The 62,421-nt window shown below is 35.6% G+C and overlaps 2 protein-coding genes across 2 annotated transcripts; one reads left to right on the forward strand and one right to left on the reverse strand.

The window, feature by feature from the left end:
* Window positions 1-13,997: 13,997 nt before the first annotated feature.
* On the forward strand, window positions 13,998-14,462 carry LOC148787250 (uncharacterized). The gene is made up of 2 exons (XM_088883550.1): window positions 13,998-14,183; window positions 14,232-14,462. Exons 1-2 carry the CDS (start codon window positions 13,998-14,000, stop codon window positions 14,460-14,462), a joined length of 417 nt encoding a protein of 138 aa, XP_088739676.1.
* A 28,489-nt stretch (window positions 14,463-42,951) lies between these two features.
* On the reverse strand, window positions 42,952-47,946 carry LOC105167827 (Calcineurin-like metallo-phosphoesterase superfamily protein). Its single transcript, XM_011087646.3, has 13 exons — window positions 47,716-47,946; window positions 46,921-46,980; window positions 46,626-46,804; window positions 45,880-46,015; window positions 45,599-45,695; window positions 45,086-45,145; window positions 44,901-45,001; window positions 44,753-44,784; window positions 44,604-44,661; window positions 44,448-44,522; window positions 44,204-44,361; window positions 43,826-44,086; window positions 42,952-43,740 (listed from the first exon to the last, which is right to left on the reverse strand). Exons 1-13 carry the CDS (start codon window positions 47,842-47,844, stop codon window positions 43,515-43,517), a joined length of 1,572 nt encoding a protein of 523 aa, XP_011085948.1. The 5' UTR covers window positions 47,845-47,946; the 3' UTR covers window positions 42,952-43,514.
* Window positions 47,947-62,421: the final 14,475 nt, after the last annotated feature.

The following is a 62,421-nucleotide window of genomic DNA, read 5'->3' on the forward strand; positions in this document are numbered from 1 at the left end:
GATCATGAGCAATCTGCTATACTGGCTAGGTCTTATGGGTCTATTGTAATTTATGTCGATGTTCTATGGTCCAGCCACATGTCACATCTTCCTAGCATTGCTCCAAGCAGATGATGGTGTCTAAGAAATTTTCTTTGATAATGATGAGATTTCGGACCTTTTTAGCTTGTGCAATAGCCTAGTTGTCATTTTCTAAGGTGACTACTGGGACGGCCATGCTAGGTAGCACACCCAACAATTGGGTATAGTTTTTCAATCCTAACCACTTTCCAACACAACTTCTAAAGTTTCAACACATTCAACTTCCATGATGAAATTCCTTGTGATATTCCACTTGGAACCTTCCCAAGTTACCACATTATCATAAAGCCTGAATGTACATTCGTTTTGAGACTAAATTTTATTCATATAACGCTGAAGTTATTATTGCTACAGCATTCCAAAATCAACTCTCCATTAATGTGCATCAAGAGCTCTTCTTCAATCCTTATTCAGGTATCAAAGATAGCTATTTAACAACTATTTATGGCCTCATTGGTTCACACCCTGTTATGCTTAAAGAATAAGCAATATTGGCTTGAAGAACTCGTTGCAGCATATCTAATATGCAGTTTGATACCGCAAAAATATCTTCTATGCGGAGCATTATTGACTTGACAGCATCATGCCTTTCGTACTATTTTTGGATCTCGTTAGTTATCAATGCCAGTAGAATGTTGCGGACCTTTTGATTTTCTCTTGCCACTTATAGAGTGGAACATTCTTCGGGCGTTGACCACTTCAGCAAAGTCCGAGAAAGAAACCTATCTAGGACATAGGTCTGGTTCTCGAAATCGATGACTATCCAACAAATTTACTAGTTTCAAGTATTGCAGTTAGTGGATTCTTAGACATCTACAACTGATAGAAAACATCCAGTATATTTCTATAATATTGCATTCAAGTTAAGACTTGATTTTTAGTCATTAACCTCTCCCACTTTTTCTACAAAAGCTCGAAAGTGTCAAATGAGGTTTCGGAAAAACCTTTTCCTAGTGGGCTTGGGGTCAACAAAATCAATTCTCCATCCTCCGCTTTTCGATTCACATGAAAAAAGGTCTTGTCAGAGGTAATCCAAACTATTCTCATCCCATGAGATCCCCAAGTTCTTTTGCATCACCTCTTCATATGTTCCTGATGGCTCCAAGAGAATCAAGCACAAGATTAATAGTCGTTGTAACACCTTGTCATATTCTAGGACTCTCCATTGTGGGCTCTGTCTTTAGGACCTCTTCTCCATGGATCTTCCATGAGCTAACTTATGGCCTCCTCCACGGGACTCCATCACCTCAGGCTTACTCCTTACTGTTTATTTACAAAATGAATGTAAACCACTCGACCTATTTACATTCATTATAATTAAAATAAAAGTCATCAAACCAATATTGCAGGGAGCACATAAAAAAGGAGAAAAGCAAATCTTAAACAACAAGTGTAAAAATGTAGAATAAAGAAAATAAAAAGACATGTAGGCCCCAGCCTAACAAAAAAAAAAAAAAATCAAGCACAAGATTAATGGGCTTTGTGATCATCCTATATTAATCTATTTAAATAATATGACACACACATGTAATCCCACATAGTCATGCCATTCAAATAATACAAACTATGTATTAAATATATGATAACCAATATCATACAAAAACATAATCATATGCTGAAATTACATGTAAAATAATGCACTTAAAAATTGGATATTAGTGCAATTCATGCATAAATCATTTTAGTTTGGAATCTATTCCAAATTAATTCTGGTAATTTAGTTCTAGAAAGTATCCAATCTCAACTAAAACTAACCGTTTAAGAAAATATGCAGAAAAAGCCAGAAAAAAATAATTTTTTGAAAAAAGTCTGAAAAACGACCAAATTGTCCAAGCGCGGCAGGCAGGACAACTGCGCGCGTGCACCTCCTACGCACTGTCAGTTGCTGTTGTACGCTTTTTTTTTCTGAAAAAACCAATTTTTTTGCTCTGCATATTTCAACCAAAATAGCGCAAGAATCACAATATCTAAAAAAACACCAAACTTCCCAAAATACCTAATATCTAATAATTAAAGCAAACTTAAATATGCTTTTTCAAAAGTACAATTTTGAATATAAAGCCAAAAATCATGACATAAAAGCCAATTACAAACATGTAAAACATTCATCAACACATAAAATATGTTATTCCATAGCCATATACACCGATCCGCGCTTTAATACCATTGAAAGAAAGTGGATTAGCCTGTGAATGCGGCGGAAGTATCGAAAATGCAAAAATTAAAAGAAATAGCTGTGTTCGAGGGGTGTACTCTTGAACATTCCCTGACGACATGGGGAAAAAAAAGGAAAAAAATCGATAGCATAAAATAAAAAGGAATACCTTTTTCGATTTTCAACTCCGATCAGCTACATACGTTGATCTCCTCGGGATATTTGTCCACTCAAGACTCAAATGTAGGAGCCTTCTAATGTTGTCCACAAAACACATGGAATATGGGATTTTTTCTTGACTACCACGAAATAAATTCGTTAAGAGGGACGAAAACTGCACTTTTTCTTAGTGTGTTGTCTCACATACCTAGTTCTTGACTTTGTTCTAAACCAAGAAGAACATGAGAGATGAAAGGAAAATAGAAGAAAATTTAAAGCTTGGGAGAGAGCAAACATTCCATAATATAGACCAATCCCTCAAGAATTCCATATGACGATTCCTAAAGTTACTTCAGTCAATCCACTACCTTGTCAACTAATCCGCTAAAAACTACACAGACAACCTATGTGACCCCCCGATGAAACACAGTATTGCAATACTTAGTGCAGGCCTCTCTAGGACTCTCAATGCCCTATTTCTAGGTCCTCGAATTAGAAGGTTTTAGACCAACCCTTACAAGTTGGCTTCATAACTGCCAACCTATGCGCAACGCAACTCCATGGATTTAACCTTTTGGTCCGTGGACATTTGTTGTGACATTGAAATGTCGTTCAATGTAAGTAGTAAGCATAACAAACACTAAAGCCTTTGATAAACACTTACTATACGCATCCGTACACTATTATTTTTTTATAAGGATTGTGAATAGTTTCCAAACAACCAATCTAATTAGTTTTCTAATCATCTATTCTAACATGAAGAACTTGATCGTTGTAGCCATGGGGTGAGTGACCAGATCGTTGGCTGTAATACTGTGTTTTCATTGTATTTAACACTTTGTAGCTTACGCAAATCTTTCAGACCCTGTTGGCTTTGTTTTGCGTTGACTTCTGCCAAAAATGTAATGTAGACCAGATCAGCATAACTGTCACATATCTCGGTCATCACCTACATCGGCCTTTTATTTTAATTTTTATAGCTTTCTCGAAGGTGTGGTGTATCCAGGTGGCTGCCTCTAAGTCAAACACCTTTGTTATTTCCGATTCTGGGCAGTTCTAGTGGTAGAGGCATTGCATGAGGAAAAAAATACTTCTTTGCAAAATTGAGAATATCAAAAGAATATATAGGTAACATAAAGTTTATTTGAACTTCCTGAAATTCGAAATCTTGCTACTCAAGCTAGATACTAGTATAGTTAGGTCATGCTTGGTTGAAATGGCCCGACACGACATTCCCAAGTTTGTGCTGAAATGATGGTTAAACTTTTGACCCAAAGGAAACATAAGTACCCATTTAGTAATGAAATTTTAATCACAAAAAAAAACACATAATTTTTATACTACCTCGCATCTACAAGTATGATGAATGTGCGGGGTCCTAGAGCTAGCGGTGGTGCTACGAAGGAAAGGTTAGGTGATAGGGCTATCCTGTGACACACCAGTCGTGGATGGTCTGACAGTCGATGGATCGTCCGTACAAAAGTCGGATGGTGAGGGTGTTCACATGATATGATGACTACGCAATAGGAGCAAGCAAAAGTGACAGGGTTTCACGAGGCACCTATCGCAAAGCGCACTGTGTGGCTAGTAGTCCGCTAACTACGTCCGCCAATACCTCCGCTCGGCGCTAATGCAGCGCGCCGAATATATCAGAGTCAGGAGAAATGAATCACAAAACCGTAAATTGCACACGCGAATTCAGAAAACCAGATTGCATTGAAGTGAAAGTGCGAATACAATGATCAACGATGCTAGAGCAACGGAATCGCCTTGAGGGGAACTCTAACACGTCACTAAACCAAGCTTCTTAAACTCATTCCCCCATATAATAGGCTTAAAATAATCCTGTCGTCTACACTAGACACTAGAAAAGCTGAAATTTGCAACTCAAGAGGCGTAACATCCCCTTGAGCAATCTAAACAACAGAAAGCAAATAACAAAGCAGTAACAAAGCAATAAAAGGCCTACACCTAGGACTCTAAGACTAGTTGGTTGTCCAGCGTCTGTCGATGAAGGCTAAGTGGTCGGCCATATAGAACGGTTGAGTGGCCGAAGTGCGCGTCACGGGGGCCTAGTGAACGGGCAACCCGTGACATTCTCTCCCACCTGAGATAACGACGTCCCCGGCGCTACGGAAGCATGGTACGCTTCGACAAGAGGTAGAAACGCCCTTTAGGTTCGTCACTCGCTCCCAAGTGTTCTCCTCGCTGCTGCATCCCCTCCATTTCACCAAGTACTCTGTGTGGTTTTTCTTCGCGGTACTCGTCACTCGGTGATCTAGGATTACTTCAGCCACCTTCTCCTTCGTCTTCTTCAATTCGTGTTGTGGGTGGCTGGGTTGATTGCAGGTATCGTCTTCCTTGTCTGCTGAATACTTCTTCAATTGGCTGACATAGAAGACGTTGTGGATCTTCCACCACGGCGGCAACTCCACCTTGTACGCCACCGTCCGAATACGCCTAAGGACGGGCAAAGGTCCAACATATTTCTGCATCAACCGAGGATCTCTCCACCTTAATGACTTTGATAATTTCGGATCCGGGACCTTCACCAGTACCAGGTCTCCCGCATTGAACTCAATGAAGCGGCGATCCTGATCTGCATACTTCTTCATCCGCTTCTGAGCTATCTCCAGGCAACTTCTAGCGATATCAACATTCTGCTTCCATTCCTGGGAGAAACTTCGAGTAAGAAGGGATCCCACACTTTGTGGGATGTCAAGAGTGTGAGGAAGGAGCGGCTGCTGCCCAGTGACGATTTCAAAAGCGCTCTTGTTAGTCAAAGAGCTCTTTTGAGCATTGAAACACAGCTGAGCGACATCCAGGAGCTTCACCCAATCCTTCTGCGTACCTCGCACAAAGTGCCGAAGGTAGTCCTCCAACATAGAATTAAAGCGTTCTGTCTGACCATCGGACTGTGGATGATAGCTCGAGCTCATGGAACGTGTGGACCCGAGAAGTTTGAACAGCTCGGTCCGGAAGACGCCAGTGAAACGGGAGTCACGATCACTGACAATATCTTTTGGCAGTCCCCAATGCTTGGCGATGTGCTTGAAGAAGAGATGAGACATCCCCTCTGTTGTAACGTGTTTGGGTGCTGCGATAAATGTAGCATATTTTGACAAACGATCTACCACGACGATGATAGAGCCTAAGTTCCCGACCTTAGGCAATCCAGAGATGTAATCCATGGAGACGCTCTCCCATGGACGCTTTGGGATGGGAAGTGGTTGCAGCAGACCGGTCTTCTTCTGATGGTCTGCCTTGTCCTGCTGACAAATCAAACAAGTGCGGACATGCATCTCGACATCGTCCCGCATCTGTGGCCAATGATAGGCCCTCCGCACCAAAGCAAATGTGCGCTCCTGTCCTTGGTGTCTCGCCCAAAGTGTGTCGTGGCATTCGGAAAGAAGTAATTTCCGTAGGCTCCCCCTCTCGGAACATATACGCGGTTTTTTTGGTCATCAACAATCCATCCTCGATCCAAAAGTGTCGGGCCTTGCCCTGCTCGACAAGCCGAATCAGGCGTCGCGCCGCGGGATCTCTCGGTAGTAACTCCTGCACCTGATCCTTCGTAGAGATAGCAGCCGCGCTAGAAGAGAGCGCTGCTATCGACTCCAAGTTCGCCAAGTCCGCCTTGCGGCTCAAGGCGTCTGCTGACTGCTTCCTAAGCTCCACAAGCTTAGGCTGCGGCATCTTGTACGGTGCCCTGGCGGGCGGTCTCGTGCCAGGCCCCAACTCAATCTCGTGGTCCACTGCCCTCTTCGGTGGTAGCTTCCGAGGCAGCTCGTCTGGCATCATGTCTTCAGACTCCCCCAACAGTTTCTTACTACCGGCCGGGGTGGGCCCTGACACCTCTTCCATCTCCTCAAAACAAAGGGTACCCAAGTAGGAGATCTCATCCTGCTTGCGCCGCTTCTCAAACTGCATGGCCGACAAGTTCTTCTCTCCTGTGCGTCCGGCCAAGGTAGGGATGACACACGGCTTCGCTCCCAACATCATCAGTGAATCGGCATGAGATAAGACAGCAGTGCGTGTATCCCGTAGAAATTCAAGCCCAAGGATAAGCTTGAAGTCGTCCATTGCCACAACAGAAAGATTGGTCTTGCCCTCATAAGCACCAACCTTAATCAGCACAGACTTGGCTACACCGGCAATGGGTTATGCAGCCGAGTTGATCGTTTTCACTCGCCCAACTCCCTTCTCCAGCATGAGCCCGAGTCTCGCCACTTTGGCGCTCACAAGGTAGTTGTGAGAGGCTCCAGTGTCGATCATGGCTCGAATCGGCTTGCCATGAATCTTCACATCAACAAACATCAACCCTTTCTTCCTAGGAATCTGGGGCTGAACTTCTTCTTCTTTCTTTTCCGGCTGCTCCACAGTAAGAGCCGGGATGGTCTTTTTCGCAAGGGGTGGTACAACTCTCTTCGCCGCCACCATAGAAAATGTGTTGCACCATTGGGATACGGCCCCCAAGTTGTCCTCATCCTCCTCCGTGTCATTCTCGCCACCTGCCTCTGCTTGTGGCTCCACACGCTTCGAGGATGACACCTTGTTGGTAAAGGTCGTCGCCAATGCGTTCAACACCTGTCTCTTCGGGCAATCCGGATACATATGCGGACCATCGCAGATTAAACACCCTCTCCTCCTCTTGGGTGCTCCCTGCCTGTTCTCCTGGGGCTTGTTCCTATCTGAACCGCCTTGTGAGCCATTCTTAGCGTGGGGCCTTTGGTCTCCCCCACCTCTGTTGAAATTATTTCTGAACGATTTCATCCCATTCCACTTACTCTGCTCAAGACTAGGTGTCGCCTGCCTATCCTTCTGTGTCTCTAGGTTGAAATCTGTCAGGCGCTCGGCCGCTATAATAGCCGAACTCAAATCAGTCACTCGTTGCCTCTGCAACTCGTTTCTCGCCCACTGTTTCAAGCCTTCCATGAAAGTGAACAGCTTGTCTGCTCCGACATGTCTCGGATGTTCAGCATCAGCGCTGAGAAAGCTTTCACATATTCCCGCACAGAACCTGTATGTTCGAGCTTTCGCAATGCCCTCCTGGCATTGTACTCCATATTCTCGGGGAAGAACTGCTCTCTGATCGCCTACCGTAGAAGAGCCCACGTATCGAGCTGTACTTGATGGGCCTGGATCTCCGCAAACTTGGTACGCCACCACAGCTTTGCGTCACCAGTCAGGTACATGGTCACAGTCGCAACCTTCCTTGTCTCGTCCCGCACGTCTGCCGCAAGGAAGTACTGTTCCATGTCGAAGAGGAAGTCTCAACCTCCTTCGCAGCACGCTCACCGCTATAGGCCTTCGGTTCTGGTATTCGAAGCCTAGCACCGGGGTCGTGAGCAACCATAGGCATGCTACCCACTGCACGCTGGAGCAACCCAATCTGAATGGACATTTGCTCCATGTCACGCCGCATATCGGCAATGTTGTCGTTTCCGAATACGCCAATCATCTCCTGAATCACGTGCCGATATTCGTCCAACTCCGAATTTAACACCGTGATCTCAGATTCTAGGGAAGAGACCTTCTCCTCCAATTCCGCCAACCGGGAGTGTCCGTCCTCAGGGTTCTCAGCTCTCTCGCTGGTTGAAGCTGCTTGTCGCGGGCTTTCCGGATCTTGCCCCGACGCCTTCGCAGCAGTAGCAGTCGTACGCCTCGGCCCCATCTCGGCAGGAGGCTCTAATACCACCTCTCACGAGGCGCCTATCTCAAAGCGCACCGTGTGGCTAGTAGTCCGCTAACTACGTCCGCCAATACCTCCGCTCGGCGCCGAATATATCAGAGTCGGGAGGAACGAATCACAAAACCGTAAATTGCACACGCGAATTCAGAAAACCAGATTGCATTGAACTGAAAGTGCGAATACAATGATCAACGATGTTAGAACAAGGGAATCGCCTTGAGGGGGACTCTAACACGTCACTAAACCAAGCTTCTTGAACTCATCCCCCCCCCCCCCTATAATAGGCTTAAAAAAATAAATCCTATCATCTACACTAGACACTAGAAAAGCTGAAATTTACAACTCAAGAGGCGTAACGTCCCCTTGAGCAATCTAAACAACAGAAAGCAAATAACAAAGCAGTAACAAAGCAATAAAAGGCCTACACCTAGGACTCTAAGACTAGTTGGTTGTCCAGCGTCTGTCAATGAAGGCTGAGTGGTCGGCCATGTAGAACGATTGAGTGGTCGAAGTGCGCGTCACGGGAGCCTAGTGAACAGGCAGCCCGTGACATTGGGGGAGGGGAGAAAATGCTTTTGGAGCCCCGAAAGCATCAGGTTAGGATCATAGAACACCCTACCCCCTTCAAATCCGACCATGGCTTAGGGAGGGGGAGAGGGAGGGGGAGGGTGTGTTATAGACCTACAAACCATCCTAGTATATACTTAACACAAATAAAAATGATTGATGAGGTATTTGTTAGTATGAAAGGTTCATTCTTTTGATTCACCTGATCGAATTAACATCAATGAAATGATACTGAAGGTATATTCTGAAATGATACTAAGGGGTTTACTGGTAATATGGCAAGATTTCATCACAATTGAAAAGCACATATGTCTTAATCATAGCCGCAACACCGATTAAGTATCTCGTCTTCGAAGCACCACTTGGTTGACTGGAATTGCTGAAAACACACCATTATATTATATCTTGGTTGCTCGCGAGTAGGCTTGTTCAATTCGGTTAATCAAATCAAATCAAATCAGTTTTTTAGTTAATAAAATTTTGCCGTACCAAAAATCGAGCTAAATTTTTCGATTGAATTCAGTTATAACCGAACTATTTTTCGATTCAGTTAGATTCAAAACTGAAAAAAACCGAATTATATATATTAAAAAAACTGCCATATAAAAAAATTGTCAGTTATATATTTTAGGTTTAAATTAAAAGTAAAGAGAAATTAAATTCTAATATTATACATATAAATAAAAATTATAAAATATAATTTATAAACATATTAATATATTACTATATTTTATAAACATATTAATATATTACTATATTTTATAGAACTATATTATATATATAAATTTTTATTTTATTATTTAGTAATTCAGTCGGTACGATAAACCAAATTGGAATATTGTACTGAATGGATGTACCAATTTTTTTTTTTTAAAAAATCCATATCAAACTTTCAATTCAGTTTTCGGTACGAACTGAATTTTGGTTCAATTGATTTTCCACCGGTTTATCGAAGTGTGCACATCCCTACTCGCGAGGTCATCATTTTCTATATAATTTACACTTCACTAATTTAAGATTCAAAGTAAGGAGAAGGAAATAACTCAATTTTCTATATAATTTACACTTCACTAATTTAAGATTCAAAGTAAGGAGAAGGAAATAACTCAATTTTCTACATAATTTACACTTCACTAATAGAAGTCTCTACATATCAAATGGAGTTGATCGGCCAGGTAACGTGGCGGAAACGTGGAATAGCGATAATTTTAAATGATAAATGGAATAAAAATCATGTACCCTTTGATCATTCTCAACGTTCTGTGCAAATAAAACACAAAAAATATAAAATAAACATGCGTTTTTGAGTGGCAAAGGATGAGGAAAAGCAAATAGAAAATTAATCACGAAAAATACTTTCCTTCATTTTCTGTTTGGCTAATTGCGTTGACTTCTCTCCTCTTTTCAGATCCACTCACTTAGAGGGTTCAAGTGAAGACAATTTCTGTGTAATTGTAATATTATTTATGAATAAAGTGAGTGTTCATTATTTGGCAATTGTATTTGTTGGGCTCACTGAATATGCTTATATCCTTTTACATCACAAAGCCCACAAACCAAATTGTACAACCTATACAGTTGGGTTGCGCATTAGATGGTGGTTGTGAAATAAACTTCTGATGGTTAGGTTTGAAACGTTCCAAGTCGAGGTCCTCGAGACTAGGTATTGAGAGTCCTATTGAGACTTGCACTAAAATTGCAGTCATTGGATGAGTGTCGTGTTTCATCGGCGACAGACATTAGACGTCCATGCAATTTTAGTGGGTGGTTGACAAGGTTGTCAAGCCGACTGAACTGAATCGTGGGAAGTCATCATATGAAAGCCATGGAGGCTTGGTCGGTATGACTAGATCTTCCTTACTTCGATAGTACGAGATTAGTCCTCGAACTAAAGGAACCATAGAAATTACATGCATATGATGGTTATATCTTGGATCTGGTGAAAGATGACCTTATCTTAGATGTGGTCATTACAAGTCTTGTTCAATCCAATCATAATATATAGTGAGGATGGTGGGTTCCAAGATAGAATCGGTCACCTGTCAGTATATGAAGTCGCGTCTCCTATGTCCTCTAAGATAGTTCGAGCTCTAAGAGTCTGTGGTCACAGCAATTGATTGAGTAGGGAATGGTTTCCTATGTCAACCAATAGAGCAAACGCATCTCGCGTTATCGAGCACAGTGTCTAGTCCAGAATGGGAATCGACCCCCAATTCCATGCCCTAGACTTAGATTGCGACACGGGTGATGGAAGGACTGTACCTGTATGGTACTCGGGAGCTTAAATGTTCACGCCAACATTCACCTAGTCTCTAGTGTCATGGACCGTTGCTAGACGGCCACCTATGGTGACGGAAATTTTTGATTAACGGTTAATTAAAAATAAATTAATTAAATTAGATTTAATTAATTATTATGTTACACAAGCCCAAGTTTAGCTGGGGGTGAACCTAAAGAGTCACACACAAATCACTGTGGAATTGTTGGAATTAATTTAAAATTTATTCGAGAAGAAGCGAATTACTTTCATTGGATTAAATTAATTCAAGAAGAATATATAAATGATTGGACATTTATTTATTACTCCATTTAATGGATGAATCAAGAATTAATTAATTGGATTAATTAAATTTTTGGGTTTAATACCTTTAAATTAATTGAATTAATTTATTAGTGCTTGGACTTAGATTTATTTAATTGAATTGAATGAATCTTTGGACTTATTTGGGTTAAAAATAATTATTTAATTATTATCCAATGGACTTCAGTTGGGCTTCATTTAATTTGATTAAGTCAAGCCCGGTGCATATTTGAAGTTCAAGCCCATCTGATGGAGGTTGAAGCAAGTTAAAAGGAGTTGAAGCTCTTCACCATGATGAACATGATGGAGTAGTTATTTCATCATGGTTGAAGGTTATATGCATGTTGTTGTATAGGTTGCCTTGGAGGCAAACTTGGTAGTTATTGAATTTTGAATTTAACTGTATATGATCTACAAAACTACACACATATCCAACATAACCTTATAGATGAGCCATAAATTTTTCTCTCATTTTCTCTCTCAAGATATTATCCTTTAGTTTTATATTGAATTTGATTCAAATTAGACTATAAAATGATCCAAAAGTACTAAACAATTGTGTTTGTTTGGAGTTGTTTCTCTTCTAGTTCTTTGTTCTATCTAGCAATAGAAAAAGAACCATATCTATTCCATTTTGTAGTGTGGACAATTTAGAGAAATTCTAGTTTGAATTCTTAAGTTGACGGGACATGAGAACGTAAGGGAACAATGCACGTTGCTGCTAATCTAAAAAAACATAAAGTAAAGTTTCGTGTTATATTTTTATGCCATTTGTTTCATCCTTTAGCCGCATGTCTGGCATGCTTATATGTGTATTATTATGCTTTTGACAAACACCGAATGTCCGAAAATTTCAAAGAGAACACCCCTTTAAACCGGTTTAAAAACTTTTTTTTCAATGGTATGAGAGCTCGGTTCGGTGTTGTGGCTTTAGGATGAACATGTTATTATGTGTTGAGCATGAACAATGTGTTTAATTTTCATTTGAAAAGCATGTTTTATGAATTTGAAATATGATTATATGTTTAGAGAATATGTATTAATTTGGTTTTAAATTATGGATATCTATACATTTTTTGAAAATTGAATTTTCTTTAAATGCATGGTTTTATTTCAGGTTTTAATTGTAGAAATTCAAAACAATAATTGAAAAACAAAGCAGTAAAGTTGTTGTTGCCCTATCGGTAGGTCAATGGCCAGTAGGGCCCACGCGCGGCTGGCAGCAGACGGCGGTCTGCGATTATAATGGCTGGGCCGTTTTGTGCCATTTTTCTTGAAAATTTTTATTTTTCTGATTTCTGCTAATTTTTTGAAATTATTAATTTTGGCAAATTTTAATTTGGTTAAATTGAATTTTTTAAAATTAAATTGTGCTTGAAATTAATTTGAAAATGGTTTCCAAACAAACAAACAAAAAAATAAATTTGTACATTGGATGTATGGATGATATCTATTTTTTAATCGCAATATATGTTATTTCTGCATTTAATTATATTTTTGGTATTTGATATTAGATATCTATTGTTAAATTCATGGATTGTATTTATTTATATAGCATGTTTATATTTGATATAAATGTGTTAATCATTGTTTATTGAATAAACAATGGGGATGATCATAAAGCCCATTGGCCGAATGCATGGTTACTTATATGTTGGGTGAGGCCTGCCTGCCTCTTTGTTTTAACTCATTCTTTCATTTTTAGCCTTGAAACGATAAGTCTTGCTTTCTCCCTTATTTTGTACTCGCCCTAACATTTGATTGGGATTTTCGATTTCAGTTGTAATGACTGTAATTTGGATTGTGGGTTTCATTCATTTTGAATAAATATAAACTTTCAAAGAGATGAAGGCCTAGGCCTGTATGGAGCTCACGACGGAAGAAGAACAAAGAGGAAAACCCATTAGAATGATAATGTTTTACTATTTTGTAATAGTTAGCCTACACCCTAGATTAATTATAGACTCACTCGGGACTCAGTGGGTCAAATAAGATTGAGCTTTTGATCATCCAATAGAGGCGTGCTAGGATTTTTTTGTTTTAGCATGTGATGAATATTTTAATTTTTGATGTATGATGCGTTTGGAATGTATTTATACTCAATTATTATGTCATGTAAAAATATTATAATGATGAGGTATCGGTCACAACAAACTTGAACTCTCACTTGGATGGTCCACATAAATATTAGGCCTAAAATGAAATTAAATCAAATAGTTTGATAATTCCAAGCCTTCCATCCATGATAATGTAATGTGGATGCTACTTCTACCCTTTTGTAGTTTCACGAGTTGTTGCACATTTGGGATAGAAAAAGCTACACTATTATTGCGAACAAATGGAATTTGCTCATGTATCCCTGTCTTACAAGTCGGGGGGGCAATAGTTGAGATATTCATTTGGTTGATGGGCCGGGCCTAACGTTGAGTAATGCGATTCGTTTGGAGTCATTGAGATTACGTGAAGATGCGAGGCAAAATTTCTTGGGGATCTCATAAATGAGAATGGTAATGGTTACCTCCCAGAAAAAAAAGTTTTCTTGTGAATCGTAAAAGCGGGATATGGAGAAAATTGTGTTTGTGGATCCTAAGCCCACTAGAAAATGGTTTCTTGAATCCCCATTTGAGAGTGGTGGGTTTTTGAAGAAATAGTGGGAGCGATTAATTACTAAAGATCAAGTCTTAACCTGTATTTAATGTTACAATCAATTTTCTAATTTCTGCTTTACATTTTGAATCTAGATGTCTAAGAATCCATTAACCATGATGTTGGAGATAAAAAAATTTAATGCAACGAACTACAATGATTGGCTTAGAAATCTGATGATTGTCCTCGATTTCGAGAACCAGACTTACATTCTGGATAAGTCTCTTCCTAGGACATTGTCAAAGGGGTCCACATGTGAAGAACGTGTGACGTTTGAAAGGTGGCACGAGGACAACCAGAAGGTCTGCATCATAGTACTGGTGTCGATGACTAACAATATCCAAAAATAGTATGATAGGCACGATGATGACGCGTCGATAATACTCCGCATGAAAGATGTTTATGCGGTTTCGGATAGGCATATAAGATATATCGCCAAAAAAGTATTTTTCGGCACCAAGATGACTGAGGGATCCTCTATGCATGATCATGGGATCAAGATGCCCTTCCTCGTGGAAAACCTCGAGGATCTTCAAGCTGAGCTTGATAATGTCATGTACATTGATGTGATCCTCCAGTGACTTCCTCCCTTTATGACCCGTCTGTCGTAAACTACAACTTGAATGGCCGGAAGACCATACACTGGTTGATTAACATGTTCGTCCAATACAAGTCAACGACCAAAAAGTCTGCATCGTCAGTGTTGGCCGGGGAAGCTTCGTCCTCTAAAGCGTAAGATAAGGGGACCAGATGCTAGAAGAGGAAGAAGGGTAAGGTAGAAGCCGCTGCAAATGCTTTGAGCACTCCTATTGCACCGGTGGGGATGGGCAAAGGTAAAGGGAAGGTGGGTTCCAAGTTAATAAAGGCAAATAATGTATGTATGCATTGCCAGGAAAAGGACCATTGGAAGAGGAAGTGCACCAAGCTCCTCCTTAGTACAGGTACATTTAATATTAAAGTTAACATGATAACTAACTCTGCTTCTTAGGTATTAGATACCAGCTGTGGATCTCATATTTGCTATGATTTGCAGGTGTTGGAAAGAAACAGAAAGCTGAGTAGAGATGAGGTGGTCCTGAAGCTTGGCGATGGCAAGGCTGTTACTGCTGAAGCTGTAGGGATAGTCCGCTTAGCTGTTAGTGATCTAGTTAGGATAGAATTGAAAGATTGCTCTTATGTAGCTAGCATGATCAACAATATCACTTCCATTTTGTTGTTGGACAATATTGGGTTTGAGTTTATGATCAATAAAAGTTGTTTATATTTGATGAAGAATGGTTCTTCACATTTGCTATGCAAACTTCATAATGGTCTTTATATTCTCCAACAGCATGATTTCATCATCACTGCTCAAAACAAATGTGAAATGGAAAATCAAGAAAACGCACAAATCTAGCATGCAACGCTAGGTCACATCTCTCGAGGTAGGATTAAAAGGTTGGTAGACTCAAAAAGTCTAGAGATAGATGATTTGGATCACATACTAGTCTGCGAGTTTTGTCTGAAAGGGAATATGACAAAAAAGCCTTTTGTAGGACAAAGTACGCTTGCCAGTGGTCTATTGGATTTGATCCATTCAAACATCTATAGGTCACTGAATACCCAAGCCAGAGGTGGATTTTCCTACTTCATAACTTGTACTAATAATCACTCATGGTATGGTTATGTTTACCTAATGAGGTACAAGTCTGAGGCCTTTGGAATGTTTAAAGAGTTCAGACTTGAAGGCTAAACCCAAACTGATTGTAGAATTAAAATCTTTCGGTCAGACTGTGGTGGTGAGTATTTAAGTGGGGAATGCTTCGATTACCTAAAGGAGAATGGAATTCTCTCTTAGTTGACTCCTCTTGGAACGCCACAAGTTAACGGTGTCTCTGAAAGAATGACCCGAACGTTATTGAGCATAGTTCAATCCATGATGAGTTTTACCGAATTACCCTTATCCTTCTAGGGATATGCTCTTGAGATGGAAACCAAGTTGTTCAACATGGAGCCTTCTAAGATCATGGCCTAGATGAAATATGAGATATGGCACGGCAAGCTTGTGTCTTACAAGTAGTTGGGAGTGTGGGGTAGCCCTGTATATGTCAAGAGATTAGTGGCAGACAAACTAGACTCGAGGTCTAGTTTGTGTAGGTTCGTAGGTTATCCTAATGAAACTGCAACCAAAGTTTTTTGTCTCGAAAAATGCAGTGTTCTTGGAAAAAGGTTTTCCAGCGGATACACGACATGAGAAATTGCTCCTTGAGGAATCCAGTGAGGCAACACCTCAAACGGATGTAGTGACATCATCTGCCCCTATAGTTTCCACTAACGATATTCCTGTCCTCTAAAGTTTAACTAGAGTGTCCCAACAGTCTGAGAGGTATGAATTTCTGGGTTGACTGGTCAATTAGATAATGATCCAAAGACCTATGAGAAGCAATGTCGAACATCGATTTGGGAAAATGGGTTGAGGGCATGAAATCTACGATGGACTCTATGAGTATAAATAAGGTTTGCACCTTGGTAGGCCCACCCAAGGGTGTTGTACCTATTGGGTGTAAATGGGTCTACAAATGTAAGCTTGGAGCTGATGGCGAGGTTACTACCTTTAAGCCAGGCTTGTGGTGAAAGGGTATACCCAACGACCTGGGGTCGATTTTGAGGAAACCTATTCCCCTGTAGCCATGGCCAAGTCCATTAGGATTATGCTTGTCATAGTTGCATGGCATGACTGTGATATATGGCAGATGGACGTGAAAATGACTTTCCTTAATGGGTTCGTTTGGAAGATATCTATATGGATAAGCGGAAGGGTTCACACCTGTTGGCGAAGAGCAGAAGGTCTGCCATCTCCAAAGATCCATCTATGACCTCAAACAAGTTTCCTGAAGCTAGAATATCCATTTTGATGAGGTCATACGGGATTATGATTTCATCAAGAATGACTTTGACCCTTGCGTGTACAAGAACGTTAGTCGGAGTTTAGTTGCGTTCGTTGTGCTTCACGTGGGCGACATCTTGCTCATTGGGAATGATGTTATGATGTTAGGTGATACGAAAACATGGTTGTCCACATAATTCTCCATGAAGAATTTGGGTGAGACTTCCTACATCCTAGGCATTAAGATTATCCAAGATAGATCTAAAAAGATGTTAGGAATGATCCAACCTCGTATGTTGAAAAGGTTTTGAAGAGATTCAAGATGGAAAATTAATTTAATTAATCATTGTCCAATAAACTTTGGTTGGGCATGATTTAATTTGATTAAATAAAGCCTGGTGCATATTTGAAGTCTATGCCAATTTGAGGAAGGTTGGGCAAGTTAGGAAGGAGTTAAAACTCCTCACCATGATGAACATGATGGAGTGATTATTTCATCATGGTTGAAGGTTATATACATGTGGGTGTATAGGTTGCCTTGCAAGCAAACTTGGTTGTTATTGAATTTTGAATTCAATTGTATATAATATACAAAGCTTCACAAATATCCAACATAACCTTATACATGAGCCATGAAATGCTCTATTTTCTCTCTCAAAATATTCTCTATTTGTTTTATATTGAATTTGATTCAAGTTAGAACATAAAACAATCCAAAATCACTAAACAATAGTGTTTGCTTGGAGTTGTTTTTCTTCTAGTTTTTTGTTCTGTCTAGTAATAGAAAAGGAACCATATCTATTCCATTTTATGGTGTGGACAACTTACAGGATTCTAGTCTGAATTCTCAAGTGAACGGAACGGGAGAATGTAAAGGGAACACACGTTGCTGCTAATCTAAAGAAATAAACGGAAAAGTTTCATGTTATATTTCTATGCCTTTTGTTTCATCCTCTAGCCACATGTCTGGCATGCTATATGTTTGTTATTATACTTTTGACAAACACCAAATGCCCAGGAATCTCAAAGGGAACACCCATTTGAATTGGTTTTAATTTTTTTTTATTTCACGCTTTGATCGTATTCTCGGGCCATATCAATTCTTTCAACTTGTGCATAATCAACCGATTTAGCCAAGTGGAACTCTTCTAAAGACCCCACTCGACCACACCTCTATCCAGAAAGGGTGCACCAAACTTGATCTCATCCAAATCTTGCTACAAATCGAATATTTGGACCGAGCTTGTTTTACTTTGTCCAAAAAATTAAATAATGCCCAATAATAATTTATTAGGTTTAGTATTTAAATCAATTAATAAAATGCCCAATAAAAAATTGATGTGATTATTTAATTCAATTAAATATATACAGGCACAAATACGCTCAATTCATAAATCCAATTATTAATCAAGCCCAAATAATTAATTAGTCCAACTAATTAATTTAAGACCATCTTCACTATAATGAATCCAATCTATTAATTAGACAAGTTCATCTAGTAACAAATTAATGAGTCCAATCCACAAATTAATCAGTTCAAACCTATTTTAATATAATCCAATTAAATTAAAAAGCTAATCTCAAATTTAATTAATCCAATTAATTAAATTCTTGGGCCATTCATCCAATAGATTATTCCAAATAAATGATTGAATTATTTATTTTCCTCCATGAATTAATTTAATCCAATTAAACTAATTTGCTTCTTCGAGAATTAATTCCATCACTTCCACAATGATTTGTGTGTGATCCTTTAGGACCCGCAACTACACTTGGGTTTGTGACCAAAAAAATTAATTAAATTAAATTAAATTAATTATTTTCAATTACTTCATAACAAAAAATTCACATTATCATGGGTGGTTGTCTAGCAACGGTCCATGGCACTAGAGACTAAGTGAATGTTGACTTGAACATTTAGGCTCTGAGTTTCCTACGGGTATGGACCACACTGTCAACCATCTTTTCGCCTTGGTTTAGGGTATGAAATTTGGCACCAGTTCCCATCCTTGACTAGGTAAATATGTTTGATACTCAAAATGTATTTACTCTATTGATCTGATCTAGAAAATTCATCCCTAATCAATCAATTGGTTTGGTCAAAGACTTTGATAATCTAAACAATCCCAGAGTGAATAGGAGATCTCTCCGTCACATACTGACAGATGACAAATTTGTTCTTAGAATCCACCGTCCTTGCTATATATTCCAACTATACTAGACAAGGCTTATAATGAGTATAACTCATGATACACTCACTTGTCGCCAGATCTAAGATACAATATTCATATGCACGCTACTACTATGATTCCTTAATTCCAGTACTAATCCCATACTATCGAAATAAAAAATTCTATTCATACAGAGCAATTAGCCATCAAGGCTTCTATATGATGATTCTAGCAAGTCACTTCAGTTAGTTGACTACCTTGACAACTAACCCTTTGAAATTGCATTGACAACCTACGTTTCCAACTGATGAAACATGCAGTGTAATACTTAGCTCAAGTGTTTATAGAACTCTTGCTACTCGATCTTGAGGTCCTCGACTTGAAACATTCCAAACCGACCCTAAGAAGTTGGTTTTGAAGCTACCAACCTATCCCCAACCCAACTCCATGGGTTTAATCTTTCAATCTATGAACATTTGTTGTGACATTAAAATGTCGTTAAATGTAAGTAGTTCCAACGATAAATACTTACTCCTTTCATCTGATCAATATTAATTTAATAAAGATTGATGAATAGAAAAGCAGCCAATCTAATTGGCTTTTTGGTCACCTATACTAACAAGCTCGCACTTGAACACTAAGCCAACTACCCATGTCGTTCAGAACCTTCTAAGCAAGAGCAATTTATGATACTGGCTCAATCTCGAGGGTCTATTGTATTTTTCTAGGGAAGTAACACAGTTCATTCGTGTGTCACCTCTTACTACCATCGCTACTTGCAGATGGTGGCTATCTAAGATTTTTTCGTGGATCATGTGATGAAATCTTGGGCCCAAGAGCTTTTACCCTAGCATAATCATCTGCCTCTAATGCAACTACAGGATCGACCATGCTAGGCACCACATTCATCAAATGCTAGCGATTTTCAATCCAAACCACTCTCCAAAAACAACTTCCAAAGTCACTATACATTCAAATTTCATGATGAAACATCGTGTATCCCGCTTGAAATCTTTCCAAGCCACCACACTCACCATTAAAATTCAAATGTACATACATGTTGAGCACTTATTTATTATTTACATGACTGGAAGCTAGTATCGTTTAGCCTTTCAGAATCAACTCTCCACATATCTTGTGTCAAGAACACTTCTTTAATTCTTATTCAGGTATTAAAAATTGCTCTTAACAATTGTATATTGCCTCATTGTTGTATTCCCAATATCCATTGTGTCATGCCCAAAGTAGACACAACATCAGATCTCATGCATTGAACAATATTTTCATACTGCCTACTGCAAAGACTTAGGGGATGTCAGAGACATCTGAGCTTTCATAACATGACTTAGTCTCAAACAGCTTAAGGTTTCTGAACATTCTGTTGTGACTCACTCTTGAACAGCTTATCCCTTTATTTAGGAATCTAATTTCTTTTATGGAGAATTTTGTCAACAAATACGTTTGTTTTAGTGTTTCTCAACATCTCAACCTCATTATAAATAATTAAGAAATTTATAAACTAAACACTTTAGAACGCAACCCAACTCCTAGTTATTGGAATAAGTGACCAAAGCCAATTGAATTGGCAATTTTGAAAACTATTTGAGCAATCTTTTTTTAAGTAATATTACCCTGATGAGTATGGTAAATATTCATGCTTGGTACATGTTTCTGTTATGCTTACCTATTACGTTAAGTTTCACTTTAATGTCACAACATATGCCCATAGACCGATTTACATAACCCATGTAGTTGGGTTGTGCATTAGATAGCAGCTATGAAACCAACTTGTGAGGGTTCATTTGAAACGTTCCAAGTCGATGACCTCAAGACTGGGCATTGAGAGTCCTATTGAGACTTGCACTGGGTGTTGCATTCATTGAATGAGTGTCGTGTTTCATCGGCGACAAACATTGGACGTTTTGCAATTTTAGTGGGTTAGTTGACAAGGTGGTCAAGTGCCTGAACTTACTCACAGGGATCGTCAAATGAAAGCCTTGGAGGCTTGAACAATATGACTTAAGTCCTTGGTTCCAATAGTACAGGAGTAGTCCTCAGAATTAAGCAATCACGGTAGTTACGTGCATACGATAGTTGTATCTTGGATCTGTGAGAGAGGTGATTGTATCATAGATATGATAATCATAAGCCTTGTCCACTGCAGTCAGAGTATGTAGTAGCAAGGACAGTGAGTTCCAAGAAGAGGATCTGTTCCCTTCTAGTATGTGATAGAGGTATCTCCTAAGCACTTGGTGACGCATTCACGCCTTATGAATCTATGCCACAGTGGTTGGTCGAATAGGAAAAAAGAGGTTCCTATATATATCGAGCAACTTAGCATGACGCGGTCTCAAGTATTAAGTATAGATGCCTAGTCCAGGATGAGAACCGGCATAAAAGTCCATGCCATAAACTAAGGTTGGGAGACGGTAGACGAAAAGACTGTACCTGTATGGACTCAGGAGCCTAAATGTTCAAACGGATATTTACCTAGTCTCTAGTGCCATGGACCATTGCTAGACGGCCACCAATTGTAGTGGGGTTTTCTTGATCAATGGTTGATCAAGAATGATTGATTAAATTAGATTTAATTAATCAATAGTGTTGGACACTAGCCCAAGTTTAGCTGAAAGTTGAACGTAAAGAATTACACACAAATTACTGTTGGAGGACTAGGCATTAATTTGAAATTAATTCCAAAAGATGTAAGTAATTGAATTATTTACATGTGAGATGATCCATTGGATGGATAGCCCAAGATTAAATTAATTGAATTAATTTAATTGTGCCTGGCTTAATTAATAAATTGAATTCATTAATTAAAGAGAATTGGGCTTATGTCTTTGATTGGAAATGACATTGGGCTTAATTTAGTTGGATTTTATTAAATTCATCAGGTTTTGAATTTAATTTAATTTGATTAAAATAAAACCCAGTCCACCAAATTAAGGCCCACTAGCAACAAAGTTGATTTCTATTGTTGGAAGGAAGGTTGGTCAAAATTGCACTCTTGAAAAGTTTAGACTTGATCATATTTGGAGCCCTTCTTATATGCCATGATTGGATCATACCATGTACAAAGGAGTTGTAGAGAATGTATATAGACACATTTTCACCTTTCCATACAAAGCATATATATATGTGTGTAAAAGGTGAAGAGAACACACACTCCCCTTCCTACTCCTAGTACGCTCGGCCCTTCTGTTTCTCCCCTTCTCATCCCTTTAATTCTCTAACACTTTTTGATCCAGGATCAAAGATAAAGTTGTAGAGAATCTTCTTTTATAAAGAGAATACACTAATTGATAATGTAGATCTCTCGATCATTTCTTCCAACCGATTATGATTTCTTGTAGCGAAGAGATCAAAGCAATCTTCCATGGTGTAGTGTGGATCATTTGTAGAGGGTTTCTACATTGCACCCTAGGATGAATAAAGGGGTGAATGCACGATTGTCGGTTGGAATGAAAAACAGAAGAGGTAAGATCTCGTTTAAATACCTCTTTTGGTTTGTTTCTATAATCTATAGCCTTGTATGCTGGGATTCATTATTTTATTTAGTTTAAATCCACATACTACATCGAACGGCCGGAAACACCAAGGATACACCCCTTGGTTGGTCATAGAATAATTTTATTTTTATTATTTTTTACCTATCGCTTTCGCTAGCGCATTTCTGAGCCGATCCGCTTTGTCCCTTCAAGTGGTATCAGAGCCCAGTTTGATGTATGGCTATAGATTTATGTGTGTTCTTTATTAAGCATGAAAACATGTTTTATGGTTTTAAAGCATGGTTTAATTGCTTCAACTATTGATGATTATATGTTAGAATTAACTTGTTTAATTTTGCAACTATTTTGGATATTTGGTGTATTTAAGAAAATTAAATTTTCTAAAAATACATGTTTTTATTTCAGTTTAATATGCAGAACAAAATAAAAATTGGAAAGGCACTGTAGTAGTGCACTTTCGGTCGACGCTGCCCAGTGGGCGCACGGCCGCGCGGGTGCTGGCAAAGGAGCCAGAGCACGCGCGACCGACTGGCCGTGCTGCAGCCGAACGACTGGATCGTTTTTCCGCCGTTTTCTAGAATTTGGAATTTCTGAAATTCTACATATTTTTCTGAAATAATTAATTTTCCTAATTTAATTTTTGATTAAATTTGATTTTTTCTGAAATTAAATTGCTTAATTAATTGATATATATTTTGTGCATTGGATACACATACTTTATTGTCCATTTAATTGTAATTTTGAACTTGTATTTTCGACATATAATTATGATTTTATGATATTGGATAGCATAGCTTATAGAATGCATGGTATGTGTTATATCTATTGAGCATGATTATTTGCAATTATTATGCTTGGTTGTTAATTAAATTAACAATAGATGATCACCAAGCCCATGACCGTGTGTATGGATTTTATTTTCTGTTGGATGGGGCCTATGTGCCTCTTCGTTTATAACTTCTCATCTCTCGTTTTATGCTTTGAAATAATAAGGCTTGCTTTTCCTCCCTACTAATGTACTCCCCCGACTTTTGATCGGGGTTTGTTTTTCCGTATTTAATGAGAGCGATAGGAGTTTGGTGAGGTTTATTTTATATAATTAAAGCCAGTCCACAGAGAAGAAGACCCACGATGGATAGAGGCCCAAGGCAGAAACATGAGGAGATCCCAAAGAGATTACGAGATCCATTAGTATGATAATGGGTAAATAAACTTTGTAATAGTGTAGGGTCACCCTAGATAGACCATAGATCCACTATGGGATCAGTGGGTGGCATAGGTTGGGCTCGTGCGACGCATTTATTTTTTCAATACTTTTAAATATATTATATCTATGCATGCAAAACACTAATGTCCAAATATTAGGTGTGTAGGATTATAAAAGAATAGGTCTTTTAGACACACCAAAACACCATATCAAAATAGGGATGTTTCTTTCCTCAAATGCAGCATTACCCACGAAATTCTCTCCCTTTTTTTCATGATTTTGAGTTCTTCTGGAATTAGATTCAAGTTGAGAACGAGAAGAATTCGTTTACACTAATCGACAGTGCAAAATGGTTTCGGTTTCTTCCACTGAATCTAATCCTTTCTAGCAAAAAGGTTAAATCCATTTTCCTGTGGTATGGTGTGGACTATCTTTAGAGGAGTTCTATACTTGAACCCTCTAAGTGAACAGATCCGGAAAAGGAGAAGAGTCAATGGTTGAAGCTGTACGAATAAAAACTATGAAGCTAATCTCTGTTTAACATTTCTGTCTCTTTTTTTTTCTTTGTGGTTCTTAGCCGTGTGTTTTTTTTATTGTTGTTCCTATGCCGATCCGCTCCCTTCATTCCCATTCTAGACTAGGCATCTATACTTATAACCCGAGTCTTTGTTTATCCTACTGATTGAACTGAGAAAACCTATCATATTCATTTATTCACTATGCCCACCTATTGTTGAATGCATAAAGAAGTCTAGGAGCGAATAGGAGATAGTACTTTCTGACAATACTGACAAATGGTTGATTCTATCTTGGAATCCACCATCCTTACTACATACTCCGACTATATAGACAAGGTTTACAATGACCATGCCTAATGACACAGTCACCGCTCGCCATATCCAAGGTACAGACTTCGTATGCACGTGACTGCTATGATTCCTCAAGTCTGAGGATTTAATCTCGTACTATCAGAACCTAGAACTCTAGTCATACCGACCAAGCCTTCAAAGCTTGCATATGATCATTCTCGTGAGTCAGTTCAGTAAGTCGGCTGCGTTGCCAACTAACTCACTAATTGTACAGGTGACCTACATCTCCTGCCGACGAAACACGGCTATAATACTTAGTGCAAGTCTTTATAGGACTGTCAATGCCTTATCCCGAGGTCCTCGACTTGTAACATTTATGACTAACCATTAGAAGTTGGTTTTATACCTGCTAAACCTGTGCGCAACCCAACTCTAGGGGTTTAACCTTTCGATCTGTGGATATTTTGTTGTGACATTGAAACACCATTACATACGTAGTAAACACAATGTCAGTTTGATGAAATCTTACTATATTCACCATTTACAATTTTATCTCGATAAAGATTAAGGGATAGAAAACAATCCATCCAATTGGCTTTTTGATTACCTACTCTTACACAAAGATTGTTGGCAGCTCGCCCGATGCTACTACAGTTGTGGTCGTTGGTTTCGAGATCTCTAGGTCCTGCATCATATGGTTAAGGATGAATCACATAAACCCACGTGTTCTAACAATTTAGTAGAAAACCCCTTTGTGTTAAAAATAGGTAAAAAGGACCCCAAAGTTTTAGAAATAATGCATATTCTTCCCATCCATTAGTTTTGAGTAATGATGTTAAAGTTTGTTTTGAGTTGCCCATTATACTCTTGTTATAATTGTCATTGATCTTCGATAGTTAAAATAATAATAATGACATGATCCAAATTTCAGTAATTTAAAATATATTTTTATTTATATGTGTGCATATGATTATATAAATACAAGTTTGCCATCTCCCCCATCTATTGCCCCCACAGAAGGGGGTAGCGAGGTCGACCGCAGCCATCAACTTTTGGCGACGACGGCCACCCAGAGGAAAAAGGGGCTACCTCTGATCCCCAGGCTCGGCGACGGTGTGTGATGGCTGACAACGAAGGGGAGAAGAGGAGTAATCTTTTTTAAAATTCTTTCAAAATTTTAAATATTTTTTTATGTTTTTAAACATTTAAAAATAATAAAAAGTATTAAAAATTTGTTTTGAATATATATAGTGTTTTTCTTAATTTAAATATTATTTATAGTAAATTATATAACTTAAACTAATTGACATAATTCTTTTTGGGATTTTCATATTTAATTAGTATATTTAACATGATTTTTTGAAATATATTTAAATAAAATAATAATTTAATTTAAGTATATATATATGATTGTTATAATAAGTTTTATTTATATTTATACAAATTTTTAAAATTTGAAGTTGAATTTTAATTTAGTTAATTATTATTATAACTGAGTTTTATTTATATTTTTATTGTTAGAATAGGTGATAGAAAGCCAATTAGATTGGCAATTTTATAATCTGTTTAAACAATTTTTTTCACTCTCTAATATTGAATTAAATGAATAAGAGTAAGCATTCATTTGGTCTCACCTCTTTGTTCTTACTCCTGTTTCAATACATTGCAACAAAGCGCACGAATCACTAACCAACCAATGAAGTTGGGTTGTGCATTTGATGGAAACTGTGAAATCAACTTTCAAGGATTGGATCTAAAATATTCTAAGTCAAGAGCTCATCGAGAGGTCTATTGAGATATTCACTAAATATTGCGTCCATATGATGGGTGTCATATTTTATAGGCGACAGATGTATTATATCTATGCAATTTTAGCGGGTGGTTGACAAAGGATGTCAAACCAACTAAATTAACTCATGGGGAGTCATCATATTGGAAGCCCATGAGGCTTAATTGATATGACTTGAACTACTCAGCTCCGGTAGTATGGGTTTTATTCTTCAAACTTGAGGATCCATGCAATCTCAGATATGGGACGATTGTATTTAGGGTCTAGTAAAAGAGTACCATATTCTAATGTGGGTATTATAAGCCTTGTTCCAATGCAATAAGAATATGTATGAAGACTGGTGAGTTCCAAACGAGGATTTGTCGCCCATCATGAGAGATAGTGTTCTCCAATGCATTCTGATATGTATGGTGCTCATAGGAGTCAGTGGCCACAGCGGGTGATCAAATAGAAAAGTGGTTTTCTTATGTTGATCAAGTTGCGAAACATAATCAGAATATTACCCATAGGTGTCTAGTCCAGGATGGGAACTAATTTTCAATTCCATGCCCTAGATTAAGATCATGAGATGACTGACGGAAAACCGATACTCATACCGCACTTGGTAGCCTTAAGGTTCACGTCATTTGTACCTATTCTCTAATGTCATGCCCCAATGCTAGATAGCCACCCATGGTGACGGGTGCTTTCAGATTAAGTGTTAATCGAAATTGGTTAATTAAATAAGATTAATTAATCTAGTGGAAAAATATTTGCCAATTAAATTATATGTTGACACAAGTACAAGTTTAGTGGAGGGGGAACCTATGGAGTCATACAAAACACCACTCAAGTAGTAGAAGGAATAAATTAATTTAAAGAGTTTAAATTAATTCGAGAGATTAAATGATGTGATCTTTTAAACGGGAGAACCCATGTGATGGAAAGCCCAAGATTTAGCTAATGAGATTAATTAGATTAGGATTAAAATTAATTAATTTGATAAGACCAACTTTAATTGAACCAGATGAATTACTAATTGATCAATTAATTAGGATTTCGACTTGATAATTTAATGAGATTAAAAAAATTGGGTTAGGCTTAATTAATTTATGGATTAATTAATGGGGCTATGGGCTAGGAATTACTAGATAAGATCAAATAAATCCCATTTGAATTTTTAAGAATTGATTGAATTAATTCTATAGAGGCCCAAGCTTATGGGTTAATTTATGTTGAATTAAGCCCAATAGACTATATATATATGTAGCCGTAGCTTGAATATGTATATTTATATGTGACATAAAAAAAATATATATGATGTCACACACACATATATATATATATGAGGTTGTAAGGATGAGGGAGTTATGCTTGAGTACTTATGGTACTAGAAACTAGTGTACTGTGAGACACCTTTTATACTTATTTTTTCCTTGACATGCAATATATACATGTATACATACAATAAGTACATGAGATGTCCCTTGTGTGTGTGTGTATAGTGTATAGACTTGTGTATATATTATTTTCTACATAATATAGAAAACAACACTCCTCCTTCATAGATACCATGTTGACCACTGTTCTCCTTCTCTTTTCTCTCTATTCTTGTACTTCTTGAACAAGTTTCAAGTTAGAGCAATATCCTCTTGAACTTGATATACTAAGTTAATAGTATAATAAATTCTCTTATACTACATAGACCTTACCTATAGTAAGGTTTGGTGTAGACTACTTTGTAGTGTGTGTTCGACGTAAAGGAGATCTCCTTGATCTTTACGTGAGCACACGATTGGAGGAGAAAAGCTTGAAGAAAGTTTTCAAATTGAAAAGGTAAAATTTCGTGATTATATTTCTATCACTTTATATTACAATAGTCACTTGTTTTATTTCAAGATTAGCTTGGAGATCTTTGAGCTTCTCTACAAGAGATCAAATCATCACTTCATGCTCTTGTACATGTGACCCTCTATCACCCTAGCAGCGAAGAATGCTGTCGTTGCAACATATCTAATATGTCGTTGCGGTACCACAAAAATATCTTTCGTGCGAAGCATTATCACTTGACGTCATCATGCCTTTTGTACTGTTTTTGGATCTCGTTAGTCATCAAGGCCAGTGTAATGTTGGGGACCTTTTTTATTTTCTCTTGCCACTTATCGAACGTGAAACATTCTTCAGGCATTAACCACTCCTGCAAAGTGCGAGGAAGAAACCTATCTAGGACATAGGTCTAGTTCTCGAAATCGATAACTATCCTCAAATATCTTTGCTAATTGGTAGAGCTGGTTCCATCAAATTTTTTCGCCTCAAGTACTGAAGTTAGTGGATTCTTAGACATCTATAATTGATAGAAAACATTGAGTATATCTTTATAATATTGTATTCAAATTAATACTTGGTCTTTAGTCATTAACCTCTCCAAATTTTCCTACAAACGCTTAAAACTCTCACAAAAGCTTTCGGGAAAACCTTTTCCTAATGGGCTTGGGGCCAACAAAAGCAATTCTCCATGCCCCACTTTCTCGATTCACATGGAAAAAGAACTTGTCAGAGGTAATCGAAAGAATTCCCATCCCATGAGATCCCCAAGTTCTTTTTCCTTACCTCTTCACATGTTCCTCATGACTCCAGACAAATCATATTACTCGACATTAGGCCCAACCCATCAACAAAATCATACCTCAACTATCACCCCCGTGGCTTATGAGACAAGGAAACAAGAGCATATTCCTTTGTTCATAAAAATAGTGCAGCTTTCTTTCATTTCAAACGTGCCACGATTCAGGAGACCATGATTGTCTGAAAGTAGCTTCCTCACTACATTTCTATAGATGGAAGGTTTGGATTTAAGCGTTAGATTTATATCTATTTTGGGCCTAATATTAACTTGGGTGAACGAAGTGAGAGTGTGTTCATGTTAGGCATTTTGCATGTGACAATTATCCAATATTCAAATGAATCATCCAATATTCAAATGAATCATCCATAAATTGATAAATGCATCACATTTAAAATAAAGCCTAGCACATCCGTGTGGGATGATCACAATGTTAGAATAGGTGACCAGAAAGCCAATTGGATTGGCAGTTTTGTGAATCATTTAACAATCTTTATGAATGTGATATTATTTTGATAAATATAAGCATTCATCTGTGGCATCATGTATTTATTGTGCTTACTATTTATGTTGACCGGTGTTTTAACGTCACAATAAATGTCCGTAGACCAATTGAATAACCCAAGTATTTTGGGTTGCGCATTGGATGGCAGCTAAAAACTCAGCTTTTAAGGGTTGGTCTAAAAAGTTCCAAGTCGAGGACCTCGAGAGTCCTATAGAGACTTGCACTAAGTATTGCATTAATTAGATGGGTGCCGTGTTTCATCAGCTCCAGACATGGGATGTCTATGTAATTTTAATGGATTAGTTGACAAGGTTGTTAACTAATTGAACTAACTCGTGGGAATTGCCATATGGAAGCCATGAAGGCTTTGGTCGGTATGGCTTGAATTTCCGACTCCGATAATACAAGATTAGTCCTTAGACTTGAGAAATCATGGCAGTCGCATGCATATGATGGTTGTATCTTGGATCTGGATAGAGACGACCATGTCTTCGATGTGGTCGTTATAAGCCTTGTCCAGCGTAGTAGGAGTATGTAGTAAGGACGTTGGATTTCAAGATAGAATCCGTCCCATATTAGTATATGATGGATATATTTCCTATGCGCTCTGAGATTGTTTAGACTCTCTAAGTCTATGACTATAGAAATTGTTGAATGAAAATTGGTTTCCTTTATTGGTCAATAGAGTAAACGCATCTCAAGTACTAAGCATAGTTGCCTGGTCCAGGACGGAAATCGACGCTCAATTCCATGCTAGACTAAGGCCAGGAGATGGTCGACGGAGGGACCGTACCCGTATAGAACTCCAGAACCTAAATGTTCACACGAACATTCACCTAGTTTCTGATGACACGGATCGTTGCTAGACGGTCACCCATGGGTGACGGGCGTTTCTGATCAATGGTTAATTGAAAATAATTAATTAAATTAGATTTAATTAATTATTTATGTTGGCACAATGCCCTAGTCTAGCTGAGAGTGAACCTAAAGAGTCGCACATAAATCAGTATGGAATTGGTGGAATTAATTTTGATTTAATTCGAGAAGAAATGAATTAATTTAATTAGATTAAATTAATTCAAGGCGAATATATATAAATAATTGGATCATTTAGTAAATAATTTATTTGATGGATTACTCAAGAATTAATTAATTGGATTAATTAATTTTTAGGCTTAACACTTTTAAATTAATTAATTTATTAGGTTTGACTTAACTAATTGATTGGATCAATTAATTAGTATTTGGGCTTAGATTTATTTAATTGGATTAAATGAATCTTTGGGCTTTATTTGGCTAAAATTAATTTAAATAATTATTATCCAATGGACTTTGGTTGGGCTTGATTTAATTTGATTATATCAAGCCCAGTGGATACTTGAAGTCCAAGCCCATTTGAGGGAGGTTAGAGCAAGTTAAAAAGGAGTTAAAACTCCTCACCATGATGAACATTATGGAGTGGTTATTTAATTATAGTTGAAAGGTTATATGCATGTGTATGTATAGGTTGCCTTGAAAGCAAACTTGGTAGTCATTGAATTACGAATTCAATTGTATGTAATATACAAAGCTACACACATATCCAACATAACCTACGACATGAGCCACAGATATTTTGCTCCTTTTCTATCTCAAAATATTCTCCTTTTGTTCTATATTAAATTTGATTCAAGTTAGAACATAAGACAATCCAAAAGCACTAAACAATAGTGTTTGTTTAGAGTTTTTTTTCTTCTAGTTCTTTGTTCTATCAGAAAATAGAAACAGAACAATATTTATTTCATAGTGTGGTGTTGACGAAATACAGGGGTTCTAATTTGGATCCTAAAGTAAACGGAAGAGAAGCAAAAAGGAAAACAGCACATGGCTGCTCATCAAAGAAACAAAAGGTAATTCATGTTATATTTTTGTGCCTTTTGTTTCATCCTCTAGGCACATGTCTGGCATGCTTATTTATTTATTATTATGCTTGTGACAAACACCGAATGCCCAGAAATTTCAAAAGGAACACCCGTTTGAACCATTTTAATTCTTTTATTTCACGTTTCTACCACGTTCCTGGTGCCATACTGTTTCTTTCACACAAGCCCAATCCTATGCGATCCACTGCGGTGAGCCTACGTTCAATTTATGCTTAAGGTCTAGATTATTACAAGATTTTTAACCCATCTACTACTAATGGTCCTTGTAACACCTCGTCATCTTCTAGGACTCTCCGTCCTTCGGGCCTCTTCTCCATAGATCCTCCGTGTGCTAACCTATGGCCTCTTCCATGGGCCTCCATCACCCCAGGCTTACTCCTTACAATTTATTTACAAAATAAAAGTAAACTAGTCAAACTATCTACTCTCATAACAATTGCAATAAAAAACCCTAAATAAATATTGGAGGGAGTACGTAAATATGGAGAAAAGCAAGTCTTAAATGACAAGGGTAAAAACGAGAGAGTAAAGAAAATAAAAAGACATGTAGGCCCTAACCTAACAGAAAATAAATCAAGCACAAGGTTAATGGGCTTTGTGATCATCCTATATTAATCCAATTAATAATATGAGACACACATATAATCGCACATAGTCATGCATATCAGACAGTACAAACTATGTATTAAATATATGATAACCAATATCATATGAAAACATAATCATCTGCTGAAATTAAATGTAAAATAATGCACTTAAACATCGGATATTAGTGCAACTCATGCAAAAATCATTTTAGTTTGGAATCTATTCCAAATTAATTTTAGCAATTTAATTCTAGAAAATATCCAATCTCAAGTACAACCATTTCAGAAAATATGCAGAAAAAACCAAAAAAATTAATTTTTTGAAAAAAATAAAAATAAAAATAGCCCAGTTCTCTGAGTGCTTCAGGCAGGACAACTGCACCTCCTACGCATGGCCGGTTGCTACCGTACAATTTTTTTTTCTAAAAAAACTAATCTTTGTGCTCTACATATTTCAATCGGAATAGCACAAGAATCACAATTATCAAAAAATACTAGAATTCCCAAAATACCTAATATCCAATAATTAAAGCAAAATTAAACAGGCTTTTCAAAAGTACAACTTTGAATATAAAGCCAAAAGTCGTGAGATAAAGCCCATCACAAACATATAAAACATTCATCAACACATAAAATATGTTATTCCATGGCGTTATACACCGATCCGCGCTCTAATACCATTTGAAAGAAAGTGGATTGGCCTGTGAATGCGGCGAAAGTTCGAAAAATGCAAAAATTAAAAGAAATAGTAACGTCCAAGGGTTGTACTGTTGAACGTTCCCTGGTGATCTAGGCGATGGAAAAAAAAAAGGAAAAACCGAGTGTATAAAATAAAAAGGAATACCTTTTTCGATTTTCACCTCCAATCAGCTACATGCATTGATCTGCTCTCCGGCATATGTCCACGCAAGACTCAAATGTAGGAACCCTCTAATATTGTCCACACAACACAAGGAATATGGGATTTGTCATTGTGCTAGCACGAAATAAATTCGAGAAGAGGGATCAAAAAACTACATTTTTACCTAGTGTATTATCCAACTTACCTAGTTCTTGACTTTGTTTTAAACCAAGAAGAACATGAGAGATGGAAGAGAGCAAAAATCGCCTAGGTTTGTGAGTGTTGTGTGTTTGAAGAGTTGGAATGAAGTTGTAAGCAAAGGGATAAGTAACTTCTCTTTCTCCATCAACTTCCCATAAGTATAAACTCACCTTCGCCTCTCAAACTCGAAAATCAGCCTAAAAATTAACCCTAGAAGCCGATATTTCTTGTCCATATATAGATCGACCTATACAAGGTCAACAAGGTTTAGGCTTGGTGCACTGGAACCAGGCTCGATTAATTTGTCCCAATAAATTAAATTGAGCCTAATGACAAATTATATTAGGCTATCTATTTAATCTAATTAAATAAAATATTCAACAAAGAAAATTCAAGTGAATATTTAATCCAATTAAATATTTCAATCCCAAAATGCACTTATTTAATTAAATGAATCTAGTCCACTAAATTAATCAAACCCAATCAAACACAATTAGTCCATCTAATGTTTCTAGCCTATTTCTAAATAATAAATTCAATTCATTAATTAGACAACTCCATCTACTACATAATTAATGAATCCAATCGACTAATTAATTAGCCAAAGTCTTTTAAAAATTAATCAAATTAATTTAAAAGTCAAATTCAAAATTCAATTAATCTAACTAACTAAATTTTGGAACATTCATCTAATGGATGAATCTACATAAATGGTCAATCATTTATACTCTTCAAGAATTAATTTAATCCAGTTAAATTAATTCTCCTCTTTTGGAATTAATTCTAAATTAATTTCATCACTTTCTAGTGATTTATGTGTTACTCTTTAGGTTCACCTCCGGTCATACTTGGACTTGTGTCTAACATAATTAATTTAATTTAATTAATTATTTCTAATTATTCCAATAATCAGAAATAGTTTGTTACCATAGATGGCCGTCTAGCAACAGTCCATGGCAATAAAAATTTAGGTGAATAACATTTAGGCTTCGAGTTCTATATTGGTACCATCCTACTGTAAAACCATCTCTCAGCCTCAGTCTAGGGATGAAAATGGGCATCAGTTCCCATCCTTGACTAGACATTTATGCTTCATACTCGAAATACGTTTACTCTACCAATAGCCGTAGGAAATCGCTTTTTCACTCAATCAATCGCTATGGTCATAGAGTTAAAAAGTCTAAACTATCTTAGAGCTCATAGGAAATCTCGTTGTCATAATACTAACAGAGGACAAAGGCTTTCTTGTAATCCACCATCCTCACTATATGCTCCGACTGAGCTGGACAAGGTTTATATTGACCATGTCTTATAACATAGTCACTGTTTGCTAAATCCAAAGATACAGTCTTCGTATGCACGCGACTGCTATGTTTCCTCAATTTCTAGGACAAATCCCATACTATTCGAATCGAAAATTTCATAGTACCGACCAAGCTCTCAAGAATTTCATACGACGATTCTTGAGAGTCAATTCAGTCAGTCGACTATCTTGCCAACTGATCCACTAAAAATTGCACAGACAACCTAAGTGTCCCCCCGATGAAACATGGTATTGCAATACTTAGTGCAAGTTTTTATGAGACTCTCGATGCTCTGTTTTAAGGCCCTAGAATTAGAACATTTTAAACCGACGCTCAGAAGTTGGCTTCATAGCGACCAACACAACTCTATGGGTTTAACCTTTTGGTCTATGGACATTTGTTGTGACATTGAAACGCCGCTCAATGTAAGTAATAAGCACAACAAATACTAATCCCTTTGATGAACACTTACTATATTTATCCATACACTATTATTTTCTATAAAGATTGTGAATAGTTTCAAAAACAACCAATCTAATTGGTTTTCTAGTCATCTAGTCTAAAATGAAGATCTTGGTCGTTGTAGCCATGGGGCGAGCGACCAGATCATTGGTTGCAATACTGCATTGCTGCTTTAAAACTTTTTATTTCCATTGTGTTTAACACTTTGTAGCTTATGCAAATCTTTCAGACCTTGTTGGCTTTGTTTTTCATTGACTTCTGCCGAAAATCTAATGCAGAGCAGATCAGTATAACTTGCACATATCTCGATCGTCACCTACATCGGCCTTTTATTTTATTTATATGGCTTTCTCGAAGGTGTGGTGTATCCAAGTGGCTGCCTCTAAGTCAAACACCTATTTTATTTCCGATTCTGGGCAGTTCTAGTTGTAGAGGCATTGCATGAGGAAAAAGAATAATGTCAGTATACTTCTTTGGAAAATTGAGAATATCAAAAGAATATATAGGTAACATAAAGTTTATTTTAATTTCCTAAAATTCGAAATCTTGCTACTCAAGGTGGACACTAGTAGAGTTAGGTCATGCTTGGCTAAAGTGGCCGGACACAACATTCCCAAGTTTTGTGCAGAAACGATGGTTAAACTATTAGAATAAGCCCCAAAGGAAACATAAGTACCCATTTAGTAATGAAATTTAAATCACAAAATAAAAAAAAAAAACACATAATTTTTATACTACCTCGCATCTACAAGTATGATGAATGTTACTTCTACTTGACTTCAACTTATAGAAATATGGAAAAGGTGGGATTCAATTAAATGATAAAAATAGACCTTATGGAGGAGAAACAAATTGCATTAATAAAGAAAACGATCATCCCAACAAGGAAAGGAGAATATCGCCTTAAAAGAAAAGTTTGAAGTCAAACGTAGCAAACAATTGTATTCGATTGATTACAAAAATACCTTCAATAGACAAATCGTAGCCATGTGAAAGGGGTAGGTAAAGGACGAAACAGTACTTTGCCTTCACATAACCTAAATAGCGTAATTTTACAGTAGTATAAATACCTACCGTTATTTTGAGTGGGAGAGGAATTTTGGTAAGAACTCTAGGGTGAAGCGTGTTGAATCGCACTCTTATAATACACATTTAGTCGATCTCGCTTTTTGGCGACACCAAAACAATTCGTATGCTATTGTGGGAAAGAGAGATAATTTTATTTCCAGCCAAAAATACTTATGGTGCCTGCATTATTAAAATGTAAATAAAGGCTAAATTGCATTTACTGCCCCGTATGTTAGGGGGGTAGCAAATCAGGGACTCTAGTTAAAAGGGTAGCAAATAACATCGCAGAATTAAATTTTTCTTGGCTATTTAAGGACTCCAGCAACCGAAGTTTTCAAAAGTGTCGGAATCTGCCTACTTGGACACAAATTAGGGTTTCAATTTGGGGGTTTTGCTGACGTGGCTGTGGTGTAAAAAATAAGTGCCAACTAAGCCGTTGACGTGGAAAAGCCAACAAAACAATACAAAACAAAAAAAAATGAAAATAAAACAAAAGGCAAAGACCAACGCGTATTGTCACTTTCTCTCCCAAATCGACACACCAAAAAATCCTAATCCCCAACAAACCCCATCCTTAATATTTAATCACAACACCTGAAGAAGATGATTAAGCAATTAAACGGCGAATAGAGAGAACTAAAGGCAAGAAGATGGTGGTTATAAGGAGTAAACGGCACCTGAACCTCCCACCTCCTTTATACCGTAAGTTTGACGATTCTTGTTTGTGATCCCTCTTTGCCCTTTTCCCCCTCCTAAATATTATACGATTTTTGTGGCCCCTCTTGGTCCCCTATTGCTTTATGCATTTTGATTCTGACTATGATTTATCAACAGAGATAGATGATGATGACAGATTATTTGATGATTATGTGGATGATAAAACCACTTCAAATTTACCAATTGATGATGAAAATCTAACTGATGGTCTAAGTGGGTCTAGTAATTATGGTGAAACAGATATTATGGGTGAGATGTGATCTAAATGAAAATAATGTCAGTGATGATGAGCAAATTGAATGTAGCTACCCTATTTTTAATCCTGTTGAAAAATTTGATCCAACATTTGTATTGGAGATGATATTTAGCACAAAGGGTGAGCTTAAAAAGGCTATTCAGTCTCATGCAATTAAGACAAGAAGGCATATAATTTGCACAAAAAGTGATCTAAACAGGTACTATACTGAATGTGGTGATACAGAATGTGATTGGAGGTTACATGCTCGTAAAGTAAAAGATGAATGCACATTTCAAATTAGGGATTACAACCCTAAACACGAATATGCCAAGACTTTCAATCTTAAAAATGTAAAGTCTAGTTGGCACTGTGATAAATATTTTGACAGATTCTAATTAGATCCCAAGAGGTTTGTGAAGGGTTTTAGAGTGGATGCTATAAATGAGATTAGGTGTCATATCTCCAAAGATCAAGCTTATAGGGCCAAAAGAAAAGCATTGAAAAAGCTTGAGGGAAGTCCTAAGTACCAATACACAAGACTTTGGGATTATGCAGATGAGATTAGAAGAACCAATCTAGGTAGCACTGTCATTGTGGGGAGGATGTGGGAGGGGAAAACAGGTTCAATAAGTTTTATGTATGCTTTGCAGGCATGAAAACTGGTTTCAGGGAGGGGTGTAGGAAGATAATTGGCGTAGATGGGTGCCACTTTAAGGGGCCTCATGGGGGAATTCTTTTAACTACAATAAGGGTGGACCCAAACAACAATCTTTACCCAATTGTATATGTTGTTGTAAACACAGAATCAAGGGAAACTTGGGAGTGGTTTCTCATATTATTGAAACTGATTTGGGCATTGAAAATCATATTGAATATGTCTTTATGTCTGACAAACAGAAAGGATTAATTAAAGCTTTTCAAGAAGTGTTACCTACTGCAGCTCATAGGTTCTGTGTAAGCCATATGCACAGTAACTTCAAAACTGCAGGTTCTAGAGGGTTGGCATTCAAGCATGTTTTATGGAGAGCTACAAAGGTATGTACCAAAGGGGAGTTTAAGGCTAGAATGAGGGACATCCAAATTCTTAAGCAAACTACTTTTGATTGGTTTTCTGATAAACCTCCTGAATAGTGGAGTAGGTCACACTTTAGTCCTAACGTAAAGTGTGACATGTTGCTGAACAATTGCTGTGAGGCCTTCAATATGATGATACTAGATGCTAAGGAGAAGCCAACACTGACTATGCTAGAATGGATAAGGGATTTTTTTATGAAGAGACTGCAGGAAAATAGGGACATGGCTCAAGCAAAGTGGAAAGGAAGAATTTGTCCAAGAATAAGAAAAATACTTGACAAACATATAGAAAACGTTGGTGATTGTATTCCCATTAAAGTTGATGATTTTCATTATCAGATATCATACTTTGATGGTGGTCAATGTGCAGTGGACTTATCAAACCATACTTGCAGTTGTAGGAAGTGGGAACTTAGTGGGCTTCCCTGTAAGCATGCCATCTCAGTAATTTTCAATCAGAAAGATGATCCTAAAGATTACATTGATGAATGTTATTCTGTAATTGCTTACAAGATGATATATGCAAGTGTAATAATGCTAATAGGTGGTGAGAATCAGTGGAATGAGACATGTTTCATACTCCATTGCCACCAAGGTTTGGCAGAAGGAGTGGGAGACCTTCCAATGCAAGAAGAAGAGATCCAGATGAGCCTATGACAAAGAAAAAAACAAGGGAAAAGAGGCAATGGAATGAAGCTGAAAAGACAACAGACAACAGTCAAATGCTCTAAGTATGGTCAGGAAAAGCATAATACAAGGACATGCCCAACTAAAGATCAAACACAAACAAATGAAGAAATTAAAAACTTGACCATTGAAGAACCAACTGCAGATGTCTTTGGAGCTGATGAAGCTTTACCAACAAAGCTCAATGTAAGTAAGAGAGAGAGGATTTCAACACAGCAATCACAAAATAAAGTGGTTTGTTCCCATTTTTATGAAATTTTCTTGTTTGCTTGTTAAGTTTTTTCTAGTTGTTTTCATGTTTGTTCTGATGTATCTTAGGGGAAAGACAAAGAAAAAAAGAACGTCATAAATGAGGCAGAAATGATGCAAGTGGACAATGAGGTAGAAATTATTTTACCCCCAGTTGTTTTGTCATATGTTGTTATAATGTTTCTCAGGGGAAAAACAAAGGAAAAGAGAAGGTCATAAATGAGGCAGAAATGGTGCAGCTTTTGCCTCCAATTATAGTAAGTATTACTTCACATATTTTGCAGCTTTCTTTCACAATTTATTTAACATTTGTCCCTGTTCATGCAGAGCCTCGTCACCTCACAATCTACAGAAAATGAGATCTTGGCTACCCTTCAAGTGTCCAATCCAGTTTCCAACTCCCAAGTACACTAAGGGACCTTCAATGTATACTCAACTGCGGAATGTTGGACATCCCAATAGTGCAATATCAAGGGTAAATATTAGAGCCCCCCTCCTATGTTTGGTAATCAATACAGTGTCACACAACATTCAGTCCAAGAATACTTTCCAGTCATCGTGCAAGGGGGAAGGAAATTCATCACACTATCAAACTTGTAGAGATTAAGCTCAAAATGGCCTCTAGGAAGCAGTAGCAAGAAATCTGTAGAAAAATAGACTTGATCAACTTAGCTGTACTTTTGACTTAGTTGGCATTTTGGCTTATTTGTAAAATAGACAGGCAGTGTTTGGCAATGGTTTGATACACTTTTCATTGGCTTTTGATTACCAGTGTTTTATGGTTTTTTTTAGCCCTTTTGATTGCCATTGTTTGGCAAACTTATTCAAACATGTTTTGAGATGATCATATTAATATAATCTATTACTATTTTTTATGTCTTTACTGTTTTTAATATAATCTATTACTTAATATTAATAGCTTATTATATTCCCAGGTTGTCTGATCCAATGCTGATTGCTTGTTATATTCACATGACAATATAAACATAAAGGAACAAATGCATTACTAAAAATCAAATTCATAATCCTTACATAGCAAAGCACCATCAATTACATAAAGGAACAAATGCATTACTAAAGGAACAGAAACATAAAAATCAAATCCATAATCGTGACTAATCTCAACCTTACATAGCAAAACACCATCAATTATATAAACATGGAAATCCACTTCCTTACACAAATTACTCCGTCTTTGCACCACTTCCTAGCATCCAAATTAAAAAAAAATCATGAAAAAGCAAGCAACATGAAGTAAAATTTCATCTTCTTTTCTATCTTTATCTTCTCCATTTCTAGTTGATTCATCTTCCTTACCAAGCCAGGAATTATAGACCTTGCTCTTGAGCACATTGGAGGATCTTCCCACTGGAAGATCTACACCCATTATTCTACATTTTTCACCAAAAAAAGAAAAAATAAAGAGTACAAAAAACGCAAAAAAAGAAAGGAAAAACGAACTGTTCTCTACATACCTTGTAGTCATGACATGAATGAATCGTCTACCTGGGTTTTGGTCAGTCCAAGATGTGCGAATGTAAGTTGGCTTACCACAATAACAATGTGTCCAACTGGACATGGAAGACATAATGCAATCTGCTTCAATCTTAGTACAGTCGGGCTCGGAGCAAGGGAAAATGGTGACGGGTTGGGGTTGGTCGTCTTATTCAGGAATGGGGAGTGTTCGGGTTTAGGGATTTTTGTCTGAGAAGGAAGGCTTCGGTCGATTTGAGAGGAAAGAGATTTCTTCTTCTTTTATTTTGGGTTTTATGTTTGGTTTTTTTTTCTTTTGTGTTTTTTTGGCTTAGTTGGCACTTATGTTTTACACCACAGCCACTTCAGCATAACCCCCAAATTGGAACCCTAATTTGTGTCCAGGTTGGTGGATTCCGACACTTTTGAAAACTTCGATTACCGGAGTCCTTAAATAACCAAAAAAAATATAATTTTGCGATGTTATTTGCTACCCCTTTAACTAGAGTTTCTGATTTGCTACCCCCTAACATACGGGGCAGTAAGTGCAATTTAACCTGTAAATAAAAAATAGATAGGACCAAAATATTAATTTTTATATGTTATAGAATTAATATACTAATCCCATAATAAATTGAATTAAAGGTGAAATAAATCTAACTCATGACACCAAAATCGTTGTTTACCCTTAAGCTAAATAACATATAATTCCGTGTAAGAACCAAGTGCAGCTACGATCTATCCGACATACTGTTCCCATAATCACTGCTGTTGCCTTGTCGTGTTTAAGCAACCCTCCACTTCTGATGCACCCCTTTATCACTTCTCTAATCCTAATTAATAATTAACTTCACTCTAATTAATTCACACGTAATAATTATATTATTTGTTTGAGCCATCCCTTCAGTCCCACTTCACTTCTCGTCATCTTTTACAAAAAGAATCCATCCACCACTGCATAAATATTAATACTTGCCACATTTTCCAATGCAGAGCCCTCAAAACTGACCATGTTCATCCCCCACCCCCACCCCGAATCCAAACCTAGTCAACTTCACTTAGTATAAATATTTGAAACAGCTGGCCCGTTTTCCCTCAAGGGTCCAGCTCAGTTCAATTGTGAGCTTTTTTCCCTATCCTTTTCTCTTCCGGGGGATTATTCTACGTAACCATCTGATCAAACCTGGAAAAGGAAAATGGCTGAGTTGAAACTAGTATTCAAGGATTGTAATGTTGATCGAGTTTACAATTCGTCGTCGAAGAGATCAAAGAGCGTCAGTGGATTCACAAGAAAATGCGATTCTTTGCTCAAAGAACAGCGAGCTCGCATTTACATTCTCCGCCGCTGCGCCACCATCCTGCTCTGTTCGTGCATTAAAGGAGATGAATGATCATGTCCTAGCTCAAAGTAAAACCCTTGATTTTTTCACCAAAATATTTGATACCCTATACCCCTCTCTCTCTCTCTCTTTTTCTCTCTCTCTCTCTTTATATATATAGTTATGACAGTACATATATATATATATTCATCTCCAAATTTCCCTTTTTCTAGCTAGGAACCTTGAACCCTCAATTTTTACACTGGCCTCTAGCCTGTACAGTGTCGTCAATATTCCAAGATAAGAGCAAATTAAGAGTGATGGATGAGCAAGATGGATAGGGGGCGATTGTTATCTTTTTCTCCAAATGGCTTCTTTTTGTATTAGTCCGATATATATATATATATATATGTGTGTGGCTACCTCTCTCCTTAACTAAAATACCACTTTTCCTGTTTTTTATACCTAAACGGAGAAATTCCATTGATTAGGTTTTTTTTTGGCAAAGGAGAGATTATTTATATATATATATATGGAGGCTATGCGAGTTGAGGCTTTCTTATAAAAACAAACGGAGCATCTCTTGAAGGGCTAATGCATGAAGGAATGATTGGATTTCCAAGAGAATAATTCAAGTACGTACTTACTCATGAGAGTCATGTGAAGGCCAGCAGCTTAGAACTGGAGAATGTGGTGTAAGGACTATATATATATATATATATGTCGTGTGCGTGTGTGTGTGTGTGTAAACCAATGAAATAAAGTTATTCCTTTGTGTAATAATTGTCGTTCCCCAGCTTTAGGAGGTGGGCAAATATAAGGTTCAATGTATTGCATAATTTGTGTGATAAATTGGAGGGTCGTTTACGAATAACTGCATGTTTATGATATACAGTAGATACGCATTGGAATTATTTAATGACCATTGTAGCTCCGTTAAATTGAGATATATATATATATATTTCTTTTTATTTACATGGCTTTTGTTATATTTTTACTCCCAATATTAAGGATAAAGTATTTCTCGTCTTCTGCAACATCTGGGTAGCTTGATCCGATCAAATTTTGTTCTTGAATTTGAAAAATTCTTACTTAAAGCAAATTTGATTGAATCAAATCAATCACATAATAAATATAATACACTTATTCTGTAATTGATCAATTTTTTTTAAATATACACTAATCACTTAACAAGTAAATTATACTTTTATATATTTAATTGCGATTTTGACGAAACTTGATTTAAGATAAAATTTTCCCTCTAATTTATACATACATATATGTGTTAATTAATTTTAACTTTTCCCTTAAAATCTCTGGAAGAATGGGGTAATGGCACTTTCTTAAGTACATCACATGAGTTCAGTTTTCGGTCAACTTTTCTTCATTTCCTACCTTCAAACCTAAATTTGGTGCCTCTTTTCTGTATATAAAAAAATTAAGAAACTATTTTGTACCTAGAATACATGCATGAATTCTTCTCTTGGCTATTCTTTCTCTCAGAAAATCCTTCAAGAACAAATGTCAGCTCACTTGGTACTACATCGATGACGGTATCAATAGTTTCTATGCCAACTCCAGACAATTTGATGAACAAGTTAAAATGGAACAGCAAAACTAAGTGACTTCCTTTCCTCAACCACAGACATCGAGTACCTTCCTACGAAACAAAAGAGCCGAGTTCTGTTCTGTTCACTGCTGTTTCAACCATGCAACGAGGCCCCATTATGAATTGAAGCAGCTTGATTCCTCACGACCGCGAAATGATACAAACAAGTAATACAAGACGATACATATCTGAAGCAGGCTTGACAACTTTCTGCTATCAGAACAGCAGAGTAGGCCTTCAACAATAACCTAATGGATCGACTATATCAACACAGATTACAGAATCATGGAACAACGGAACACAGCAGCCATTGCTTCGATCCCATTGCTTACTCAAAATACATTACTTCCACTTTCAGAGATGTCCTCACTGGCATTTAGATCAGTCTGAGGATTGGTAACCAACTCAGAAAGTTTTCAAGTCATTTGTCCATCCAATCTTTGAATACCAGCAGGACATACAGAGGAACATTGAAGGCAGCAATAGTAAGTATTGCTCGTGATGCCCGTAATAGTCTCCAGATCATCATTTTTGCTTTTGATTTGTTTGTTCTAGCTGACACCACATGTATACTTTCATCTAGGTTTGAGGCATCTGTTTCTTGTCCCGTCTGCTTCCGAACTCTTGATCGCATCACAATATTACCCCTATAAATGATGAGACCATCTAAATTTTTGCTGAAAATAAGTGAAAGGTAAATTAGAAAGTTTCATGTGTGAACATGGATACTACCTCTCCAATGAGCTTCTCTCGTTCAAGACTACGGAGGAAACCTTTTTCTTTTTCTTGATAAGGTGCATTGTTCCTTCTGCATCCCAAATCTCTTCATACTCACAATTTTCATCTTCAGTTTTCTCTTTCATGCTATTGCTAAAGCTATTGTATAGACTTCTGATACAACCCATTAGCTCGCCAAGCTTTCGCAAAATGAGGACATCATTTGCTGGCCAAAGGAGGACAATAACAAGGGTCATTGCAAAGAGAGATAAATACCTGACACATCCATCAAATTAAAACTTTCAGAACAAAAATTAGATTAAGAAAAGACTGAGGAACACCAACAACCCAAAAGAAAATAATAACCACGGAAAAACCCCAAGTGCTAAGTACCATAGATATATATGTGTTTGCATGGGAAGAAAGCAGATCTGAGAGGAAGCAGCAGTTTCTGGAGAGGATCCATCTGACAACGTTGAATTACTGGCAGATAGTAGCATAAAAGAAGGATACAAATTTCCTTGCTGCCAGCTTACGGTTCCTACAGTTTGCTGTATAATTCCAAGAATCAACTTTAAAAGCCAGCATATCATTGACTGCACCACAAGAGGGGAAAATAAGGCACTAAGGAGTTCACCTCAATGACTGGACCATTCTTAGACATGTGGGTAACTGTGCATTGATCATGATCATGAGCAGAGAGGACAAGTGACTGCACAAACACATTAATTCTCACCTTTTGAGTTATTGTTTCAGCATATTACATATATAGAGGAAGAATGGAAATACATACAGGTTGGATTAGGTCCAGCAGGACATTCGTCGAGCTTTTAGTGATATAATTCTGATACCTGTACCCACACGATAAACGGACAAGATTGGCAATAATTACTCTATTGATGGTAAGCACATATGATTATTGAAATAAGACAAGTAGCTTACATTATTTCTTGATCACGATCAAGATAAATTCGCTGGGACCAGGTAAGCACATATGATTATCGAAATACTTGTAGGAAAAATAACAAAAGAAAGCATTATACTGAAATGAACACCCAGAAAGATCACAAGATAAGGTCTTAGCACTTACCTGATTGATGATTGATGCAGAACGATGAGGGCCACAAGGAGTCCCATCCGGCCGATATAAAGGGATGTGAGTCAATAAAACTCTTGGAGTAGAACGAGTATCTGCAAAATTCAAAGAATGTCAGGTGCATTATATTCTCTGAACGAACTAATAAATGTCTATGACTTGAACATTGTCGCATGTACCTTTAGAGACATTTTTTATGAAGTCCCAGGTGGCTGATGTGAGTTTACTTTGGGGACGACCTGCAATATATCATATAGCTGTAACAGTGAGAGCAAAAGCAAACTTTAGACCCAGCCAATAGAGCACGATTCATGTTTCTCTTGTTACGACCAACTTTAGCAAGTTATAGCAAGTACAACTCAGATGTGATCAGGGATTTGCAATCCTGAAGTAATCAGGGCCTCCCATGTCTAGGGTGAGAGAAACAAATTGGCCCATAAGTATTTGCAGCTAGATTTCTATTTTGACTACATGTTGACATCAAATAAGTGAACTCCTAACTAGAACAGAGCAAAATTAGGGTGATTAATAAGTCAACTCCAATATAGAACAGAAAGGTAAGGGATGTTTCACAGGTGTACTTATAAGCGTCACATTCTGTAGCTATCAAGAACCAACAAAATGATCTCGTGATTTGAATCATGAATAGTAATATAACCAGAATTACAGCTATTAGAGACATCAGTCATTACCATCCAAAGTTTGCGCATCAATTGCAATGAAGTCCACGTTTCCAAGAGTAACTTTAAAGTTTCTTACCCCAAATTCTCCCTCATAGCGTTTTACAGTCTGTGTAACATAAATGTGAAGATAGGAGAAAGATTATACATTACAATTATTAGACCAATAGCTAGTACTGAATTAAATGCTGAAATTATCTCATGCATCAGCACCATTAGATGTTGATTCACATATAGAATAGTTGACAGAAAACATGTGCTGCAAATACATGTACTAGGAATAGCAAACAAACCTCTAGCTTTCGGGAGTTGAAAGCTGAGTATCCTATGTCATGGTTGCCAGAAAGGTAGTATACTTTTGTGTTTGAAGATTTCTGAAGCATATTCAGGTTGAAAATATGCCTAAGACGGCCCAAAGATTCCTGCCATCTATTAGTAAAACAAATCAATAACTGCCACTGAAGGAGTTAGGATAAATATCAAATCAAGGATGACTTAGTTCATCCTTGATGCTAATTATGAATTGGATAGCACTGGATATCATATAAGACACAGAGACTTCAATAGTGTGAATCTTCTCTATAGCGATATGAACCAACGGAGAAAATAAATATCATCTCTGTTCACTTTTTCAACTAGAAAATATATATCTGCTTGTTCAAGTTCATAACAATTATCAGTTGGCGCCATCTGATCGAAGTTCTAAGTTTCTGGTAGTTTAGGTAACTTCGTACGAAAATCACAGCACACCTAACAATATATCTGATAAAGATTATCATTGTTATCTAAAAGAGAGTTTAATCAGAATATAATCCCCCAGATCCTACATAACCAATCGAAGTGGGAAATAAAACATGATAGGTAAAGTCATAGGGTTTGGCTAGGGGTGTAATGATTTTAAATAAGAAAAGGGCGAAATATGAGGTTTTCAGCACATCCTGAGCTTACTTAGTGTTTGTGGCAGATCATTTTCTAAATACTTTTTAGAATCTCCAACTGGATAATCTAATTTTCTAAATTTTCATGAAACTGTACTTACTCTTCATCCGACAGTATGGGACCCCCATCAAAGTAATCACCAAGAAAAAATACCACATCTGGTTTTAAGGGCAATACAGATGAAAGGAACGCCCTACGCATGTATAAATCAGTATAGAACTGAGCGAACTCCAGAGCAAATGATTTTGGAGGAAGACGAAGGGAAGTCCTATCCATGAGCTGTTATCATCAAGAAACCCAATTCACCAACAATGATCAAAAAGATTCATTTTCAATGTACCATTGCAGCATAAAAAACATCAAGGCAATCACATTCCTTCCTTATATAAGCATACCTGAGGATCGGCAACAACAGCAATTTTCACATACTTACTCAGATAATCAACTCCATCCAGCTGAGATTTTCAGAAATAAAACTGTGAGAATGCATGCATTCTAATTTTCATTTGTTCATACAAAGATAAGCACATAGCAGAAAATAAGTTAGAAATGCAGATTTAACTACATTACCATTTTCTAATGCTTAATTAAGGAAGTTCATATTATATATAAGCAAAGAGAGAAACAATTAAACTAGAGCAATTATGAATTAATCAACTATTAGTGAAATGAAACTTCTTCCATACTAACAATTCTGCTTAGCATAACAACAGAATCATAATTTTGATGCATTACATTATGCAAAAGAGTTGGAGCTATCTCATCTAAAGTATTTAAGGGAGACCAATTTTGAATTTGGTTCAGACACACAAACCAAACCTTTTATGGAAATATCGGTCTATACAAATGTTTCTTTGACCCTTCAGATCATTATCCCTCTTTCTTCTTTTTCTGTTTGAGTAGTTCAAAATGCATCCTTCTATTGTCTGGAAGATGGAGGGAAATTAAGGTAAAAGAAGGTCCGACAGACAAACTAAACCTAAGATAGTAACAACCTCATAACCAAGAATCATCATAGTGGTCCATTTGAACACAAGATCCATAATTTATCCATAGACCAACTTTACAAACACAGCCAGATAATCAAATTCAAGTCTTTTTCCATGAACTCTAATAGAAAACGTATACTATTAATAGAGTTAGGGATGAAAAAGTTCAAAAAAAAATCCAGTTTTTTCAATGGGTTTTACCGAAGAAGAAGATGGGCGCCGATGAGGCCAAGAACAGGTCCAGAGTGAAGGCACCAAATAGGCAAACCACTCTCCGTAGAGTAAGCTCAGAGCCCATAAAATGCAGAGAAACAGAGTCAAATTCAACATCTCTGCTCCCGTTTTCTGCTTCTCACTCGCGCCTGCTGTTAGATCAATTTCTCTACTTTTCTTCCTTTTTTATATTCTCAACTCATGTACTACTGTTACAGCCTACTTCGGTCCTCTGGTTTTTAACTGACAGTAAATATGTACGCCGAGTTGAAAACGTTCTTTTTATATATATTAATTTAAATAATATTAAATATTATTTTACTTGTTTGTGACGAATATTATGAACTAAAATTTATTCCTACTATATGCAATTACTTTTAATTTGATGTGGTCATAAATACAAGGTCCAAATCCAGAACCACTTTTCAATTTCTAACGAAGTATAAAAGGCAAGAAGGGCCTCATAAGCCTCCCCTAGCTACAGCCCAAGAGAGCAAAGGCCCAAGAGAAGGACCTGTTTCATCGGAGGCCCGAAAAGTCCAATTGCACCTTTCAGCCAACCAGGTGCACAATTCAAGTAGCAAAATATGAAGAGAAAAAGCTTATGAAAAGGTTCAGAAAGACGTCCCCTAACAGAGAAGGACTCTAATCTCATTGGACTCTCCAAGACAGGATAGACACTTACAGATTCCTCCAATTATCTAGATAAAGAATGCCTAGGATACTTATTCATAGAATCCTCAACTCTCTTAGAGATCAAACCCCTTCGTTGCTGGGGGACCTCGGCTATAAAAGTAAGTTTAGTCCCTTAAAGAAGGGGATGACTTTTTGAATATTCTCAAATAATTTCTATCACACACTTTTATTTTTATACACAATCTTTCAATATATTTCATCATAATTCGCTCATATTCGTGCATTTCAGTATTATTATTTTAATATTGGATACTGATTTGAATATCATAGTGCTAACATTGTTTTTACAGATCCCCATCCAAAAGCTTGCATGAGACTTTAGCCCACCAAGATGATCAAGCCCATCAAATAGTTAACCCATGCAGATTTTACACACATCACAATGAATAAGACTATTCATAAATTGCTCGCTTGAGGATTTTTTTTGTTATTTTATTACACAATTTTACTAAAAATATATTAATTGGTCAATATGGTAATTCATATAATTTATTCTTATTGACCTTATGATCTCATATTATTATCTCAAAATTTTCTTAAATGCTAGCCTTATTATCAACAACTCAATAAATTATGTTCAGCTTGAGGTTTGCATCGCGATCAAATTAGTTAGTAACTTTTTTACATTATTTTAATTTATTTAATTATATATTCTCACTAGGAAAAACTAGAAGACTTTTAGATTTCTAAATTATATGTAATGCATCTCAAAAAGCATGCATATGTTCAATGAATCTTATCAAACTTTAATCTTTTCCTTTGATGTGGCTGATGTGTGTGCACCAGACCCAAAGTGACAAGGACGCTTGGGCCCTTGGATACCCCAGGCCTTGACCCAAAACATGCAAGTCGAAATAGCCCCACTAACCAAGAATCCCAATAAGAAGGGAGGACGCCTAAGACGCCTCTTGGATCAGTCTAAATTTACAGCCCAACAAGTTTGCTCCCCTCAAGGCGGGGAAGGGTCTCTAACTCTCTAAATTATCTCTTAAGCCATTTCTAAACATATTATCACGAACTCTTGTACTTTTATCAACTTTATTCACCATATCTCAATTTTTAATTAAATTTTCTAACGTTTTTACTTTGTTTCATGTCGAATTCAATACTAATTGGGGCGTCAGAGTGCTATCATGTTTTTTGTAGGCCCCCCATTTAGGATCAATATACGGTTCAACCCAAGCATTGAACGATAGTTTAGATCTATTGGACCCGTGCTATTTTCACACGCATCAAATAGCGTCGTCTGTGGGAACACACAATTAAAGACATGAGTAGCAATGAAAACACTCAGCAAAGTACTGAACAAACAGAAGGCCATGGAGACAGCTAGTAGCTCCAAAGCCTGCAGGTTGTGCCAAGGGCGCCCTTGTCCCCAACTAGTTGGACGACAATCCTAGGACCACTTGCGGACCAGCTCACTGAGCCTCCATGTCGTAGTACCACCTCCGATATCTCTTTAGGTGAATTGTCCCCAGCATTCCTAGGGACCATACAACAGATTATTGCAATAGCCAAATGAGAGCAAATGGCGACACTAGTCCCAACCCACACAGTGACTCTGTCCGACGTGAATGTCCCAGAAGAGGAAGTTGAAAGGGCACCCCCTACCCGTACACCGTTGATTGCAGGAGGCTAGGGACCCTCTTTTGAAGCTCAGTAGGATGTCCCTCCTTAGTGGCTGGTACGCTTGGAGTGCCTGCAGTAGGGTGTCCCCTTAACAGAAGGAGTAATGGTGGATGAACTACTCGTGAACTGTTGTGCTCCGACTATAGCAAAATAAGATGGTACCATGGACCCACATAATCATCTTTCGTGTTTTGAAAACACGACCCTCTTGCACCGATATATTAAGGGATCAAATGTCCTGTCTTTGACACTACCTTCGCCAGGGCGGCCTAACAATGGTTCAACCAATTGCCTTTCAATCTAATATACTGAGGGATCAAATGTCTTGTCTTTTATTATAGTTTTTATTAAAATAATTTTTGTTAAAACAGGTTGATTTCTCTTTCAACCTAACATGTACTGCTTATTTAACTTAGAAACTTTACCATACAAATTGCAGGGTTTTGGGCTACTTTTGGATCTAGTTTTATAGAATTTTGAGGCACACAAAATTTTTGCAGTTTTACGCATTTTATTAAAGCAAATTTATTTTTCTTTCATCCTAACAGGTAGTGCTTCTTTATCTTAGAAAAGTTACCATACATCTAGGAGTTTTGGCCTACTTTTTAGTCAAGTTTCGTGGAGTTATGAAACTACCAAAACTGTGGCAGTTTTACGCATTTTTATTAGAGCATGTTTATTTTCCTTTCATTCTAACATCTAGTGCTTATTCAGCTTAGAAATTTTACCACATAAATGCTAGGGATTAGGCCTGCTTTTTGGTCATATTGCGGTGAATTTTGAGACGATCAAAATTTTAGAAGTTTTATAAGTTTTTTTTTTAATATAATTTTATTTTCCTTTCATCCTAACATGTAGCTATTATTTAGCTTCGAAAATTTACCATACAATGCTATGGTTTAGGCATACTTTTGGATCTAGTTTCGTCGAGTTATGAGACAGTCGAATTTTTTGCAGTTTTATCCAGTTTTGTTAAAGCAGATTTATTTCTCTTTCAACCTAACATATAGTGCATATTTCGCTTAGAAAATTTACCATAAAACTGTTTGGGTTTAGGACTACATTCTAGTCAAGTTTTGCAGAACTTTGAACATACACTATTTTTAACAGATTTACACATTTTTATTAATGTAAGTTTATTTCCGTTTCATCCTTACATCTGTTGCTTATTTAGCTTAGAACATTTACCATACAAATGCTAGGGTTTGGCCTATTTTTCAGTCAACTTTTGGGGAATTATAAGGCAGTCAAAATTTTTAGCATTTTTATGCATTTTTACTCAAGCAAGTTTATTTTCCGTTCATCCTAATATTTAGTACTTATTTTGCTTACAAAATTTACCATACAAATTTGAGGAATTTGAGCTTTTTTGGGTCAAGCTTCGTGGGATTCTGAGAGAGTCTAAATTTTAGGAATTTTACGCATTTCTATTGAAACAAGGTTATTTTTATTTCATCCTAACATGTAATTTTTATATAGCTTTGAAAATTTATCATAAAAATACTATGGTTTAGATTTACTTTTGGGTCAAGTTTCCTTGAATTCTGAGATAATCTTAATTTTAGCAATTTTACGCGTTTTTGATGAAGCAAGTTTATTTTACTTTCATCCTAACATATATTGCTTATTTAGCTTAGAAAATTTACAATTTGAATGCTAGGGTTTAGCCCTACTTTCGGATCATGTCTCGTGGAAGTTAGAGATACCCGAAATTTTAGAAGTTTTACGGGTTTTTATTAAAACAAGATTATTTTCCTTTCATCCTAAAATATAGTGCTTATTTTGCTTAGAAAATTTATAATACAAATGCTAGGTTTAGGCCGAATTATTTGGGCCAAGTTTCGTTGAATTATGAGACAGTCAAAATTTTAGCAGCTTTACGCGTTTTTATTAAAGCAAATTTATCCCCCTTTCAACCTAACTTGTAGTGCTCCTTTATCATAGAAAATTGACCATAAAAATTCTAGGTATTTAGACCTACTACCTGGTCAAGTTTCGGGGAATTCTAGGTAGACGAAATTTTAGCAGTTTTACTCATTTTTATTAAAGCAGGTTTATTTCTCTTTCATCATAACAGAACTTATTTAGCTTAGAAACTTTACCCTACAAATTCTAGGGTTTTGTGTTACTTTTGGGTCTAGTTTAGTAGAATTTTGAGATAGATAAAACTTTTAGCAGTTTTACGCGTTTCATTATAAAAAAATTATATCCCTTTCATCCTATCATGTAGTGCTTCTTTATCTTAGAAACTTTATCATAGAAATTCTTGAATTTCGACCTACTTTTTAGAAAAGTTTCGTGGAATTCTTAAACAGCCAAAATTGTAGCAGTTTTACGCGTTTTTATTAGAGCATGTTTATTTCCCCTTCTTTCTAACATCTAGTGCTTATTTAGCATAGAAACTTTACCATATAAATGTTAGGGTATAGACCTTCTCTTCGGTCATGTTTCATTGAATTCTGAGAAAATTAAAAATTTAGATGGTTAATAAGTTTTTTTTTAACATAATTTTATTCTTTCATCATAACATGTAGTTCTTATTTAGCTTAGAATACCATATAATGCTAAGGTTTAGCCCTAAATTTGGGTCGTGTTTCGTCGAATTTTCTGACAGTCGAAATTTTAGCTGCTACACATTTTTATGAAGACAAGTTTATTTTTCTTTCATCCTAACGTGTAGTGCATATTTCGCTTAGAAAATTTACCACACAAATGTTTTGATTTTTGCCTACATTTGAGTCAAGTTTTGCAAATTTTGAGACAACTGAAATTTTAACAATTTTACCCGTTTTCATTAAAACAAATTTATTTTCCTTTCAGCTAACATGTAGTGCTTCATTATCTTAGAAAATTGACCATAAAAATTATAGGGTTTAGATCTACTTTTTTGTCATGTTTTAGGGACTTTTTAGGCAGGCGAAATTTTAGCAATTTTATGCATTTTTGTTAAAGCAGGTTGATTTCTCTTTCAACCTAGCATATACTGCTTATTTAACTTAGAAACTTTACCACACAAGCCCCAGGATTTTGGGCTACTTTTGCGTCCAGTTTCGTGGTTTTGAGATAGACTTTTAGCAGTTTTACACATTTTGTTGAAGCAAATTTATTTTCCTTTCATCCTAATAGGTAGTGCTTCTTTATCTTAGAAACTTTAACATAAAAATTCTAGGATTTAATTTTGACCTACTTTTTAGTCAAGTTTCGTGGAATTATGAAACAACCGAAATTGTAGTAGTTTTACGCGTTTTTATTAGAGCATGTTTATTTCCCTTCATTCTAACATCTAGTGCTTATTTAGCTTACAAACTTTACCACAAAATTGCTAGGGATTAGACCTTCTTTTTGGTCATATCTCGGTGAATTTTGAGACAATCAAAATTTTAGAAGATTTATAAGTTTTTTTTAACACAATTTTATTTCTCTTTCATCCTAACATGTAGTTCTTACTTATCTTAGAAAAGTTACAATACAATGCTAAGGTTTAGGCCTACGTTTGGATCTAGCTTGGTCGAAGTATGAGACCGTCGAAATTTTAGCCGTTTAACCCATTTTTGTTTAAGCAGGTTTATTTCTCTTTCAATCTAACATGTAGTGCATATTTCGCTTAGAAAATTTACCATATAAATGTTTGGATTTAGGCCTTTTCTTGAGTCTAGTTTGGCGGAATTTTGAGACAGATAAAATTTTAACAGTTTATTTTCCTTTCATCCTGACATCTAGTGCTTATTTACCTTACAAAATTTATCTTACAAATGCTAGGGTTTAGGCGTACTTTTCCATTAAATTTTGGGAAATTATGAGGCAGTCCAAATTTTAGCAATTTTATGCATTTTTGTTAAAGTAGGTTTATTTTTCTTTGATCCTAATATGTAGTACTTATTTTGCTTAGAAAATTTACCAAACAAATTTTAGGGTTTTGGGCTTTTCTGGATCATGTTTTGATTTTAGCAATTTTACGTGTTTTTATTGAAATAAGTTTATTTTTCTTTCATCTTAACATGTAGTTCTTTTATTGCTTATAAAATTTACCATAAAAATGCTATGGTTTAGACCTACTTTTGGGTGAACTTTTCTTGAATTATGAGACAGTTGAAATTTTAGCAATTTTACGCGTTTTTATTGAACCAAGTTTATTTTCCTTTCATCCTAACATATAGTGCATAATTAGCTTCGAAAGTTTACAATTCAAATGCTACGGTTTAGGGCTACTTTTGGATCCAGTTTTGTGTAATTTTCAGACAAATTTCTTTTAGCAGTTTTACAGATTTTATTAAAATAAATTTATTTTCCTTTCATCTTATCATGTAAGGTTTCTTTATTTTAGAAAATTTACCATACAAATACTAGGGTCTTGACCTACTTGTTAGTCACGTTCCGTGGAATTCTGAAACAGGCGAACTTATAGCAGTTTTACGCGTTTTTATTAGATCATGTTTATTTTCCTTCATTCTAACATCTAGTGCTTATTTAGATTCGAAACTTTACCATATAAGTGTTGGGGTTTAGGCCATCCTTTTGGTCATGTTTTGTTGAATTTTGAGATAATCGAAATTTTAGGAGTTTAATAAGTTTTTTTTTAACTTAATTTTATTTCCCTTTCATCCTCACATCTACTTCTTATTGGCTTTGAAAATATACCATAGAAATATTTGGGTTTAGGCCTACTTTTGAGTCAAGTTGTGTGGATTTTTGAGACAGATGAAAATTTAACAGTTTTACGCATTTTTTAAAGTAAGTTTATATTCATGTCATCCTAATATTTAGTGCTTATTTATCTTAGAAAATTTACCAAACAAATGCTAGGGTTTAGCCCTACTTTTTAGTCAAGTTTCGGGGAATTCTATACAGGCATACTTTTAGCAGTTTTCTACATTTTTATTAAAGCATGTTTATTTTTCTTTCATCCAACATGTAATCCTTATTTTACTTAGAAAATTTATCATACGAATTCTAGGGTTTTGGGCTACGTTTAGATCAAGTTTCATTGAATTTTAAGACAGTTGAAATTTTAGCAGATTTACGTGTTTTTATTGAAGCAAGTTTATTTTTCTTTCATCCTAACTTGTAGTTCTTATATAGCTTAGAAAGTTTACCATAAAATGGTTTAGACCTACTTTTGAGTTGGGTCTTCTTAAATTTTGAGACACCCAAAATTTTAGCAATTTTTACGTGTTTTTATTGAAGCTACTTTATTTTTCTTTCATCCTAACATATAGTGCTTATTTAGCTTAGAAAAATTTACTATTCAAATGCGAGTATTTAGGCCTACTTTTGGGTCATGTTTCGTGTAAGTCTGAGATAGTCGAAATTGTAGAAGTTTTACGTATTTTTATTAAAACAAGTTTATTTTTCTTTCATCCTAAAATGTATTGCTTATTTAGCTTAGAAAATTAAGGATACAAATGCTAGGTTTAGGCCTAATTTTACGTCAAGTTTCATCGAATTATGTGACAGTCGAAATTTTAGCAGTTTTAAGCAATTTTCTTAAAGCATGTTTATTTTTCTTTCATCCTAATATATAGTCCTTATTTAACTTAGAAACTTTACCATACAAATCTATGGTTTTGGACTACTTTTGGGTCAAGTTTCGTGGAATTTTGGGACAAATATAATTTTAGCCAATTTACACGCTTTATTAAAACAAATTTATTTCACTTGATCCTAACCTGTAGTGCATCTTTATCTTAAAAATTTTGCCGTACAAATTCTAGGGTTTTGACCTACTTTTAAGGCCTTCTTTTTGGTCATGTTTGATTGAATTCTAAGACAATAGTGGTATGTTTGGATTTGTATTTTGAGATAACTTAAAATATTTTTAAATAAGTGGTGTAGATTTGATGTTAGGATTTGGGAGACAAAAAAATCACTATTTATTGTTAAATCATATCTCTTTTATATATATTTTATATATAAAATATGTATATATATAAATATTGTATGTTTAATGTTGTATTTTTTGAAGACAAAAATCACTATTTATTGTCAAATCATGTCTTTTTTGTATTATATATATAAATACATATATATATATATTATATAGTAAGTTAAAAAATAAAAAACACACAGATAACGTGTAAAAATACAAAAATAAATATTGAGTATGTTTTATCTTATCTCGGAAAATGTGAAAACATGAATCCAAACATTGCCTAGAAATTTTAGAAGTTTTATAAGTTTTTTTTTAGCACAATTTTAGTTCCCATTCCTCCTAACATGTAGTGCTTATTTAGTTTAGAAACTTTACTATACAAATTCTAGGGTTTTGGGCCACTTCTGGATCAAGTTTAGAGGAATTTTGTGACAGACAAAATTTTAGCAATTTTACGTATTTTATTAAATCAAATTTACTTTCCTTTCATCCTAATATGTAGTGCTACTTTATCTTAGAAAATTCACCATACTAATTCTAGGCTTTTAACGTACATTTTAGTCAAGTTTTTTTGGATTCTGAAGCAGCCGAAATTGTAGCAGTTTTACACATTTTTATTAGAGCATGCTTATTTCCTTTTCATTCTAACATCTAGTGCTTATTCAGCTTAGAAACTTTACCACATAAATGCTAGGGTTTAGGCCTTCTTTTCGAAATTTTAGAAGTTTTCTTAACGCGATTTTATTTCCCCTTCTTCCTCACATGTAGTTCTTATTTAACTTAGAAAATTTACCATACAATGATATGGTTTAAGCCTGCTTTTTTGGTCTAGTTTCATCAAATTCTTAGACAGCCGAAATTTTAGTAGTTTTACCCATTTTTACTATACCAGGTTTAGTTTTATTTCATCCTAACATGTAGTGCATATTTCGCTTAGAAAATTTACCATACAAAATGTTTAGGTTTAGGCCTACTTTTGGATGAAGTTTTGCGGAATTTTGAGACAGACGAAATTTTAACAATTTTACATGTTTTTAGCGGAGTAAGTTTATTTTCCTTTCATCCTAACATCTAATGCTTATTTAACTTAGAAAATTTACCAAACAAATCGTAGGATTTGGGCCTACTTTCCAGTCAAGTTTTGGGGAACTCTTAGGCAGTCGAACTTTTAGCAGTTTTATGCATTTTTATTAATCAAGTTTATGTTCCTTTCATCCTAAACATGTAGTCCTTATTTTTTTTAGAAAATTTACCATACAAGGCTAGCGTTTTGGGCTAGTTTTGGTCAAGTTTCATGGAATTATGAGGCACAGTCGAAATTTTAGCAGTTTGCACGTTTTTATTGAAGCAAGTTTATCTTCCTTCATCGTAACATGTAGTTCTTATTTTACTTACAACATTCAACATAAAATGCTATGGGTGAGACAAATTTTCGGATCAAGTTTCCTTGAATTCCGAGACAGGCGAAATTTTAGCAATATTACACGTTTATATTGAAGCAAGTTTATTTTTCTTTCATCCTAACATATGGTGCTTATTTAGCTTACAAAATTTATGATTCAAATGCTAGGGTTTAGGCCTACTTTTGGGTCAGGTCTCATGGAAGTCAGAGATACTCGAAATTTTAGAAGTTTCACAGGTTTAAAACATGTTTATTTTCCTTTCATCCTAAAATGTAGAGCTTATTTAGATTGAAAAATTTAAGATACAAATGCTAGGTTTAGGACTACTTTTGTGTAAAATTTTCATCGAATTCTAAAATAGACGAAATTTTAGCAATTTTATGCATTTTTATTAAAGTATATTTATTTTTCTTTTATCCTAACATAGAGTACTTCTTTATCTTAGGAAATTTACCATACAATTTTGGTCAAGTTTCGTAAAATTCTAATGTAGACGAAATTTTAGCAGTTTTATGTATTTTTGTTAGAGCAGGTTTATTTCTCTTGCATCTAACATGTAGTTCTTATTTAGCTAAGAAACTTTACCATACAAATTCTAGGATATTGTGTTACGTTTGGGTCAAGTTTCGTGGAATTTTGAGACAGACCAAAATTTTGCATTTTTTTTTACGAATTTTCTTATAACAAATTTATATTTCCTTTCATCCTAACATATAATGCTTATTTATCTTAGAAAATTTACCATACAAATTCTATGGGTTTGACATGATTTTTAGTCAAGTTTCGTGGAATTATGAAACGACTGAAACTGTAGCAGGTTTACGCGTTTTTTACAGAGCATGTTTATTTCCTTATCTTCAAACATCTAGTTCTTATTTTGGCTTAGAAAATTTACAATATAAATGCTAAGGTTCAGGCCTTCTTCTCGGTCTTGTTTCGTTGAATACTGACATAATCAAAATTTTAGAAGTTTTATAAGTTGTTTTTAACACAATTTTATTTTTCTTTCATCCTAACATGTAGTTCTTATTTAGCTTAGAAAATTTAAAATTCAAATGCGAGGGTTTAAGCCCACTTTTGAGTTATGTTTCGTGGAAATCTGAGATAGTCAATATTTTAGAAGTTTTACATGTTTTTATTAAAACCATATTATTTTGCTTTCATCCAAAAATGTTGGGCTTATTTAGCTTAGAAAATTTACGATCCAAGTGTTTAAGCCTACTTTTAGGTCAAGTTTGGTCGAATTTTGAGAATGGAAAATTTTAACAGTTTTATGCATTTTTATCAAAGCAAATTTATTTCATCCTAACATGTGGTGCTTCATTATCTTATAAAATATACCATAAATATTTTTGGGTTTAAACCGACATCTTGGTCAAGTATTAGGGAATTCTGGGGCAGCCGAAATTTTAGCAGTTTAACACATTTTTGTTAAAGTAGGTTTATTTCTCTTTCATCCTAACATGTAGTGCTTATTAGCTTAGAAATTTTACAAAACAAATCTATGGTTTTGGGCTACTTTGGGGTTCAGTTTCGTGGATTTTTGAGACAACAAAAATTTTAGCAGTTTTACGCGTTTTACTAAATCAAATTTATTTCCTTTTCATCCTAATCTATACTGCTTCTTTAGCTTAGAAAATTTACAATACAAATTCTAGGGTTTTTGACCTACTTTTTAGTCAAGTTTCGTGGAATTCTGAAACAGCCGAAATTCTAGCAAATTTATGCGTTTTTATTACACCATGTTTATTTCTCTATCATGCTAACATCTAGTGCTTATTCAGAATAGAAACATTACCAAATAACTGCTAGGGTTTAGGCCTTCTTTACAGTCATGTTTCGTTGAATGCTGAGACAATCAAAATTTTAGAAGTTTTATAAGTTTTTTTTAACAAAATTTTATTTCCCTTTCATCCTAACATGTAGTTCTTATTTAACTTAGAAAATTTACCAAACAAATGCTACAAAGTAGGCCTACTTTTGGGTCTAGTTGCGTCGAATTTTGAGACAATCGAAATTTTAGCAGTTTTACCCATTTTTATTGAAGCACGTTTATTTTCCTTTCATCCTAACATGTAGTGCATATTTTGCTTGAAAAATTTACCATGCAAATATTTGGGTTTAGGCCCACTTTCGAGTCAAATTTTGTGGAATTGTGAGGTAGATGAAATTTTAACAGTTTTACGCGTTTTTATTGAAGTAAGTTTATTTTTCGTTCATCCTAACATCCAGTGTTTATTCATCTTAAAAAATTTAGCATAGAAATGCTATCGATTAGGCCTACTTTTTGGTCAAGTTTCGAAAAATTTTGAGGCAGTCATAATTTTAGCAGATTTATGCATTTTTATTAAAGCAAGTTTATTTTTCTTTCATCCTAACATGTAGTCCTTATTTTTTCATAGAAAATTTGCCATACAAATTTTAGGATTTTGGGTTACTTTTGTGTCAAGTTTCGTAGAATTCTAAAACAGTCAAAATTTTAGCAGTTTTACGTGTTTTTATTGAAGTAAGTTTATTTTCTACTCATCCTAAAATGAAGTTCTTATATATCTTAGAAAATTTAACATAAAAATGCTATGCATTAGACCTACTTTTGGGTCGTATTTCCTTGAATTCTAAGACGAGAAATTTTAACAATTTTATGCATTTTTATTGAATCAACTTTATTTTCCTTTCATCCAAACATATAGTGAATCTTTAGCTTACAAAATTTACAATCCAAATGATAGGATTTGGGCCTTCTTTTGGAACAAGTTTTGTGGATGTCTGAGACACTTGAAATTTTAAAAGCATTATACATTTTTAACTTAACAAGTTTATTTTCCTTCAATCTTTATTTAGCTTAGAAACTTTACGATATAAATGGTAGGGTTATGCCTACCTTTGGGTCAAGTTTCATTAAATTCGGAGTCAATTAAAAATTTAGCAGTCTTAAATATTTTTATTAAAGCAAATTTATTTTCCTTTCATCCTAACATGTAGTTTATATTTAACTTAGAAAATTTACCAAACAAACGCTACAGAGTAGGCCTACTTTTAGGTCTAGTTTCGTCGAATTTTGCGACAGTCTAAGTTGTAGCAGTTTTACCCATTTTTATTAAAGCACGTTTATTTTCCTTTGATCCTAACATGTAGTACATATTTTGCTTGAAAAATTTACCATACAAATATTTGGGTTTAGGCGTACTGTCGAGTCAAATTTTGTGGAATTTGTGAGGTAGATGAAATTTTAACAGTTTTACCGTTTTAATTGAAGTAAGTTTATTTTCCGTTCATCCTAACATCCAGTGTTTCTTTATCTTAAAAAATTTAGCATAGAAATGCTATGGATTAGGCCTACTTTTTGGTCAAGTTTCGAAAAATTTTGAGGCAGTCATAATTTTAGCAGATTTATGCATTTTTATTAAAGCAAGTTTATTTTTCTTTCATCCTAACATGTAGTCCTTATTTTTCTTAGAAAATTTGCTATACAAATATTAGGATTTTGGGTTACTTTTGTGTCAAGTTTCGTGGAATTCTAAAACAGTCAAAATTTTAGCAGTTTTACGTGTTTTTATTGAAGTAAGTTTATTTTCTACTCATCCTAACATGAAGTTCTTATATATCTTAGAAAATTTAACATAAAAATGCTATGCTTTAGACCTACTTTTGGGTCATATTTCCTTGAATTCTAAGACAAGAGAAATTTCAGCAATTTTATGCATTTTTATTGAATCAACTTTATTTTTCTCTCATCCAAACATATAGTGAATATTTAGCTTACAAAATTTACAATCCGAATGATAGGATTTGGGCCTACTTTTGGAACAAGTTTTGTGGGTGTCTGAGATACTTGAAATTTTAAAAGTATTATACGTTTTTAACTAAACAAGTTTATTTTCCTTCAATCCTAAAATCTAGTGTTTATTTAGCTTAGAAACTTTACGATATAAATGGTAGGGTTATGCCTACTTTTGGGTCAAGTTTCATCAAATTCTGAGTCAATTAAAAATTTAGCAGTCTTAAACGTTTTTGTTTAAGAAAATTTATTTCTCTTTGATCCTAACATGTAGTTCTTATTTAACTTAGAAAATTTACCAAAGAAACGCTACCGAGTAGGCCTACTTTTGGGTCTAGTTTCATCGAATTTCGAGACAATCAAAATTTTAGCAGTTTCACCCATTTTTATTAAAGCAAATTTATTTTCCTTTCATCCTAACATGTAGTGTATATTTTGCTTGAAAAATTTACCATACAAATATTTGGGTTTAGGCATTATATAGTTGAAAATGCAACGTCGAAACATATTAATCCCACTGAAGAATAGATGTTTGTTAGTTTTGTAACATATTACCCAAAATAAAGGTGTCCTTATATAGTACATAGAAGAAAGTATTACAAAAAACAAAAAGAAATATTGAAGTGTTAAAATACAAAAATGTGTATAGTTTGGATGGTAAATTATTAGGTAAAATCAATTTACACTCTTCTTATAATGAGAAAAGAGTATTTTACTCTCTAACAAAACAAATTAGTAAATACCTTCTAAATTTTGAAAAATGAAAAAAAAAAAAAACTGTTGATATGAAGGTAATTTACTTTATTTTTCAAAATAAAGGAGATAATTTGATGTAAATTATATTTAATCCGTAAAATATATATCTTCCCTATTTTAAAAATATGCTTGATAAAACTTACATTATTTCAATGAAAACAATCTTAGAAAGTAAAAAAAAAAAAAAATTTGAAGTGTGAAGTTGAAAAGAGAATTGACAAATGAGATTAAGCTATATTTAAATTGATGAATTTAGTAGTATGAATATCAAATTCTTAATAACATATTTTTTAAACTTATTAGGATAATTCAATTTGAGAAATTTAAAAATTTTTAATTCTAATTTGAATTATATTTTGTTAAACACTGATAAATTTTTTATTCTTTTAATATAAAGACATTTGAAATATTTTTTTTTCAAATCTTCCACTCAAAAATCTAAATCATTGATAACTTTAGCAAAATTATATAAAAGGAAATAGTTTTGATATTCTATAGAGATGAAATGTGAAAAATAAGTCCAAGTAAAAAAAGTCTAGAAGAAATTATCCACTTAGTTCATA

Source organism: Sesamum indicum, linkage group LG8, assembly GCF_026168435.1.
Source record: "Sesamum indicum cultivar Baizhima isolate 11 linkage group LG8, ASM2616843v1, whole genome shotgun sequence".
Classification (NCBI taxonomy): domain Eukaryota; kingdom Viridiplantae; phylum Streptophyta; class Magnoliopsida; order Lamiales; family Pedaliaceae; genus Sesamum; species Sesamum indicum.

Coding starts and splice junctions, on each gene's coding strand:
- LOC105167827 (XM_011087646.3), bottom strand. CDS start 47,844: ATGTTGAATTTGACTCTGTTTCTCTGCATTTTATGGGCTCTGAGCTTA. Junction 44,087..44,203: donor CAAACACATATATATCTATG/GTACTTAGCACT, acceptor TGGATGTGTCAG/GTATTTATCTCTCTTTGCAA. Junction 43,741..43,825: donor GAGAGAAGCTCATTGGAGAG/GTAGTATCCATG, acceptor CATCATTTATAG/GGGTAATATTGTGATGCGAT.
- LOC148787250 (XM_088883550.1), top strand. CDS start 13,998: ATGATGTTGGAGATAAAAAAATTTAATGCAACGAACTACAATGATTGG. Junction 14,184..14,231: donor GGCACGAGGACAACCAGAAG/GTCTGCATCATA, acceptor ATCCAAAAATAG/TATGATAGGCACGATGATGA.